General features: G+C 37.8%; 2 protein-coding genes and 1 long non-coding RNA gene across 4 annotated transcripts; 2 read left to right on the top strand and 1 right to left on the bottom strand.

Moving 5' to 3' along the window:
- Positions 1 to 16,167: 16,167 nt before the first annotated feature.
- On the top strand, positions 16,168 to 23,198 carry LOC110913563 (probable protein phosphatase 2C 12). Its single transcript, XM_022158387.2, has 10 exons — positions 16,168 to 16,345; positions 17,219 to 17,491; positions 17,563 to 17,734; positions 17,810 to 17,963; positions 18,105 to 18,168; positions 19,426 to 19,533; positions 20,290 to 20,415; positions 20,504 to 20,736; positions 21,726 to 21,931; positions 22,641 to 23,198. Exons 2-10 carry the CDS (start codon positions 17,291 to 17,293, stop codon positions 22,667 to 22,669), a joined length of 1,293 nt encoding a protein of 430 aa, XP_022014079.1. The 5' UTR covers positions 16,168 to 16,345; positions 17,219 to 17,290; the 3' UTR covers positions 22,670 to 23,198.
- A 4,184-nt stretch (positions 23,199 to 27,382) lies between these two features.
- On the top strand, positions 27,383 to 30,285 carry LOC110913554 (probable cysteine protease RDL2). The gene is made up of 3 exons (XM_022158377.2): positions 27,383 to 27,873; positions 28,970 to 29,105; positions 29,641 to 30,285. Exons 2-3 carry the CDS (start codon positions 29,021 to 29,023, stop codon positions 29,895 to 29,897), a joined length of 342 nt encoding a protein of 113 aa, XP_022014069.1. The 5' UTR covers positions 27,383 to 27,873; positions 28,970 to 29,020; the 3' UTR covers positions 29,898 to 30,285.
- A 13,389-nt stretch (positions 30,286 to 43,674) lies between these two features.
- Positions 43,675 to 47,515, bottom strand: LOC110903058. Of its 2 annotated transcripts, none has more exons than XR_004886890.1 (6): positions 47,381 to 47,515; positions 44,934 to 45,801; positions 44,691 to 44,858; positions 44,478 to 44,582; positions 44,186 to 44,397; positions 43,675 to 44,096 (listed from the first exon to the last, which is right to left on the bottom strand). It is a non-coding gene; the product is annotated as an uncharacterized LOC110903058 (long non-coding RNA). The 2 variants fall into 2 exon arrangements; XR_004886893.1 differs by having other exon boundaries at positions 47,367 to 47,485.
- Between the last annotated feature and the right edge of the window lie 24,574 nt (positions 47,516 to 72,089).

Here is a 72,089-nt window from a genome sequence, read left to right as displayed (position 1 = left end):
GGATTGTTTAAAATTGAGGCTTTGGAGTTTGAGACAACGGAGAATAATTGAGGTATAAAGGTGAACGATTGATCTAATAACGATTATGAGTGTAAGACTAGCATAAGAATCAGATAGACGAAAGTAGTGCGTTAAGAATGAGTCTCGTCGTGGATAATCAGATATAATGCGTTTGTGAGTTGTTTAAAGTTTGTATTAGGTCCAAAAAAGTCTGTAAAACACCGAATTTCTCAGGGCACGTTTCACGAAAGTTTGTTAACATGGTGAAAACACTTATATATAGGAAGTACCAGCGGCGTATCCACCATGTTTGACCACATTACGTCCGTTTCGTATTCGGTGTCATGTTACGTTCCGTGTTTTACCATACACAGTAGTACACTCTATGGTTCTCATACACCTATCACTATAATCCCGTGTGCACCCGCGATTATTTTGATCGTCGCATGATCCGCATAGCTTGTACCAGTTATGTATGAATCAGGGTATACAAAAGAAATAACAATGTGTACGTATAAGAATATAGTATGTAAGCAAGTCCATGCTTAGGTATGTATGGGACCCACGTAAGCAAATCCCTCGGATTACGCTTGCGTACGGGTACGAATATATGAGTCATGAGTATGAATAAAAGTATGAGCATAAGTTTAAGTTTAAGTATGAATAGGCACGTAAGTATGAGTATCAACATAAATCGCACGTGTAGTGTGAGTATATGTGCAAGCATGAAACGTAGGCATATATGGATAAGCATGAAACATATGAGTGTAAGTAAAACATGAAACGTATGAATATAAGTATGAATATGATTATAAGTATAAGCGTAAAATATATTGTTATGAATATGAGTGTGAGGGCGAGTACGAATACTAATGATTGCGTATATCGTATAAATTGATAACATAACAAATTTAAGCATGTAAAAGTGCTCAAAAGGTTGAGCGTGTAAATACGAATGATATAACTGGATTTGTCGCGATGCAACGACTAAAACGTGTATGATGATATGTACGTATAGTTGTTTAAACGAAACGTTGAGTTTATCGAGTCAAAATTAGATTGAGGTTGGTGTGAAAGGTAGAATCTAGCTTGCATATGTAAGAGGATACAAAGTACTCATCGGTTATGCATAATATATTTGGTAATGAATGGAATGCTACTTTTGTTTAAAAGATTTTATGTAATTCAAGGATGGTCGGTTCCCATGAAGTCTTCTTGCCTACGTGTTTTGTAAATTGGTGTAGGAAAAAGGTTTTCGATAAAAAGTAAGTTCGTTTCATCAAACAAGAAATTATGAATTTAGGAGGTTCTTGTGAAAACGAGGATCCTTAGAAAAGAATTTAGCAAAAGGACTTAGTGATTGTTAAAAGTTTTAACAAATGATTTGTTGATGTTGACAAGAGTATTTGGTAAAACGATCATATAATATCTTATTAGTAATTTGAGAAAGGTTAGTTTGATTTCGATTAAGAGTGGAAGTCTCTAGTATGATGATATAATATGAACGTGTTTTAGTTAATAAATCGGATGTGAAGTTCATGGGCAAGAGATTCACTAGACCGATTAAATAGGTAGCATTTTGTGAGGTTTGGAAATTCGTGTAGTAAAACGTTTAAGACGTAATTAAGTATCTCGTGTATATGATCTATGTGAAATGTATAATGGAATAAAGAATAAGTTTGATAAAATAATAAATTTTGAAAATCGCATGAGTAGGGATTTGGTTAATGATAAACAATTTAGGTATAAAATATGATCGAGTTTGCATAATAAGATATTTTGGAGAGACGTTTTGGAAACGATCACCTAGATAAGGGAATCACCCCTAACTCATTGGTGAGGTCGTTTTTAAGAAAAGGGGAGTGGAGTTAATCGTCAAGGTAAGGAAATCACTCCTATCTTGATGACATGTCTCCACTTGTCGTTACAAGGATTATGAACTTAAATTATATGAAATCATGCATATGTATAAATGTATGGAAGAGATTCAATATGTTGTGTGTGTAAAAAGAGAGTGTCGAAAGTGAATTCAAATTTGAAAGATCGTATCGTATAAAATGAATAATAGAAACGCATGTTTAACCAAAGTTTGGAGTGTTCCAAAACGGAACTTTGACTAACCAAAGTGGTCGAAAAGTCTTTTGAATTTGAGGAGCATGCTTTGGCCTAATAGGTGAAATACTCTCGCCGACAAGTCGGTTAACGGTATTTACCCTTCCGGTTACTACATGCCCCAAATCAATCGAAATTTCGAGACTTGGCGGGATTAAAAAAAATATCAAGGAGTGGAACTAGTCGCCAAGGTGCGGGTTTCACCCCTAACTTGACGGTTTCGTATCCTAAGTGTGGTTGGTACTTGTCGGGTCGAAATTTAGTTTCGACATGTTGACAAGGGTCCACTAGAATTTAAAATTTGAGATTTACCATTAAGATGTGGATTTCACTCCTAGCTTAATGGCGATATCTCGTGTAAAAAGAAGAATATATAGATTGAGCGTCGTTCACCAAATTGTGGGTTTCACGCCTATTTTGGTGAATTCGTCCCATTTGTATAATGTGAGGGTTTACGGATTTAGAATAGTCAAGTAAGATGCATGAGGAAAAGTGTATGTCAAAAGAATACATAAACAAGTATAAACATATAAGAAAGCATACCAACAATGGTACATAAAGAATAAAGAATGAAACAATAAAACAAGTATTAATACATAGAGAAATAGGTCAAGAATAATACGTAAAGGATCGAACAACGAAACAAGTATTAACACATAAAAAGACAAGCATTAATGCATAAGAATAACATGTCGAATATTACCCACGAATGACATACATGTTTAGAAGAGCATAAATAAGAAACAAATAAAGTATCATGTAGTAGTTCAAGCAAAACATACAAATAAGGCTCTAAAACTATAGACTAGGTGAAAGCATTCCTACTTTTCCTAATTCCCTATAGTTATGGCTCTGATACCAATCTGTCACACCCCAACCAATGGCGGAAACATCGGGATGAGACGAAGTGTGAAGATTGCTCGAGACATCATAACGCTATTTGTGACAATAATTTAATAATTCAAATTTCATTTCCAAACTTCAAGTAGTCATCAATACAAGATCCCAAATAACAACAAGTTTAATCAAAATAACAAACCAACATAACCAAAATTCGATACAACATATTAAACCTAGCGTCTAAAGTGTGTATCTAGGCATCGTGCTACCTCTTTCATTTCATCATCATCAACCTGTAACATGTTTAAAATACAATTCAATGCAAAAGCAAAGGCGAGTATACAAGTTTGGTACATACATAGCATAAGATAAAAGTGTGAACAATCCCTCATAGCAAGCATGCGATTCAAGATAAACATTAAATATGGCATGTGTCTAACATATCAAACCAAGAAAACGCAACTTGCTCATGACATAACCAAAGTTTCAGTAGAGGCGGGTCGTTAATCCTATAGCGCTACATATGTCAAGGTTTGGCTCGTACGAAGTTAATGATAAGTTCAACACATAAGAATCACCCAAATTTAAAGTATCAAGTCGTCACATATACAAGCATGTTATAGGAATGTTCATGTGTTTAGACAAAAGTTCATGTGTAAGTTTCAATAGGTAAACATGTTACACCCCAAAAGTGGTAAAAGAAAAAAGGGGAAAAGTACGAGTATACTCACATTGGTTGCGTTGCGATTTCTTGTAAGTAACGTGCGAGTAAGATTGGAAAAATCTAAGAGAACGAACAAGGGCAATTATCCTAGATGTTTAAAATAACCAAATAACGATCTAATTAATATTTATAGGTTAGATATTATTCCAAAAGAAGTTAGGCTTTTAAGCTAACATCTTTAGTATTTATATGTTAAAAGGAAAATGTTATTATGACTTATGGTTATTATTCACTAAAATAAAGGAAACAAATTGGAAATAGTTTAAGGTTTTTATTATAGAAGGTAAAAGAATTAAGTAAAATAATAAAAGAACATAATCAGAATACTGAAATTGTGTTTATTTCTAAATCTTTTGAATTTAATTAAATTAAATGATTTTCTTTAATAACTAATTTTATAAAACTGGTTAAGGATTATGATAACCGATTATAATTTAAATTATAATAATTGGTTGTGCCTAGAACTATTTTTTTTTGAATTTAAAACCAACTGATTTTATTTTAATAATAAAAAAAATAATAATAATAAGTTGAAAATACGGGGAATCCGGACTCGATCATGTGCCTCTAGTTTCACACACCAAAGTATAACAATTTTAACAATACGTGACTTGATCAGTGACTTGGTTTTTTTTTTATGAAGATTAGATTGTTTTATTTTATTTGAATTATATATCATCATCTTCATAATAGAACAATACTGTTCTTTCATGTCTTGCTCTTGCCTTCAAAAGAAGGACTTTAGCAGTGGGTATTAAACAAAAGAAAACATAACAAAACAAACAAGATGAGATGAGTCAACGAGAGAGTAGTATACCGAAAACGAATTGGCGAAACAGTCTTCCTCGTGAACTCCGGCGAACGACTTCAGACTCCGACGACGATTAGATTTCTCCGACTCGAGCCCGACGTAACTCCGGACCATGACTAGCTTTCTTCGGTGAATACACCGAAACGTGATGTGAACACAAAATGAGTGGGACAAAAATGTGTCAACGGAAGATTTACACAAGACCAACTGGAACGAAACAAACGAAATGTTTACCGAAAAAATGAAGCGTTCCCCTTCGTGCTCTCCGTTCGGTTCCGGCGACTTCGGTTCTCTGGCGAGTGTACAAGACCCGGTTAGCTTTTGATGGAACTACGCGTCTCGACTCTGAGTGCGGCAAGCGGCGGACGTTTGGGTTCCAGTGACTGCGACTGACTCCGGTGAGGTTCCGACTACGACAAGAAGATGAGTTCGATGGAGGTTATGTGCGGAGGTCGTTTGTATAGTTTTTTTTTACAAGTTCGTAAGTATGGGAAATGAGTGGTCGTATACTCGTTTTCTTGAGCAGCAAAATGAAAAGAAGCTCAAACGTAATGAATAAGTATTAAATGTTAGTACTTCAATCGATGTCACGACTTTGGTGGATTGGTGCGCGTGTTGTTTGCTGAACCGGTTGGTTGGCATGTTTGGCGGCAACCTTGAATTGAAATCCCGGGTTCTGCCTTCTTTTATTTGTTGTTTTTTTTAATAGGTTTTCAATATTGCACAAAGGCCCCTTAAGTTTAAGAATTTAATTAACTAGGTAAGTTATATTACCTAAAAAAAACTAACTTTACAACAAAAATTAACTAGGTTAGTTTGTATTTTGTTAACTTTAAACGTTAACGAGACTAACTAGGTTAAAGTAAAACTTTTTAAATTGTAAAATTAATTAACTTAAGAAATAAAAAATAAATAAATAAATAAATAACCATAATCATAACGTACTACATTTAAGATAGAGGTTTTTCGACGATACAACGGATTGAAATTTTGAAAGTGACAAGTTTCTAAAAGAAAAAAAAAAAAGAGAGAGAATTTTCAAGACTTGATTTCTGAATTAGGAGAGCTATGAAAACGCAGAGCGTTACACCTTCCCACTTAGGGGCAAGTTTGCCTGGGCGCTCGGCATTAGATGCCTCATTGTCACGTAGGACGTAATCTCCTGGGTTGAAAGTACAAACGCGGACGCGCGTGTTGTAGTACTTTTCAAGTTTGGATTTATATTTGGCCTCGTTGATGGCAGCGTTTTCGCGCCTTTCTTCCAAGAGGTCCAAATCGATCCTGCGTTCCGTGTTGTTGTCTAGTTTTTCAATAGCCAACATTCTAGGAGATGGGAGACCTACTTCCGCGGGGATCACCGCTTCTGAACCGTAGACTAGGCTGAAGGGTGTTTTCCCGTTGCTTGTTTTTGGGCTTGTTCGGTGAGCCCATAAGATACTTGGGAGTTCATCGACCCAGCCACGCCTGGCCGTTCCCAACCGTGCCTTGATCCCTTCGACTAGGCTTTTATTGATACTCTCGACTTGGCCGTTCCCTTGCGGGTGTGCGACTGATGAGAATATGTGCTCAATATGTAGTTCTTTTAGCCATTTTTGGAATTCGTCGGCAGCGAAGTTGGTGCCGTTATCGATGACAATGCACATTGGTAAACCGAAACGGCAGATGATGTGTTCCCAAATGAACTTCCTCGTTATCATAGCAGTGGTTGAGGCGAGCGGTTTTGCTTCTACCCACTTTGTGAAGTAATCGACCGCTACTATGATAAACTTAACCGCACCTGGAGCGTCAGGGAAAGGTCCCACAACGTCAATTGCCCATTTCTGGAAGGGCCATGCGGTTGTGACGGGGACTAAGTTGTTCTTTGGCCGCAAGGTTTTTGGAGCATGACGTTGGCAGTCAATGCATTTGCGTAACTCTTTGACGGCGTCCAGGTGCATGCCGGGCCAGTAATACCCCGCATTCATGATTTTGGCCACTACCATGCGTGGTCCAGCATGTATGCCACATATGCCCTCGTGTATCTCTCTGATGAGGTATGTGGCATCCTGTGGGTTGACACACCGCAGGAGTGGCCCGAGGTATGACTTTCGGTATAAGATACCGTCTCCCATTTGATAATGGCACGCTTTGTATTGTAGCTTGCGTGCCTCTGATTTGCTTTCGGGAGTCACACCTGATTGTAGATATGCGATGATAGGTGTCATCCATGATGTTGAACCGTATCGAAAGACGTTGACTTGGCGCAGGGGTACCGAAGGATTTTGCAGAATTTCGATGCGTATCTCCTTTGCCAAGTGTTGGAAGCTGGTAAATGCAAGTTTTGATAGTGCATCTGCGGACTTGTTTTCGCTTCGATTAATATGGCGAATATTGAACGAAGCGAATTTGGATATTAGTTGCAGGGCTTGCTCGAGGTAGAGGATCATGATATCCCCTTTTGCGGCATAGTCGCCGCGTATTTGGCCTGCAACTAACAAGGAATCGACGTGTGCTTCCAGATGTTGCACGCCGATTTTGACTGCTAAACGTAGTCCTGCTAACAGGGCCTCATATTCTGCCTCATTGTTTGTGCTTTTGAAATCGAGGCGGATTGCATATGTAAGCTCTTGGCCGTCAGGGCTGACGAGTCGCAGACCTGCACCCGCACCTTCCTCGTTGGAGGCACCATCTGTGAATAGTGCCCATGTCTCTGAGGAGGATGGCGTTGGTGCAGGAGTTTGTGCTTCTTCGCATTCTTGGATGCGATTCACCGGTACTTCGGCGGCGAAATCAGCTAAGATCTGGCCTTTAATCGCGGGGCGCGGTTTATAGTGTATCGTGTGCGCGCCCAGCTCGATTGCCCATTTTGCTAATCTCCCAGAGATGTCGGGTTTGGATAGGATCGGCCCGATTCTGTAATTGGTTAGCACTGTGATGACGTGGTTTACGAAGTAGCGTCGTAATCGTCTTGAAGCATGCACTTATGCTAGCACCAATTTTTCCATTATGGAGTATCTCGTCTCTGGGTCGTTGAGCATCTTGCTGATGTAATAGATGGGTGTTTGAACCCCCTTTCGCTCCACTATTAATACCGCACCCACCGCGTTATCCGCGGCGGATAGGTATAATATGAGTGGCTCATCCTTGCGTTGTGCGGTTAGAGTTGGGAGTTGTATCAAACACTCCTTCATTTCCCGGAAGGCTTGTTCAGCCTCTGCGGTCCACTGGAATTGTTCTTTCTTTGAACAGCTCCGCAGGGTCTTGATGAACGGATAAGACTTAGCTGCATGGTTGGCTAAGAATCTGTTGAGTGCCGCTAGCCTGCCGGCTAGCCGTTGCATATCCTTCATCGACGAAGGCGATGGCATGCGCTCGATCGCCTGGACTTTCTCCGGGTTTACCTTGAATCCATCTTTAGTCACGATGAACCCAAGGAATTTGCCTTCTTCCATTCCAAACGAGCATTTCCCTGGATTGAGCTTTATGTTAACGCTGCGCAGAGTTTGGAATGTTCTTTCGATGTCCGCGAGCATGGTATCCTCTTCCATGCTCATGACGACCAGGTCGTCCATGTAGATTTCGACACTTTTGCTTATTTGCCCGCGGAAAGTGTCGTTCATCAACTTTTGGTAGGTTGAGCCCGCGTTGCGCAACCCAAACGACATCTTTGTATAACAGTAATTTCCGGTGGGAGTCCGGAATGCCGTTTTGTCTTCATCCTCGATCGCCATTTGTACTTGATGGTACCCTTTGTAGCAATCGAGGAAACACTTCCACCTGAATGGTGCGAGATTATCGACTTTTTCGTCGATTTCTGGAAGCGCGTAACAATTCTTGGGGCAGGCTTTGTTAAGGTCTTTGTAATCGACGCACATGCGCCAGCCCCCGGACGGTTTTTCTACCATGACTGGGTTGGATAACCAAGTCTGGTATTTGACTTCCCGCAGGATGCCTACGGAGAGCAGTTCTTCGATCTGCTCCTGCATCGCCTGATTTTTAGCTGACCCAAGGTGGCGTTGGCCTTGGATCACTGGCTTAATATCTGGCAAGGTATTTAAGTGATGTTGCGCAATATCACATGGGACCCCGGTCATGTCCGCGGGTGTCCACGCGAAGATGTCTTGTTTCCTGAAGAGAAGCTGCTTCAGGTGCGCTTTGGTGGTCGGGGATAAGGCGTGACCCAATGTGACCTTTTGTTCTGGGTATCTCGCGTTGAGAACCCATTTTTCTGGTTGGTCAATTGGAGTGGGCCTTGCGACCTTGGTCGGACGTACTTCGTCCGTCATCATGACGTCCCTGCGGGCATAGATTATCGCGACCCCCGATTCGGTTGGGAAACCAACCGCAGAGTGGGGGACGGACGTGATCATATTGAAATCTCCTTGGGATTCTCTCCCGAGGAGTACGTCATATCTGGAGGTGTGAGGTAAAACCATGAAGTTTACCTCTTCTGTCCTTGTGCGATTTCCGCTGGAAAGACGCACAGGGAAAGTAATCTGGCCCAGGGGAAAGACAGTTTCCCCTGCGAACCCGGTTAACGGGTAATCTACTGCTTGCAACCGATCTTTGTCCTCCTGGTCGAACTGGTTGAAGCATTGTTCGTAGATTATATCAGATGTACTGCCGGGGTCGATGAATAGACGCTCGGTGCAGTAGTGTGCCAGTTGGCCTGAAATAACGACGGCGCGCCTATCGCGCGGTCCGCCTCGGACTTTTGGAAAGACGACTTGCTCGTCTTTCCAGTCACATTCCGGCCTTCTCGCCGCTTTGCGTGGCCTGCCCTTGCCACCGTGGATCATGTGTGTGGAAGCCACGTGCATGGTTCTCTTACCGGAGGAGGTACCTTCGCCATGAGGGGTGATGCGTTTGGTGGGTTTTTGCCCACCTGGCAAAAGGTGTTGCAGTTTCCCCTCCTTTAAGGCGCGCTCAATCTCCAGTCGGAGACTGATGTAGTTGTTGGTGGTGTGGCCCGAGTCCTTGTGGTACTCACAGTAGAGTGTGAGGTCCTGATTTTTCTTGGACTTCATTGGTTGGGCCGGTCGCAAGAACTGTGGGTCCGCAAGGAGGACCTCACTTGGCGACATGGTGATCTCGGTCCAGTTGCGGTCCCGAGAATCCTTTTTTGATGCCCGACTGTCTCGGGCGGGGTTGTAGTTCATTGAGTCGAACGTGTTGGTTCGCAGGAAATACGGTTTGGAAATGTCACGATTTCCAACGTCCCGGTTGCGTTTATTGTTACGCTTGTACCCTTGGTGGGACGTTTCAGCTTGGGGCTTTGCCTTTGCCACGTGCGGTTCGAGTGACCGCTGCTTCTGGGCGTATGTCTTGACCGCGGTCATGACATCCTCCCATTTTTTGGGCAAGCCCTCCTTGCCAGAGATGGTCATGATCATCTCTCTGTCTTTGACGGCCCGGATGAAGTGGTTTCGTGCCATCTGGTCTGCCACGTCACCTATCTCCAGGCACTCTTTATTGTAACGGATGACGAATGCCTCGAGGGATTCGTCGTCTCTTTGCCAGATGTTCATGACGTCCAACGAATCACGTTCGTGGCGTCGCTGCTGGCTAAAATGAGCGAGGAACTTGGTACGCAAGTCCTCGAAAGAATCCAGTGATCCCACTGGCAAAGAATCGAACCATGCCCTGGCCAGGCCCGTAAGGGTCTGGGGGAAAAATTACACCAGGTGGGTTCATCCCACTGGCCGTTGATGCCCGCGCCCATGAAGATGTTCATGTGGTCGTCTGTGTCGGTCGAACCACTGTATTTCCCAACGTTGAATGGGAACTTTGTCGTGGTGACATGGGCGTTGGCAAAGTGCACTTGCACACCAGATGCTCAACAGATTCGGCTTGGTCTTCACATATCAAACATAGAGGATTTTGAATGCAAACTCCTCTCTTGATAAGCTCTTCCTTAACCGGAATTCTATTCAGCACTGATCTCCACACAAAAAGATTAACCTTCGGCGGAACCCAACAATTCCAAAATGGCCATTTATCTTCAACGCAAATCGACCTTTTTATAACTTGATCCCTAACCGCCGCAACATTAAAGCTATTGTTACAGTCCGATTTCCAAACCCACATATCGCCGTCATTTTTAAATTTTATACCATATAACGTCTTCAGCAAATCCGCCCATTGAGTCCACTCTATATCATTGCAAGGAGGCCGAACACATCTAATATTCCATTGCAGCTCATTTCCAACTTTTACCATGTTTTCTGCAACCAAAGCTTTTTTATTTTTCATGATGTTATATACTGCAGGGAACCGGTCCATAAGCACACCCCCTTCAGCCCAACAGTCAGCCCAAAAGCCCACATTCAACCCATTTCCAACTTTAGCAACTATGTTTTCTTTTAACGGGACACCAAGCACATCAAACTCCTTTCCTACCAACACTATATCTCTCCAAATACCAGTGAACTTACCATTAACCGGAACACAACTTGCTAGCCTTTTATTATCATGAATCGCACCTACCACCCTCGCCCAAAGTGACTTCGACTCAACCTTATATTTCCACCACCACTTCGCCAAAAGAGCTAAGTTCATACTTCTAAGATCCCCAATACCTAGACCCCCGTAGATTTTCGGTTTAACCATTTTACTCCATGCTAACCATCTTATTTTATAAGAACCCTCCTTTCTCCCCCAAATAAAATCCTTTCTGATGGCATCAAGGGTATTTATGACCTTCTTCGGAGCGCGAAACAACGAGAAATAATAATTAGGTAACGCTCCCATCACTGATTTTGCAAGCACGATCCTAAGGATGGTTTAGAAAATGCTAAGAGTAGCGGTGGGCGCCAATGATGAAACAATGGTTAACCGGGCAGGGTTAACACACTAGTCTCGTCAAGGAGGGTTAATCCCTTCCTCTCGAGGATCGCTGGCTGGATCACCGGTAGTCGATCTCCTACACAAGGAAACAAGCCGTGACTCGTAACAAGGAGGATGGGGTGGGGGGTGCTCCTTGTTACCACTCTCCGGCGTGAGAATCAGTAGTTTGCTTGGGAAGCAAAGTAAGATAGTAGTAGTAGTGAGAGAGTTGTGAAGAGATACCTCAAACCTGGTTTGAGGTTGGTATTTATAGCCGAGGAGTGAAGGAGGATGATGATGGATGGACTGATGACGTGCTGCACCTTTGCAGGTGTGTCAGGCTTGTCGGTTGTGGAGGTTACGCCACGTCAGCCCATTGCTTACGTAGCTCTGACAGGTAACTGTCATTGGTGCCACTTGCACTGTGGTGTCAGTCCCACTTGTTGAGTGCATAGGATGCGGTGCAAGCCGCATCGCTATATGCGGTAACATCTGAAGTTACCGCGTCTCCTACTTGTGACCAAGGAATACGCGAGATGCGGTGCTAGCCGCATCGTCGTCCGCGGAGACTATTTGCCTGCATCCCTTGTCGTGACGAAAATACCCATATGGTGCGGTGTCAGCCGCACCGTTACGTTCATCTTCTTCTATGCCTAAGGTAAGGCTTTCTTGTATTGATAGAAGTGTTCACTGGATGCGGTGCGAGGCCGCATCGCTGTGAATACTTCCGTTTTCATACACCAGATGTGATGCTATGTCGCATCACTCTACCGTTCCCATGTTCCACGTAAGTCCTCCTTCGTTACTAGATAGATTGGATTCAACCCTTGTGCCGACGCGTTCTCGCATGGGCATAAGTAGGTTGTTAGCTAGTGGGGGTTTTGATAAGGGTAATGGTCACTCGCGGTCGATGCTGACGCGAGATCTGGGACCATACCCCTTCAGGATGGTTCACACTTTAATGAAACACTATTATTATATATACACACAACTTCATTACAAAATTAATTTTAAATAGACTATTACAAGAACCGCACAAACAATGGAGAGAGAAAGACTTGGTTTTACAGTATAACCGTCTTACATATTTAAATCAAAGCAACAATACAAACATATACACGACATTTAGAGTTTTCTCTATTCATTTTTGTGCGTATACAACATAAGAACCACTAAATAAGAAATAACTAAATAAATTATAAAAGATATGATTTGAGATTTCTCTTTTACGTCCTTCGCACTCCATAGTTATCGTTTCATAATATTTTTTCGGTTTATAAGTATTTATTGTTTCATAATGTTTTTTTTCAGTTTATAAATATTTGGAAAAAGTTTTGCTAAATATACTTCTCCTATCTATATAACAACACTTTTGATGAATAATCAATAGTTAAATATTTTATTAAATTTGCTTTTGTCATGGGCAAAAGCAAATGTATAAAGTGGTGAGTTGTGAGATAAGAACAGAGTTTCCAATGAATGGATAAAGAGTTTCCAATGAATGATATGTAGACTTAAATATCAATTGAAAAATGGGTCTATAAAACAATAAATGATAATGTGTAACATGCAAACTGAAGTCGGAACTCACGGCGATGATTACGACACAAATCCAATACACATAACAATTGGGTGCCCCACTCATTAACACTCGAAATTTTATTTCAAGTCCTTTGGTTTTAAGCATTTCAAGTGTTTGCCCTCTACATTCCAAATTCAACATTTCAACACCTATTAATATGTAACCTCTTTGTACCATGTACCGTCTCATACGCGGGTTTGGGTCTAACCGGGTTTGACTCGATAAAACTGACCCCCCCCCCTCTTACAAAAACGAGGATGACCTCTTTGAAGTTCATCCGTCTCTTTCTCTCGTACATTGATCTTAGAGTAAGGTACAATTTCAATCCCTAGGGTTTACACCCAATCTCAGGTTCGATCCTCATTTGAAAAAAATTAAACAGTCCAGTCCCTGACGTTTTCAGTTGCTCACAATCAAGCCCTTCCCACTAACCGGCCGTTTGTAAATCAGTGAAAAGACTAAAATACCCTCATAACTTTACTTACAATTACAGTCATTGAACATATAAATGACATAATTCCCTCCATATTCAAAACAAATCCTAATCTTGCAACTAAGCACCGATTAAGGTGAATTAATTTGAAACATAACAACTACAAAACCTTGTAACAACACATGTAACCATATTTGAACTTCAAATGGGTTTGACTTTTGAAATTCAAATGGGTTTCACTACTAGAACTAGAATGTTGTTTTGACCTTTGGAACATCTGTTTTGAGATGTTCATCCAACAGAAACAGGTTATCCAAAACTAAACAAACAAGTTTTCAAACCAAAACATACAATAACCATTCAACACATGTGTATCTAAACTTTTGTTTTGACATGTTCATTCAAAAGAAGCAGCCCTTAGTGTCAATACATGTTCATCCCTATTTGTAAGTCAGAATATGCATGTTCATTATAGAAAGTTAGAAGATGCATAACTCTCCTAAATCATGCAAATCCCTAATCAAGTTAAGGCCTTGATTATCACAACCCTTAGTATAAGTCCTGTTGTGCAAACCAAATACATGTTCATCCTTGTTTTATTTATAAGTAAGTCACAATATGCATAACTCTCCTAAATCCTACAAATCCTTGATCAATCCTAAATCTTACAATTCCCTGATCAAGTTAAGGCCTTGATTATCACAAACATGGCTGAATATGCATGTTGTCATGTACAATAAAAACCTAAATTACAACAATATCCCTATTGTGCATAACTACAATATCAATAAAGAATTAGTAACAGAACCTGCATTCACAATATCAATGATGAATCAGTAACAAAACTTGCATCCACAATATCAATCAAGAATCACTAACAGAACCTGCATTCACTTACTAGTTTAAATGCAGTCAAAAGTTAAATATTAAAATTGTAGTTACTAGTTACAAATCATTTAAAAGTAACATATTAATCACAAAATTTCATAATGGGTTGAGCATGATCGTTAACAACTAAAACCCAAAAACGAACAAACTGAAGAACTCATTATCACAGTTAAACGTAGTTTCTAAGTATGCATCATAAATAGGGGGTTTTGGTCTCCCTAAATAACCCACTTCAGTACCGCACAAGCTTTATCCTGATTCTGACATAGCCCATGTTCACTAACACTTCGATAGTAGCACTCCCCACATCCCAAACAACCACTCGGACTTGGATCCTTACCAAAAGGTTCCAACATTGGACCCTTAAACCAGCTGCAAGTTCAAAGATTAGCATCTTCATTGAACTGTATCAACTTGAAACTTGATTGTTAAGTGAAATTCAGGAAATGTCGTACCTGTTGCTTCCTCTGATTGCAAAATCACGGCGTACAACAACATGCTGTGCTTGATTGGACTTGAAAGCAGGTGTATTGTGGGTCATCGGAGCCTGTAATTTGGAGCCGGGGGTGTTTGGGGGAAGGAGGGATTGAATGATAGCTTATAAGAGAAGATGGAGGAGTGATATGGTTGACATTGGGATTAGTTTTGGTGATTTTACAACTCTACCCTTGTCAACGTTAAAGTCTCTAACGGTCAACTAACGATGACTTACAATAAGGGCTTGACTGTGAGCAATTGAAAACGTCAAGGACTAGACTGTTCAGTTTTTTCAAATGAGGACTAAACCTGAGATTGGGTGTAAACCCCAAGGACTGAAATTGTATTTTACTCTTGATCTTATCAAATGTAAATAACCGGTATCACGCTGACTTGATCGTTAGATAATGGTTCCTAATATTTAGCACTCAGATGGGTTTTCTAGATTTGCCACGATAAGAGAGATGTAATCATAGTAAGTTATTATGCGATAAATTAAAATAAATAGGAAATGGACTCAACTTTGAGAAAACTGGGAGATGTTACCACAACAACACAACACGTGAATTATATGTAAGCATATCTTAGTTTATTAGAATACGCGACGCAACATTCACATGTAGACATCATGACATGACACACCCTACACTCCCCTATCCACATGGTCTTGTTTCATCGAACCAACTATGTGGTAAGAATACACCATCATTAGTTATTACTTATGCTATCAAATTTCTTACGAAAAAATTTAGCTTATTAGATTGACTTGGTTCAACTCGGATAATGAATACCTAACCATTCATTTTTTCTAAAGTCGGATATGAGTAATGCCAATTTAAAACAAAGTGTCACCCTCAATATCTTTTAATTAAATGCTTAAAATCTTTTGATTAAATCACATTATTTGAACATTTGCAACCGGGGTTCACAAGCCCTCTCTTCTCCACTGTTACAACTGTCAATAAAACTCTTTACATAGCCACAACAAATCCCACTAGGGTGCTAGAGGCACAATCCAAAGTACCCAAGTGAAACCAACCAACGAGAGACAACCACCTCATTTATAACCGAATCCATAGAAAATTACCAAAATTGGTAAGGACATCCATAGAAAAGTATCCAAATAACACCAATCACAGAAGGACAACCACCTCATCGCCACCTCCACATTCACAATCGCTTTTACCCACATTCACAGTCGGTTTCCAACTTTCCACTACCCGAACCTGCTCCAGTGCATTTGAAGTAGCCGAGGAAACTGCATGGGGCACCCGAGGGTGCAAAACGCCTCACCAACTGTCCATACCTAATGACAAGCCTCTCTCCTCTATATCGTAGAGTCAACAACACCATTAAAAATTTCATCAACTATGCCAAAAATAAAAAATAAAAAAATAAAAAAAATAAAAAAAAAAACAACTCACAAAGCAATGACAGCTCAGCACGACCCCAAGCCGGCTTTTTGAACGGTGCATTCGCACATGATGAGAAAATCAACCAAATAAAATAAAAAAATAAAATCAAGATACGAACCCATTTGCATCCTCTCTTCTCTCTCGCGGAATTTTTGCTGCGAATCCGATTTATTTTTCTTTCATTTTTCTCCCAATTTTTTTTTTCTTTTTGTCGGCAACAATCAATCCATTAGAGTTTCGTCATCTACAAGAAATCTCTGTAAGTCATTTTTTTCAACTTTTTTCCACACACATTTCATTCGATTTCTTGATTTTCGTATTGGATTACATACATTCATCGCTAGCTAATCAGGTTTTCGTGCATCAAAACGATGTCGTTTTCCTGTTTACTCGACTCAAATTTTGATTACCTACATTCATCGTTAATCAGGTTTTCGTAGATCAAAATGGTGTCGTTTCGGTGTTTGATTCACTGAAATTTGTTAAACAATTTTTTTTCTGAAGCTATTTTACATATTTGATTCGATTTGTTGTTTTTCTTATATTTGGTTCTTTGTTCATCAGGTTACCTTACCGTGCATCAAAACGATGTCGTTTTCATGTTTAATTCACTAAATTTGTTAATAATAATATTTTTTTTGAAGCTATTACACACACATTTGATTCGATTTGTTGGTTTTCCTATTTGATTATTCACATTCTTCGTTAACCATATTTTTGTGCATCAAAACGATGTCGTTTCCGTGTGTAATTTACTCCATTTGTTAACAATAATTTTTTTGAAGCTATCGATTTGTTGTTTTTTTTTTTCTGTTTTATTATCTGCATTCTTCGTTATTCAGGTTATCATGCATCAAAACGATGTCGGTTTTGTTTTCTTGTTCATTTCACTCAGTTTGTTAACAATATTTTTTAAAAGATATTTCACATACTTTTGACTCGATTTGTTATTTTCCTATTTGATTATTCAAATTCTTCGATAATCAGGTTTTCGTGCATCAAAACGATGTAGTTTTCATGTTCAATTCACTGAAATTGTTAATCATTATGTATGATTTGGAATCTGATATTTGAGCTGGATGATAGTTGCAATCTGATATTATATGATGTTTGTTTGTTGCATGTTTTTTAGGTTTTTGTTGAAAATGTTATGAAGGTTGAACTTATAGATCTATAAATCTGGATTTACGAAGGGACCGAGGAAATGTCGTCGAATAAAGGCGAGCATCAGACGGTCCCGTTATCGGTGTTGTTGAAGCGTGAATTGGCCAATGAGAAGGTCGAGCGGCCGGAGATTGTTAGCGGTCAGGCGAATCAGTCGAAGAAAGGGGAAGATTTCACGTTGATTAAGAGCGAATGCCAACGCGTGTTGGGAGATGGTGTTACTACGTATTCTGTGTTTGGGGTATTATGATTTTTGGTGTTTTTTTTACAATTTGAATTTGGAATATGTTATTAATGAGTTTCATTTTGTAGGTACTTGATGGCCATAACGGGGCTGCAGCAGCTATATATACCAAAGAGAATCTTTTGAATAATGTTTTGAGTGCTATTCCTCCGGACCTGAACCGCGAAGAATGGATTGCGGCTTTGCCTAGGGCTTTGGTGTCCGGATTTGTGAAAACGGATAAGGATTTTCAAGAGAAAGGTACTGGATTCTGGTTAGATCACATGAATCGGTTTGATAAATACGGTTGTTCTTGATAGCTTGTCGTGATTGCAGGTCAACTGTCGGGAACAACAGTCACCTTTGTAATTATTGAAGGATTCATAGTTACTGTGGCATCAGTTGGTGATTCCCGGTGTATACTTGAATCTGCAGATGGGAGCCTATATTATCTATCAGCAGATCACAGATTTGAGGACAATGAAGAAGAGTGAGTACTGAGTATATAGATGCAAGTTATAACGTTCTTCTGTGTATTTATGCCTTTATGATATGTTATTTTTTAGGATGTGTGATGTGTGTACCTTAAGCACATTATGATTGTTTTTTTTTTTTTTTTTTAATTTGGTAGGACGGAGCGTGTCACTGCAAGTGGAGGTGAGGTGGGTCGGCTGAATACTGGTGGAGGTACTCAGGTGTGTTATGTAGAACAAATGACTCCATTACTATCTTTAACTAAAAAGTATCACCCGAGATGAAATTCCTAATGTCCTTGATGCCGTAAAACGATCAACATTAGTCTAACCATCTTGACCACCCCAATTCTGAATGTTTTTATCCATATCATTTATATTTATACTAGTATCTTTACTTTCACTAGGATTTTTAATTGGACCGTTGATTTACTTCAGAGTTGAACACTTGAACCATAATCTTTTCAATATTTTCATAGAATTATATTGCTCCATATTGCATGAACATAAAATAGATGAATAGCCATTTGACGAAAAATTGTTTATATGGATTTATATATATTTCTTATCATAAATCATAAATAAGCATATAAATGCAATAACTAATATTATTAACTAATAAGGAGTGTGAGTATTTAAAAAAATGATTCGTTATCTCTATGAACCCATGAACCATTTTCTCGTAAAATCTCATCTAATAACTAAGGGTAAGCTAAGTTTCCATTACAATATGTACACAGAACAATATGGACTATATACAAGATGGGTAGAAAGAGGTGTGATACCTGTCTAGATCCACAGAAAGTACAAGATCTACAAGAATATCCAATTCCTAAGGATCCATAGGATTAATTGTGGATCCAACACAAAAATAGGAGGATATAAGTTATTTAGGCTTTGAGTTTTTATTTGATTTTTTCTATATCTATATCTATTATATAGATGTATCATCATCATCATACTCAGTAAGTCCCACCAATAGCAAAGCTCAGACCCTAACTTTGCTTTGCTATTGGTGGGATTTACTGAGTATGATGATGATGATATATCTATATAACTATATATCTATCTAATATATATGCTTGTTAGATTCGGCTCAATCCTCTTAGTAAAATATTAGGTCAAGTTTTATGTTTTTTTCGTGCACCCTAATCTCACGATGTCTAATATCCTTATTAATCGTTGGTCATTGGTTAACCTATGAACAACATAAAACCAGAAGTATATCGTCATTAAACATGTGTCCAAAAGTGAGTCATGTAATTAATGAACTTTTTAGCAATTCAAGCAATTACAGAAAGAAAAGGCGCCTAATAAAATAGCATAATAAAACCGTAATATTCTTAATCATAACAGTGGTTAACTAAAAGTAATACCACATTTAATAAACCTTTGGAATTGTTTGTTCATTTATTAGTTTATCTACTTTCACATTATGTGTAGAATCAAGTTTTTACTCCTGTGCTTATGTTTTGGCAGATCGGTCCTTTGAGATGTTGGCCAGGTGGCTTGTGTCTTTCAAGATCAATCGGAGATCTAGATGTTGGAGAGTTCATAGTTCCTGTCCCTTATGTTAAGCAAGTAAAGGTCAGTTACGACTTACGCGTGTTCATGCCCTATATGGCTATAAAATTATGTGGAATATATACTACATGTTTTAAGCCAACACTGTCCAAAAATAACTCTATATTGAATCCTGCACTTATTAATGCTTTAATGGCTATTATAGTATTATATTCGTGATGTGTTCAAAAAATGCGATGACATGATTTGCTCAAGGTGGCATATTTGGTATTCTTTGTGCATGTTAAAACGGGTCTGGTTGGGTTGACCCAGAAACTTTTGGTCCTTTTTTTAAGATCTAATAAATAGTTAATGCCAATGTTTTGAAAACCGGAGCGGACCGGTTCACCCTATCAAACCGGTTTGAGTCGAACTGGATGTTGGACCGGGAACCGGTGGTCGGACCAGAAAATTGGGTCGAACCGGATTTTGATTTTTTTTAGTTTTGTTCTATTTATTTTTATAATATTTACAGCATAACCCAGTATTTACATCCGATCTGACCGGTTCAACCGGCCTGACCAGTTGACCGGTAAGGAGACTAGTTCGACGCTCAGTCCGGTCCTGAAACATTGGTTAATGCATTATGTAAACAAAAACAGTATTATTACAGTTATAATAAGAGCTTATAAAACAATTAATGAAGTTCTATGCATTATAAGTTTATAACTACACTTTGGATGAGTTTATAAACCCATTCCCTTTTTAGCTTTAGATTTTTATTCAATCTTTTAGATGAAATATAATCCATACCGACCCATTCACAATTGTAACGTGCAGCTGTCCTCTGCGGGCGGACGGCTTATTATTGCAAGTGATGGTGTGTGGGATGCTATATCTGCAGAAGCGGCTCTAGAGTGCAGTCGTGGACTGCCACCAGATGCAGCAGCCGGACAAATTGTTAAAGTACGGAAATATGTAACGTTTAATTAATAGATCACATTATCACCTTCCCTATAAACATCAAGTTTTAATCTTTTAATTCTATTTACAGGAAGCTGTACTACCGAAAGGATTAAGAGATGATACAACGTGCATGGTGGTTGATATTCTACCTGCAGAAAAGATAAATCCCCCTGTGCCACAACCGAAGAAGAAGGGAGTATTTAAAGTCAAAGCCATGTTTAGAAAAAAGAGTACGGAGTCAACGTCTCAAATTGAAGAATATCTTGTTCCAGATGTGGTGGAGGAACTCGTGGAAGAAGGATCTGCTATGCTTTCTGAAAGGTTTGTAGCATAAAAGATCTCAAATTTCACTTTGGTACTTCAAATTAGGGGTGAGCAGAAAACCGAAAACACGAACCGAAAAAAAATGAACTGCACATAAAACTGAAAAAACCGAACCGAGCCGAATAATCTAAAAAATTATTTTTTTTAATGTTTGTTATATTGATTTAGGAATTATTTTAATCTTGTTTTTGAATATTACGTATTTATAATAAAAAAACATTAACATATTTTTTTTTGTTTTTGAAATGATTTATCTATTGCCTACAAGAAATAAGAAAATTTAACATAAAAAGTAAATGATTTTCAAAGTATTATAAAAGAAAATGTCTTAATAAAAACTTTGGAGAAACAAAAAAAAAAGTTAGGTTTATGTGAACAATATTAATTTAAAAGGTTAAATATAATCACTTAAATGTAAACATCTATGAGAAATTCTTAAATTTTGGATTATACTTTCCTTTTTTGAATCTTGCGTATTTTTGTTTCAAAACTGAAAAAACCGAAAAACCGAACTGAACTGTTACTAAAACCGAAAAAACTGAACATTACGGTTACGGTTTCAATTTTACCATAAAGCTGAACCGAACCGAGCCGAACTGTGCACACTCCTACTTCAAATTGGATTTATTTGTGGGACCCAGATTCGGTTTCTACTTGTAGGTTGTAGTTCGATTATCGATCCATTTACTTCTGAATGGGTAGATTTGGTTTATGTTTTTTCTCTTATACGTCAAATGGGTAAAGTTTAAAAATTTGTTTAAGTTTTTAATGGATAAAAGCTCTAAAATCATTTTTTTTTAAAGTTAGATATTACTGTAACAATATATGACATAATTTATTGATATAGAATTAATTGGACAAGTGTTTTGGGTTGACCCGTAGCTTACCAAAGTTACCTGTTTTGACCAAATCCATTTAGAGATAGTAACCAACCTCCCGAAACCATTTATTTTAACGTTTCTATGATATTCTATATCTGGTGGCAGGTTAGATACAAAATATCCGCTTTGTAACATGTTCAAATTGTTCACATGTGCTGTGTGTCAAGTTGAAATGAAGCCCGGTGAGGGTATATCGGTACATTCAGGATCATCATCTAATACAAGGCATTCAAGGCCATGGGATGGCCCTTTTCTTTGCATAAGCTGCCAAGAGAAAAGAGAAGCCATGGAAGGAAAAACTCTTTCTAGAAGTATGCTTTTTTTTTTTTCCTTTTAACAAATTCTAAATTCCTTTATATTTCTCACATTCCAATTTTAACCCGTTTATATATAAATGGGTTGATTGGGAATATTTTATCTTTTTAACAGGTCAACTGGGTTAAGCTAAAAAATTAACTACAAAAAAAAAAAAAAAAACGGTAAACCAATTTATATATGAATGGGTTGATTTGGCAATCTCTCATATATTTAACGTGTCAGCTGGGTTAAGCTAAAAAATTTAACTACAAAAGAATATGGTCAACCCATTTTTATACCAATGGATCAATTTGGAACATCTTATCTTTGATGGTCAACTGGGTTAGCTAAAAGATTTTACTACAGAAGAATACGATTAACCCATTTACTTACAAATGGGTCGATTTGGAATATCTTATATATTTAACGGGTCAACTGGGTTAAGGTTATAGAAGAAAGCGGTCAACCCATTTACATACAAATGGGCTCATTTGGAATATCTTATATCTGTAATGGGTCAACTAGGTAAAACTGTATTAGATTATTTTTTAATTATGGATATTATAATCATGTTGAGTTTATCAATTATTGATTTGGAAAATCTTTTATCTATAACTGGTCAACTGGGTTAATCAAAAAGATTTAACTACACCACAAATGGGTCAAAAGGTTATATTTATTTTTTAGTTTATTGATTTTATTAATCATATTTAACATTTACAGATAGGCGATACAGCAGTGGAAGTGAATAGCAAAAAAGCTAGTTGAATTCTTCTTTTGACTTGCATTTTTGCTTGGAAGCCGCGTGTATATGAAAAGTTCACAAGGTTTTTTTGTCAAGATATGTTACTCATTACTATGGCCGATGAAGATCTTAAGCATTAATCCACCTTATAAAACCAGATTAGAATCGTATTATGTAGTTATAATCTTCCCCTAACTCCATGTTGATATAACATAGATCGCCATAAACGGGCTCAGATAAGTTATTAGAACATCTCTCAACAAGTTTGGTGGTTATTCGTTTGTATACTAGTATTTATTTTATCGTTTTAGTAGATCTAACAGCCAAAGCGGAAACAGTGTTAGTGACGGTCTATAAGTTAAGCTCGGGTGTGAGTGGGCTCGTGTACGATTATTGGGAATTAAGTTACTGAAACTAAGAACAACGTTTGTGAATTCTATGTTAGCAGATTCACACAGCATTATTTGATTCTTGCTTGTAAAACAGTGAACACATGCTCTATATTTGATCTCATTCCAACATTTTTGTTTTTTATATCAGAATTTGTAGTGGGGTTCTTTGAAGTAAATTGACGGTTTTACCCTTGATTTTAGGTTAATAGAGGATTTACTTGAAAGGATGGATGTGTGGGGATTTTGGTCATTTACTGATCTCAAAAATGTGTTTTTTTTGACGGAAAACTAAATCACGCTTGGTTTTGAACTGGTGACCTCTTGGCGACTTTTAGAGAGGTCTAGTTCTAAATTTCATTGTCACCACCAATGACTTTCAAAAGAAAGTTAGTGAGAATTGAACTTGGGACCTCAAGTAGAGAAACCCAATGACTAACCACTAGATCAATTTGTCATGATGATCTTAAAAATGTGTTGTGCGCTTATAGGGTATGTTTGGCAAAAGTAGCTGGTGGCTGGAAGCTGGTAGCTAGTAGCTGTAGCTTTTTAGATATATTTGGTGTTTGATAGAGTAGCTGAAATTTTTAATAAAATGTATAAAATGACCAAAATGGACATAACTAAAAATTTAAAAAGTTTGTGCATTTAAAAGTTCATTATTTTTAGAGGTTAAAATAGTCATTTTTTCCCTAAAAGCTTGTAGCTCATTCTAAATGCTACTAGTAGGAGCGTTTAACCAAAAACTTCAAGCTCCTAACCTAAAAGGTTCAAGCTCCTTCAATCAAACAAGACTTTTTATTGAGTATAAGTTTTTTCTTAAAAGCTTAAAAGCTTAAAACTAGAAGCTTCTAAAAGCTTTATGCCAAACATACTCATAATGGGCATATCTTGTGATGCTTATTTACCTATTTATAATCTTGCTATCCTCTATATACAAACCAATTTGTTTGATCATCTCCATCAAAATCTACTATATAGTTACAAGTTTGGTCATCAACATCAACTATAAACCTCATAGATCATCACCATCAAGTATACACACCATCAATTATATTAGATAAAATTGAAAATAACCCTGTCTATATACGTCACAAATACCATACCATCCATTCAAAATTACTGCACAACCCACCAAATCTCTATCTTCTTCATTCAATTCTCTCATCTTCTTCATTCAATTAAGTAGTTTCAGAAAAACCGTATACATGGAACATCAAAGATTCCTTCCGGAAAATCACGATTACCGGAATAGAACGATGGAGTTTGATGGAAAAAGCCAAGCATGGAAAAGGGACGAATTTGATGCATTTTCAAATTTCAAGAGTAAGAAATTTAAATGTCGTGTTGGGTAAAAAAAAAAAAAAAAAAACCCTCATCCTGAACCATCAACATTTAGATTTTTTTTTATTCTTTTGGGAATTGCCTTACTGAGATCATTTACAAGTTAGACATTGCTTAGATATCATGCATATTGAGTAAAATATATGTAAAAACCAGCTTGGATTATTGTTAAACATTCCTGGGAAAACTAAAGAGGGGATCAATGTCTGTAAAGACATGCAAGAAATGGGAATACGTGAAGGGCTTCATCCTGTTGCACACCCTAAAGGTTTTTTTTTTGCCATCGGCGTGCTATACCATGTCAAAAACGGGAAAAATGTTTTGTGAATGTTTACACGGTATTGAAGTTCCATCCAACTATTCAACAAACATTAAAAGGTTGGTGTTGTTAAAAGATAGTAAATTGCTTCGTATGAAGTATCCTGATTGTCATGTTTTGATGACACATAGGATTCCTATTGCAATATGTGGATCGTTACCAGATAAAATCCAACATACGATCATAAAGCATTGTTCGTTTTCGATTCAATTGAAAGTAATTGATCACAACCACTTGAAAGTTTACAAAAAGAAATTATCGTCACGATCGGTAAACTTGAGATGTATTATCCGCCGTCGTTTTTTGATGTGATGGTTCACATGGTAATCCATATTGTTAGAGAAATACAGGCTTGTGCTCCTAGAATTCTATGCTACATGTACCTTTTGAAAGATATATGAGTTACTTAAAAGGTTATGTAAAAAATCGTAGTTGGCTTGAGGGTAGTGTTGTTGGAGGATATATTTCCGAAGAAGTGAATGAGTTCTGCACAGGTAATGATATCATAACATTTATAATATATCAGTTTTGTTAGATATAATTAGCAACACAATGCTTGACTTATTAACAGGTTATTAGAATGGTGTCAAAAGTATTGGTGTTCCTTAATCTCGTCACTCGGGTAGACTTCAAGAGAGAGGAAGTGTTGGTATGAAAACAATATTCCCAAGTTATGGTTCTTTACAACTTGCACATTTTGTTGTCTTACAACACATAGCATGTATTGCTCCTTACGTTAACAAACACATGGAAACAATACGGTCAACATACCAGAGTAGGACAACATATTAGTATAACAAAAGCAGAATGAAGAGTATTCTAGTTGGCGGAAAAGTAAGGTAACGACAAATGGCCAAGCAATGTTGATATAACCATGCAGAAGTTAGGTCAGGGTCCAAATATTAATGTAACATCTTAGCAAGGGTACGACATTAACAATTATACGTTTTACACCAAAGATCAAGATGGGAAAAGTACAACGCGGAACAGTGGATATACTATAGTAGCCACATCAACCCAATACGACAGGATAAACCGTGATATATTTACAAGAATTGCTAAAAACTCTTATTACAGTGTCATACATAAAATATGGGAATTGGATTATGGTTTCACCACCATACCTGTGTTCAAATGTAAGTGGGAGAATAACATTAGAGGCGTTACACTTGACAAATATGGATTTACACTTTCTATTTACTTTTATTTTAGATGCGACACGACATGAGAAAGAGGCTACGAATAATGATATAGATATTTTGTTGATGAGGTTGATGCCGGAATTTTTAGTGAGTTAGGTATTTTGTTAGTTTAGCTTTATATATAGATTATATGTAGTTTATTTTTAGAATTTAACGTAATTTGTTATGCATTCAGCAAAGAAGTGTAATTTGATGGGTTTATTTTCGAATTGAATGTGTATTGGGTTGATTTGAAAATGTTCAATTGGTATATATAAGCTTGAATTGTACATGTTTGGTATATATAAACTTGATGTGTATTTAGAAAAACCTTTTCATTGCAAACAATTTATTTTTCAGCAAATGTTTATAAAACCCCCGATGAACACGTTGTGATACGGATTGGTCATTTATACAAAAAAAAAAAAAAAAAAAAACAGAAAATAACCAAAACCTAAATAATAAGCCCGAACGATACATCTAAGGTTAAAATTCATATATGATAAAAATCAAACTAAATGAACAGTGAATTTAGGGTATATTAGAATATGGGGATGGGGCGGGGGTTGTGGCGTGGGTTGGGTACAAACGCCCAAGTCACCACCCCGGTTGGGCTTGGGTTTCTGCGTGGCCCCTTGGGCAGGGGTTTCAGCCCGGAGGCGAGGGTTGTGGCGTGGGTTGGGTACAAACGCCCAAGTCACCACCCCGGGTGGGCTTGGGTTTCGGCGTGACCCCTTGGGCGGGGGTTTCAGCCCGGGCGTTGGACGGGGCTATCAAGATGACATGGCGGGATCTCATTGGCCAAGACAAGTAGCCGTTTGGGCTAGCCGTTGGCCAACGACTATGTGTTTAAAAAAATTATTCACTATAAATACTCACACTTCTATTTATTTTTGAGTAAACTTCCGTTTTGCTCCCTGTGGTTTGGTCACTTTAACGGTTTTGCCCCAAACCTTTAAAAACGGACATTTTACTCCCTGATCTATGAAGCTTATATCTATTTCACTCCACGCCCCTAACGCCATCCAATTCAACTGTTAAATTCTGGTCACATGCCCCTCACTTGAGGGGCATTTTAGTCTTTTCCACTCAAACTTATTATTTTCCTTTTTATTAAAATTTTCACACACTTTCACTCTCTACACCATTCCTCTTTCAAATTACCAGGTAAGTTCATGAGAATCAAACCCACCAAAAATCAATTTCAAACCACCTTCAAAATCAAACCCTTCTCCATAATCATAAACCCATCAATGATTATTTATAATTTCTTTAACAATACATAGGGCATGTTTGGGTAAGCTTATTGAAACAACTTATTGACTTATTGGCTTTTTGGAAAAGTCAGGATTTTGTGACTTATTGACTTATTGGTTTTTCCCCCTCACATACACCCTCTTTGCCAAAGATCATTTTAAAGCTTATGACTTTTCAAAAAGCCAATAAATCAATAAGTTGTTTCAAAAAGCTTACCCAAACATGCCCATAATCACATTTTTCTCTCATATCTCTTAAACAAAAACCCTAACTTTACCCAGCACACAATCACAGCCGCCATATCCTCTGCCGGAAAATCAAACGCCGCCAAAGACCAGAGATTTGTTGTTGTAGACACTGGCTTCATCTCCATCGCCGCCATAGAGGTCTGATTACATCAGATTTGTCACCCAAACACTCGGTGGTGGTCAGGGGATTCCGGCGTTGTGGTTTCCGGCAGTGTTGGTTGCAAAGATGATGATGGCACTCATGGTTGCCGGAGACTAAGGTGGTGGTTGTCGAATATGGTGGTGGTTTCTGGTCACCACATTAAGTTTTTGGTGGAATTCATGTTTTTCTCTCCTCTGCGACTCTGTTTACTCCGTTGACCCAAATAAGTGCACAACATGACGGAAATGGTGGCCGTAGCCATCGGCGGAGGCTGCGACGGCCCAACAGAGATCTGGTAAATCTAGATTTTGAACGCGGAAACTTAGATCTGGTAAATCTAGATTTTGTATCTTCTTTGTTGTGTTTCTATTGTGATTTATGTTACTTGATTGATATGCAGTCTGTTTGTATATTAATTCAGGTTTACTCAACAGATTAATTTATCATAGTTTATATTGATTAGTTGATATGCTAACATTTGGTCCTATGCACGGTCCAACGTATAGATTTAATTATAAGGAACATAAACATGTTTGAAGTTGATCTGAAATTGATTTGAAGGTGGTTTGAAATTGATTTTTGAAGGGTAATTTGATTCTCAGGAACTTATCTGGTAGTTTGAAAGAGGAATGGTGTAAAAAGAGAAAGTGTGTGAAAATTAAAAAAAAGGGAAATTAATAAGTTTGAGTGGAAAAGACTAAAATGCCCCTTATGTGAGGGGCATGTGACCAGGACTTAACTGTTGAATTGGATGGAGTTAAGGGCGGGGAGTGAAATAGAGATAAGCTTCATAGATCAGGGAGTAAAATGTCCGTTTTTAAAGGTTTGGGGCAAAACCGTTAAAGTGACCAAAAGCAAAATAGAAGTTTACTCTTTATTTTTTTACCACAACTACTCAACCTCTTCTATAATCATCTCTATCTTGTTTTAAAAAAAAATTCTCATCCAACCACAATACGAAAAATGAATCCTCATAATCGTGGTTTTGACCCGAACAACCCGTGGGCATTCCAATTAACAACTAGCCCAGCATCCAATCGTCCAATTGCTCCCTTTTTAATACACTCCACGATGCCGGATATGGCTGGTTACGCATCGTTTATCTCAAATCGTTTGAAGAATGATGTCGGTCGAAAACACCAATGCCTTTCGCGCAACGCACGTCATTGGAAAACACTAGTTGTCATAATAAAAACAATTAATCAGAAAGGGTATATATTAGGGTTTGGTACACATATTTAAAAAAAGTCCAATCAGAAAGGTTATATAAAATGTATAATATTGCTAAAATTGAGGGTGCTAAATGAAGCTTTTAAAATTATACGCAAGATGCATATCAACTTTCCAAAATCCCTTTGATATGTTGCCATATCAACCCTCTCAGTACGGAAACCCTAATCATGTTTGTTATATAATATCCCTATCAGGCAACGTGATCGACGCATGCATACAGTTTCTTGAGGATATCACGACTCGCAATGGCAGCCATACGATTGAAATCACTTCCACTACGACTCACAAACTTCATGACGAAGCAACTCCGTCCGATTATTCAGTCAAAAGGTATCCGTTATTTGTGTTAACCTAATGAATATGTAGTTAATATCCTGATATATCGATATATCAGTGATATATCGGTTTTCGGTCCACTACCGAGATATCCGTGCAAAATATTGGTCAGAATATCAATGCTGATAATATCGGCGATAATATATCACTGATTTTCCGGATATCGGTACCTTTCTTCTTATTTCTACCATTTGTTTTTCTTCTTATTGCTGCTATTAGTGTTTCAATTCTTAATTGTTAGTTGTTAACTCTTAGTCAGTTCGTACTTGCTACAATTGTTAGTATTTTGCAAGTTGAAAAAGGTTAATTTGTTAATGGTAGGAGAGTATACGTAATTGTTAGTGTTAAATTGCTATACATATAAATTTATCATGATATTAAAATTGCAGATATCCCACCGCGATAACCGATATCCGATATTTTACCGTATTAACTACTTAGCCTAGTGATTCATCATATCAACATTGTGTTAGTGTTAACGGAATTGATTTTGTCAAGTGTAATAACATTCAGCTAAGTGTTATTGCAGGCTTCAATTCTTCAGGTGGGCACACCACTGATGAAGTGAAGGCTATGTTCGAGGCATGGATGGTTGAACATAAAAGAGTGTACAACACCCTTGCAGAGAAGGAGAAGAGGTTTCAGAATTTTAAAGATAATCTCAAGGATATAGAAAAGCACAACTCCACCGGAAATTCTACTTACCGGCTAGGACTCACTAAGTTTTCAGATATGACCCATGAAGAGTTCGGGCGTATATATGGCGGGCGGATTGCGGACCCATGAGAAATATTTTCAAGGGATGTAGTCCGGTTTTTTTTGCCTAAAATATACACTATTTTTTTTACAAGAGGTGTGGCCGTTCACCCATGACTGTGGTTAGGTCCGTCCCTTTAGCAACTATGTTTTATTTTGACTTGTGACGTTTGCCCATTTAGACCCGTTTTAAGGTAGCGTGTTTTATAACTATTAACCTATTGGATAAACAAAGAAGCAATACTATTAACGTAGAACTAAACCAAATATGGCCAGTCCCGGTCCAGATTTGGTTCTTCGGTTTTGTTGGTTTTGGGTCGAGTTTTGCACACTCTTAATCTTTATTTTGAGTTCTTATTATGTGAAGCCATGTCTTATTTTATAACTAGCAATTTAAAAGTTTTTAACTTGTACAACATTACTATTTGTCAACACATTCGAACACGAAGTCATAAATTTTTATGAGATAATCCCCGGTGGAAACATACATGAGGGGAAAACACTGTTTCTAAGTCATGTTGTATGATTTGATATTTTGATGTAGGGCTGTCCAAAAAGCTCGCAGTTTGGAGCTAGCTCGAAGCTCGCTCGGATTTAGCTCGGAAAAAGCTCGCTCAATATGGCTCGGTTTGAAAGTGAGCCGAGCCGGATCGGCTCGGTTAGAAAGTGAGCCTAGCTCGGCTCGGCTCGTGACGAGCCAAATTGGCTCGATTTGGCTCGCTTGATAGCTCGGCTCGGTTTAGCTCGAATTATTTTACTTATAATATATTTTATTTTTATATACATATAATATATTACAAAAAAAAGTGATTATTAATCTACATGTATTTAAGATTGTAGTTTGATATCTATGACATATTTAAAGGTTGATTGTCGTGCTAATGAACCAATATTGTATTTACTTGAAATATAAAACTTATTTTGCGTTGTTGAACGTGATTTTGGCTTGTAATGTATTAGGTTGAATTTATTTTGAATATGTTCTTTTAAAGTATTGAATACTATTTTAGAATACTGAATTTTGAGAGCTATATATTAATTTTTATTTTTAAAATCGAGCCGAACCAAGCCGAGCCGAGCCAACTCGGTTTAAAACCAAGCCGAGCCCGAGCTTAGATTTTCAGCTCGGTTTCAAATCCGAGCCGAGCCGAGCCAGCTTGGTTTATAATCGAGCCGAGTCCAAGCTTGCCCTAGCTCGGCTCGGCTCAGCTCATGAACAACCCTATTTTGATGTAGAGGTGGCAACACGGATTGGGTAACACATATTGCACTGCAAGAAAACGTGGCAAGTCACCGCTGAAGGTGGTGATTAGCGCAACTAAAACCTTTAGTGGTGACATGCTGCTAGGGCTAGCAACTCTGACACGGACATGATAACACGACACGAACCTACACGAAGTTATCATGTTTCGTGTTTGATCTTAATAGGTTTCATGTCTAAAACAGGTCGGCACGACAAGACCTTAACATGTTTCGTGTCTAAACAGGTTAAAATAACACCCCGTGTTTCGAAAGTCAAAGTTAAAGTTAACATTGAAGTCAAAGGAAGAAAAGATTGCTAATTGCGATCTGTCACTCCTTGCTCAATTTCTGTTTTGACTTCTTTGACTTGTAGATAGTCTATTTACCTTGTTACGTTAGTTGTATTATGTGGAGTACTTTTAATAATCGAGGTTTAATCGCTATTTATCGCATGTTTTACTGCTTTATCGCTTATTGCAATCGCGCTCGCAACTCGAATTACGCGCTCTGGATATTGTTTTACGTGTGTGTGCCTTTTATGTGTTACTTGTGCATGTTTATTTCTGTTTATGATGTGGTGATTAATCGAAACGCAATCGCAACTCAATCGCAATCGAATCGCAAACGCTAAACGCAAGTTAATTATGATGATTGTATGTTAGATATAGTAGTTGGGGTTAAAAGTAATTTGAATGGAAAACTCTATCGCATCACAACGCTCGACACGCGAATCGAAACCGCAAAACCCGTCGCGCCGAACACTCGAATCGAGTGGCCAATCGACCGAGTTGCCACCCGATCGGGCTGCCACCCGATCGAGTTGCCACTCGATCGAGCTGCCACCCGATCGACCAGCCACTTTTCCCCTTTTCCATTTATGGAAACCCTATAAATACTCCTCATATGTCAACATCACTTGATGTTGACAGCTCTCACTCGACCAGCTCGCTCCAGCCTGCTTTTCTTCCGATTTCTCGCGATTCTTGTAAGTTTTCAAACTAAATCTTGTACTTTCTTCATCTACACGCACTCCTACACATTTCTATCTTTTGAATCTTAACTTTTAACCGTGAAATCACTAGATTTGAGGTGTTCTAGTGTAACGCCCTGCGTTTTCAAACTTCCTACATTTAGAAACCTTACGTGAAATTCTAACTTTGGAAATCTTGTGTTCTTATAACCATTCTTTCATTGTAATCGTTGTAAAATACGGAACTTGCTTCGTAAATAAAACTTGTACATTACACTTTTTACCTAGTTAAATCATGTTTTATTTCATATTTCACCTTGTTACAAGTTAGGGGAAACATTGTTGCACATTATTACACAACTTAACTAACAAAATTACTCATTATAATGTTTAAAAAAAATAAAAAAATAAAGAAATATGGCAGCCCCAATTCAGCAAAATTCAGCCCATATAGTTGGGTTTTGTGGGCTAGTTTCAAGGTGTAACCCCTTCTAAACACTTCCAAAGCCCAACCCATTGAAACCCTAATCCTTCCCCCTATAAATACCACTTATAACCAGCCTCCCTACCACTTTTGCAACCCTAAAAACTCACAAAACATCCACCAAACCGTAGCTGAAAGCAAGGGTTCGAGTAGATTGACACCCCTTCACGAAAATGAGCATAACTCACTCAATTCTTATCCGATTCACTCGATTCTTTTTCCTACTTGCTTGTATAATCATGGGGTTCGATTCCTAGACTTCTCCTTGGAGAAATCAGACCTGGAAATGCCCTGAAATAGTCCATAAACTTTCTGTTTGTTTTTATGTTCATCAAAAACTTGTTTAAACCTATGCAACTTGTGTCCAACACATCTCATACCTATGTCCTAATGCTTACAACTTATCCCATGGTTGTTTAAGCTTAAAAACAAGGTTGAGACATTTAAAATCAGAGGATTAAACCTCATAAACTTGGTGTTTTGTTTAGGGTTTTTAACCCACAAGTCATGTCAAACTTTGTCTTTGATACATGAGTGATTATGGAACAACTTGGGTTGTCCAAACATACAATCCTCACATGATTTGATGATTTCTCTTAGTTAGTGTGTATATTTCTTATTCTTTATTGTATGTTCATGACCCTCCTTGGTTGTTTTTTTTTACATCAAGTGTAGTGGTGAACACATAGAGGTGCCTAAATGGAAGACTTGATCTTCCTACCTCCTACATGACTTCTATGACATTTAGAGGTACCAAAATGAAGATTTTAATCTTCTACCTCATGCTTGAACTATTGGACAGATATTATATAACCTAAATATATTATTCGAATAATCGAATCTTTGATGATGAACTAGTGTTCATATGTCGGGGTACTAGATTACATCATCCTAGACTATGATAACTTGTCACGATTCTAATGGAACCTTGTTCCATGAAAACATCTAAACTCCTTCGAGTTTCCTAGTGTCAAGAACAAGCATCATATGTACTAAATGATTATTTTCCATGTTATTCTCATATCTTATTTTTATGTTGTTTTAAACACCGAATCTCGACTCTAAACATACTTGAACTTTAACCCTTATACATTCGGACTCTAAATCTCTACTCGTCAACAATTGGATAATCGGAAAACATATGCAAACTTTGTGAGTATACTCGTATTCCCCCTTTTTACTTTTATCACTTTTGGGGTGTAACATGTTTACCTATTGAAACTTACACATGAACTTTTGTCTAAACACATGAACATTCCTATAACATGCTTGTATACGTGATGGCTTGATACTTTAAATTTGGGTGATTCTTATGTGTAGAACTTATCATTAACTTCGTGCGAGCCAAACCTTGACATATGTAGCGCTATAGGATTAACGACCCGCCTCTACTGAAACTTTGGTTATGTCATGAGCAAGTTGCGTTTTCTTGGTTTGATATGTTAGACACATGCCATACTTAATGTTTATCTTGAATCGCATGCTTGCTATGAGGAATTGTTCACACTTTTATCTTATGCTATGTATGTACCAAACTTGTATACTCGCCTTTGCTTTTGCATTGAATTGTATTTTAAACATGTTACAGGTTGATGATGATGAAATGAAAGAGGTAGCACGATGCCTAGATACACACTTTAGACGTTAGGTTTAAATATGTTGTATCGAATTTTGGTTATGTTGGTTTGTTATTTTGATTAAACTTGTTGTTATTTGGGATCTTGTATTGATGACTACTTGAAGTTTGGAAATGAAATTTGGATTATTAAATTATTGTCACCAATAGCGTTATGATGTCTCGAGCAATCTTCACACTTCGTCTCATCCCGATGTTTCCGCCATTGGTTGGGGTGTGACAGATTGGTATCAGAGCCATAACTATAGGGAATTAGGAAAAGTAGGAATGCTTTAGCCTAGTCTATAGTTTTAGAGCCTTATTCTTATGTTTTACTTGAAACTCCTTGCATGCTACCTTATTTGCTCTTATTTATTCTCTTTTGATCTTTTAAGCATATATGTCGCTTATGTATTAACACTTGACATGCTATACTTGCTTTATTATGTGCTAATACATGTTTTATTGTCCCACTCATTATGTGCTATTCTTAATATGCTTCATTGTGAGTTTATATTTGTTGTTTATTCCTTTAACATACTCTTTCCCTCATGCATTTTACTCGACTATTCTAAATCCATAAACACTCGAGACGAATTCACCAAAATAGGCGTGAAACCCACAATTTGGTGAATGACTCTCAATCTACATATTCTTTTTTTCACGAGATATCGCCATTAAGCTAGGAGTGAAATCCACATCTTAATGCTAAAACTCAAATTTCAAATTCTAGTGGACCCTCGTCAACATGTCGAAATTAAATTTTGACCCGATGAGTACCAACCACACTTAGGATACGAAATCGTCAAGTTAGGGGTGAAATCCGCACCTTGTCGACTAGTTCCACTCCTCGATTTTTTTTTTGTTTTCATAAATCCCGCCAAGTCTCGAAATTTCGATTGATTTGGGACATGTAGTAACCGGAAGGGTAAATACCGTTAACCGACTTGTCGGCGAGAGTATTTTACCTATTAGGCCAAAGCATGCTCCTCAAATTCAAAAGACTTTTCGACCACTTTGGTTAGTCAAAGTTCCATTTGGAACACTCCAAACTTTGGTCAAACATGTGTTTCTATTGTTCATTTTATACGATGCAATCTTTCAACCTCGAGTTTACCTTTGATTTCTCTTTTCACACGCACAACATATCGAACCTTTTCGATACATTTATATATGCATGATTTTCATATAATTTAAATTCATATTCCTTGTAACGACTAGTGGAGAGGTATCATCGAGATTGGAGTGACTTCCTTACCTTGACGATTGACTCCACCCCTCTTCCCTTAAAACGACCTCACCAACGAGTTAGGGGTGATTCCCTTACTTAGGTGACCGTTACCCGAAACTTCTCTTTCAAAATATTTTATTATGCAAACCCGATCATGTTTTATACCTAAATCATTTATCATTATTCAAAATACCTACTTATACCGATTTCAAAATACATTGTTTATCAAACGTACTTCTTATTCTACCATCCATTTTCACTCAAATCATATACACGAGATTCTTAATCATGTCTTTACCGTTTTACTACACGAATTTCCAAACCTTACGAAATGCTACCTATCAATTTAATCGGTCTAATGAATCTCTTGCCCATAAACTTTACATCTGATTTATTAACTGAAACACGTTCACATTATATCATCATACTAGAGACTTCCATTCTTAATCGAAATCAAACTAACCTTTCTCAATTACTTATAAGACCTCATAGATGTTATATGATCGTTTTACCAAATACTCTTTCCAACATCAATAAATCCTTTGTTAAAATTATTTTTAAACAATCACTAAGTTCTTTTACTAAATTTCTTTTCTAAGGGTCGACGTTTTCACAAGAACTTTCAAAGTTCAAAATTTCATGTTTTGATGCAAATGAAACAAACCCGTTATTTAAAAAAAAAACCTTCTCTACAACGCTTAACTCGTCATCCAAATTTCAAAACACGTGGGCTAGAAGACTTCATGGGGACCGACAATTTTCAACATACGTGAACTCCTTTTTTTTTTTTTAACAAAAGTAGCATTTCAATCATTACAAAATATGTTAAGCATGACCAATGAGTACTTTATGTTCCTTTACATATACAAACTATATTCTACCTTTCAAACCAAGCTCAATCTAATTTTGATTCGACAAACTCAACGTTTTGTTTAAACAACTATACATGCACATCATCATACACATTTTAGACGATATCTCGCGATAACATCATTTATATCGTTCATATCTACATACTTAACCTTTTTTTTTCTCCGCAATGTCTCAACGTACACCATATACGCAATATTTATTTTTCATACCTACACCTATGTTCATACGTTTTATGCTTGTACTCATACACATACTACTTATACGTTTTACGCTTCTACTTGTACACATACTACTTACACGTTTTATGTTTATGCTCATACATACATGCGTATTCATACTTAAACTTATGCTCATACTTTCATCCTTACTCATGATTCGTACATTCATACCTATACGCGAGCGTAATCCGAGGGATTCGCTTACGTGGGTCCCATACATGCTTAAACATAAACATGCTTACATATGACATTCTTCTACGTACACATTCTTATTTTCAAATTCATGTATACCTTGATTCATACATAACTAGTACAAGCTATGTGGATCATGCGACGATCAGTATAATCGCGGGTGCACACGGGATTATAGTGATAGGCGTATGAGAACCATAGAGTGTACTACTGTGTATGGTAAGACACGGAACGTAACATGACCCCGAGTAACGAAACGGACGTAATGTGGTTAAAACATGGTGGATACGCCGCTGGTACTTCCTATATATAAGTGTTTTCACCATGTTACCAAACTTTCGTAAAACGTGCCATGAGAAATTCAGTGTGTTGCAGACCTTTTGGACCTAATACAACTTCACGCAACTCACAAACGCATTATATCCGATTATTCATGACGAGACTTCATCCTTAACACACTACGTTCATCTATCCAACACTTATGCTATTCACATACTTGTACTCTTTAAGAGCCATTCGTTCATTCTATGCTCTTATTATTTTATACAAAACTCGTTCGCAATCCAACTTGTTTAAACATTTGAGTCCTAACTTACCTCATTACCTATAAAATAGCCTCCCTATTCTTGATTCTTGTGTAACTATACTTAGTATCTCTCTATTGCTTTATTTAAAGTAACAAACCTTTTCGTTCCTCTCAATAAAAAGGTTTTACGAAAGTATGATTTTTTTATACTATCCTTAAAAACTTCCCCTTGCAAATCTACCTTGATGTTCTCCAAAATTTGGTACTTTTCAAAACTTTCAAACTTCCCAAGTTTCAATTCTTAATGATCACCTTTATGCCACAAACTCTTTCAGGCCTTCCTCTTGAATAAATTTCGGGACGAAATTTCCTAAAGGAGGGGAGACTGTAACGCCCTGCGTTTTCAAACTTCCTACATTTAGAAACCTTACGTGAAATTCTAACTTTGGAAATCTTGTGTTCTTATAACCATTCTTTCATTGTAATCGTTGTAAAATACGGAACTTGCTTCGTAAATAAAACTTGTACATTACACTTTTTACCTAGTTAAATCATGTTTTATTTCATATTTCACCTTGTTACAAGTTAGGGGAAACATTGTTGCACATTATTACACAACTTAACTAACAAAATTACTCATTATAATGTTTTAAAAAAAATAAAAAAATAAAGAAATATGGCAGCCCCAATTCAGCAAAATTCAGCCCATATAGTTGGGTTTTGTGGGCTAGTTTCAAGGTGTAACCCATTCTAAACACTTCCAAAGCCCAACCCATTGAAACCCTAATCCTTCCCCCTATAAATACCACTTATAACCAGCCTCCCTACCACTTTTGCAACCCTAAAAACTCACAAAACATCCACCAAACCGTAGCTGAAAGCAAGGGTTCGAGTAGATTGACACCCCTTCACGAAAATGAGCATAACTCACTCAATTCTTATCCGATTCACTCGATTCTTTTTCCTACTTGCTTGTATAATCATGGGGTTCGATTCCTAGACTTCTCCTTGGAGAAATCAGACCTAGAAATGCCCCGAAATAGTCCATAAACTTTCTGTTTGTTTTTATGTTCATCAAAAACTTGTTTAAACCTATGCAACTTGTGTCCAACACATCTCATACCTATGTCCTAATGCTTACAACTTATCCCATGGTTGGTTAAGCTTAAAAACAAGGTTGAGACATTTAAAATAAGAGGATTAAACCTCATAAACTTGGTGTTTTGTTTAGGGTTTTTAACCCACAAGTCATGTCAAACTTTGTCTTTGATACATGAGTGATTATGGAACAACTTGGGTTGTCCAAACATACAATCCTCACATGATTTGATGATTTCTCTTAGTTAGTGTGTATATTTCTTATTCTTTATTGTATGTTCATGACCCTCCTTGGTTGTTTTTTTTACATCAAGTGTAGTGGTGAACACATAGAGGTGCCTAAATGGAAGACTTGATCTTCCTACCTCCTACATGACTTCTATGACATTTAGAGGTACCAAAATGAAGATTTTAATCTTCTACCTCATGCTTGAACTATTGGACATATATTATATAACCTAAATATATTATTCGAATAATCGAATCTTTGATGATGAACTAGTGTTCATATGTCGGGGTACTAGATTACATCATCCTAGACTATGATAACTTGTCACGATTCTAATGGAACCTTGTTCCATGAAAACATCTAAACTCCTTCGAGTTTCCTAGTGTCAAGAACAAGCATCATATGTACTAAATGATTATTTTCCATGTTATTCTCATATCTTATTTTTATGTTGTTTTAAACACCGAATCTCGACTCTAAACATACTTGAACTTTAACCCTTATACATTCGGACTCTAAATCTCTACTCGTCAACAATTGGATAATCGGAAAACATATGCAAACTTTGTGAGTATACTCGTATTCCCCCTTTTTACTTTTATCACTTTTGGGGTGTAACATGTTTACCTATTGAAACTTACACATGAACTTTTGTCTAAACACATGAACATTCCTATAACATGCTTGTATACGTGATGGCTTGATACTTTAAATTTGGGTGATTCTTATGTGTAGAACTTATCATTAACTTCGTACGAGCCAAACCTTGACATATGTAGCGCTATAGGATTAACGACCCGCCTCTACTGAAACTTTGGTTATGTCATGAGCAAGTTGCGTTTTCTTGGTTTGATATGTTAGACACATGCCATACTTAATGTTTATCTTGAATCGCATGCTTGCTATGAGGAATTGTTCACACTTTTATCTTATGCTATGTATGTACCAAACTTGTATACTCGCCTTTGCTTTTGCATTGAATTGTATTTTAAACATGTTACAGGTTGATGATGATGAAATGAAAGAGGTAGCACGATGCCTAGATACACACTTTAGACGTTAGGTTTAAATATGTTGTATCGAATTTTGGTTATGTTGGTTTGTTATTTTGATTAAACTTGTTGTTATTTGGGATCTTGTATTGATGACTACTTGAAGTTTGGAAATGAAATTTGGATTATTAAATTATTGTCACCAATAGCGTTATGATGTCTCGAGCCATCTTCACACTTCGTCTCATCCCGATGTTTCCGCCATTGGTTGGGGTGTGACATCTAGGATGATGTCATCATGGTGTCCATAAGAACTTCATGTTTTGGCTTCAATCCACCAAGAACAACTTAGATCTGGACGATTTCTACATAAATAAACAAAGATCTTGCACAGATCTGAATATATTCATGGTGAAAAGGATTGAAAGATGGTTTTACAACTTTCTTTCAACTCTTTTACACTCAATGCACTCAAACCCGATGGAATCGGAGCTTGTTCTGATCTTCTACTCATTCTTAGTGATGCATCAGTTCCAGATCTGAATTCTATCCGGGAGAGATGTTGATTTCGGGTTTGAACATGAACAATCGACTCGAACCGTGAACTTTTCGGACTAGGGTGATTCCTGTTCGGCCGGGTCACTTGGGACGAAATGAGGGTCCTGTTGTTCAAACAAGATATCAAAACGTCTCATTCAAAGCTACAAAACTTCAAACAGAAACGAGTGTTAGAACGATCAGACCGTCAGAACGGATTGCCGTTTGATGGGGTTACCACCCGATCGGATTGCCGCCCGATCGACCGGCCGTCGATCGGGCTGCACTTGGTTCCATACTTAAACTATTTCTCAACCTATTCAAAGGACCTGAACGTTGAAACGGATTACCACCCAATCGGATTGCCACCCAATCGGATTACCATCCGATCGAGTGACCGTCCGATCGTGTGACGTTTGGGAACTTAAGCAATTTTCAAACATGTTCTATGCATACGGACTACCACCCGATCAGATTGCAATCCGATCGAGTGACCGTCCTGCTGTGAACTTGTTCTCAAAACTGAGAAGCCTCGCCAATCGGATCGTCGTTCGATCGGACCGCCGTCCGATCGACCGACCTGAAAGGTAGAGATACTTCTCTATTTTCAAAATGCTACAACGAAAACTTCAAAAGTCAAGCCATCATACACAAACACATCCATCCCAAACGAGGTAACAATCCAATCGAATGGTCACCCGATCGGATGACCATCCGAACAGATTGTCACCCGATCGACCGGCCACCCGATCGGATTGCCGTCCGATCGGATTACCGTCCGATCCATTGACACTTTGCACCATTTTACACTCTGCTTATTGTTTGTGCTATCGTTCTGATCAGGCTAAACTTACTCTAGCGCTCCCATCAATCCATCATCGCTGTGAGTATACTCGAACCCTTTTTGCTTTACACACTTTTGGGTGTTACATACGTTACTTATTCTAAATCACATCGAACACACTATGCAATACTTTAACGCTAAACGTTACCGCATGTTATACGTGACTTAATGAATGCTTGTTTGTTATGTTTATACATGGATTGTTGTCTACCTGCCTTAGCAACGATAGTACTATAGTTTGGACTCAGCACCTGTTCATTCAGGGGTTGTTAAGGACAATTAATTACATGGCTCACATTGGTGAGTGTGTATTACGAACTGCCTTGGGCAGTCAACCCGCAGTCATTGGTATTGATAGGATCATGTCTATAACTTACGTGCTTCATTTCACACTGTGTACGTGCTGGTTATGCGTAAATGATTTCGAACTCTATTATATCTATTAAACTTGTATGCTCACCTTTACACTATGTATATTGACTTTTACTTTAACGTATATGGCAGGTGTTTAAGATGATTATATGCTTGGCTTGCTGTGAAATCGAGGCTAGGAAAGGTCTAGAAACAAATAAACGAATTGTCTGTATTTAAATTCTGAGTTGTCGAAACAAAACAATTTGTCTTGAATTTACCTGTAATAATTATGTTACTTTTTATGTCATTGTATGGGACATGATGCTTTAAATAATTGGTAATCGTAGTTGTTATGGAAACTTCTGGACAATCTGTTTCGCTCAGTGCCATGCCCCGATGTTTCAGTCATCGGTTGGGGTGTGACAAGACCCGTTAAGTACATGTTAATAATTAAAAATTAAAAAAAAAATATTATATGTGAGTGTGGATATGGGGTCATTAGTCGTGGGACCTGTGATGAATTATTCACAAACACACACGGTTCTTTTTCCACAATCCTAACCCTAATTTTTAAATCTATCTCACAAACACAACCATTCCCAATTCGGTTCACAGCTTCCCCAATTTGGTCGTGTTCGTGTCTTAAACAGGTCGTATGATACGTTGTTAATTTTTTCGTGTCTTAACATGTCATTTCGTGTAACCTTTTTATTAACAAGTTCGTGTTCGTGTTTCGAAAATCTGACACGATAAGATTTCGTGTCATGTTCGTGTTTACGTGTTTCGGGTTCGTGTTTTATCGTGTTTGTGTCTTAACAGATCGGGTTGACCCGTTATGTCAGCCCTCCATGCTGTCGCTATTGCTTGGTCGGTATTGACCTTTATGTCGCTGCTAAAGGGTAAAAATTTTAGCGGCGACACGCCATGGCTAATGAATCATTGCTATTAGGCTTCATCGCTAAAGTCATTTTTTTTCTGCATTTACAATATTTTCCGGTTTTTACGAATACACAACCTGTCAATTTCTAGTTTTCAGCAAATTATATAAACACCGCGTCTGGATCCGGGCAATAGCGGCGGCATATTGCGAGTCGCCGCTATTGGAGTCGCCGCGATTGGGTGGTATTTCTTGTAGTGTTGGGTGAGAGCAAAAAGATTTTTTTAAATATGATTAAAAGTTGGAAAAAATATAATCGTATTCAAATAAATACAATGATCTAGAACAATTTTAAGCATTTGAATACACCTTTGATAAATTGCGACATTGGTGGTGGTTTTTCTTTTTTTTTTTTTTTCTTTTTTCGAGGGGTGGGGTTTGGTTTTTGGGTGGTGGTGGGTGTTTAGGTTTTGGATGGTGATGTAGTGGATTTAGGTTTTAGGTTCTTGGACACTTGTCACTTTATAATGCCTTCTTAGACTTCTTATTTTTAAAAGCCTTTGTAGAATAGCTTAGGCCATGGGGTATGGGGCTTGGGTTGGGGCTTGGGTTTGGGGCGTGGCCCCTTTAGCGTGGGTTTGAAGTCGGGCATGGGGCGGGCTAGCAAGGTGACATGGCGGGCTCTCAATGGTCATGTGTCAACTCATGCCCCCAACCCAAGCCCCACCATACCCCATGGGCGTGGGTTTTTTTCCCATTCCACGTGTCAACCAATGCCTAACCCAAGCCCCAACCATACCTCACGATCTTAACCCTAAATGTAAATGGATGAAAAGAACAACCAGTTTTAATGTAAACGGGTTTAAAAATCATATAAAGCTTTTGTATATGATTTTATCATTTCTTTGGCTTACAACCACCTCTCCGTATAATCATAGCAATAATACTATTTAAGATAACAAACTGAAAGCCCGTTTAACATTAAATGTTTTATTGTGTAAGTACCTTAGGATAGTCCAAATGGTTTATACCTCACGGTATCAAGATGTATAGTAAATTTGCCTATCCATAAAGTGGTTGAGGGTTTTAATCTTATGATGGACATTGGTGGCGATTTACGCATTCAAAAAAAAAAGTATCTCAAGAGTCAAGATTGATGATGAAGATACTTCCCTTTAGTATTATACCTACCTTTGACGTAGCTAAACTCACTCATCAGTACCTCTATTTCAAAATGTTGCGTAAAACGGGTCAATCAGACAGAAAATACACCCTAGTATCCTGTAAGCCATGTGAGTTGCAACTTACAAGCCTTTCTTGTTGATTTGAGTTATTTTAATCTTAAAGGGGCCAAAATAAAAACTTCAGGTAAAAATTGGACATGCCAAATATACGCAACGTAAGAATATAGTTTTTGTGATTATAATGAACACAATGGTGGATGATCAAAAATGAAAACAAAAATTATTGGGTGATTATAATGAACCCAACCAGGCTCCTATTGAAACTAGAACGTTTCGCCATCAAAAAATGTTTTTACTTGCTATCTAACCGGAAACCTCCGAGCAATCAAATCATCATGTACGGGTGGAAAAACGGGTTCTGGTCATGTGGTTGGCACCGCGTAAAACGGGTCAGTTCAAGTTGGCTCAATTTGTTCAAAAATTTGATGCTTTTCTATAAAAGGTTAGATACAATTTCAAATTACAATAAACACGCTAGAAACCTCGTTCGGGTCTATACCCATAATTTTCATCATATCTAGTTAGTAGTTAGTAACCGTTTTAGGAATATAATTGATTGCTTTGTTCGTCTATGACTAGCCTATCTGGAATGAGGTCAAGTATCCCTTAATTTTTGCAATTTGATAACTAGATTTTATCATAATACCTTAGCTTGATTCGGTATGTTCGCATCCATCTATACTCGTTCTTGTATGTTACCTCCCTGTGTCAACAAATTAAATTATTGAGATGTGGTTTATCACATCATGAGTTTAAAACTAAAAAAGAAAAAAAAACGGACAGGGTAAATACCTAAATGAAAATCCATGCAATGCCTTTTTAAACTCATTACACCTATTATCATAAGTCGTCCACTCTTTGCTGTAAGTGGGTGCACGTCTTTTAACACTACATGCTTCTGCGTATCCTTTCATCATGTGTAATGCTTCTTCTAGAAGGTTTGAATAGTCTTTGATATCGGATGTTACCGTGAGAAAGTCGACAACAACATCGTTCCCATTAACCTTTTTTTAACATACGTTTGTAAATGTAATAAGAAATCAGGTTTACAAAAAAAAGCAAGGGTTGCATAAATTATACTTACAAAGAGTGTTGTTATCTCAAACAAAGAATCTTCCGAGATCTTAAAGACCTCATCTTTTGATTTATCAATCGTTGGAATTGGTAAATGATAGAAGCCTAAGAAATTCTACAAAAAAGTGAAGTTATTTAAGTGATTTAAAAACCTAACCGAAAAGGTTGGTGTTAATCTAAGTTGTTGGTGCTAATTTGAAGTGATTAGAGTCATAAGGTAAACCTTGACCACAGAGTTAAGTTTTCCTTCTAAGGTTGACGCAACAATTGTTGCAACTGTAGCATGTGTCAGGTTAGATTTTTTTTTTTGTTTTTCAACTTCCTTACATATGACGGGGTACCACGTAGCATCCTTAGGGAACCATTTCTTTTCCGACAAATGCTCAATAACCTAATCAGAAGAAACTAGTGAGAATGAGCTTTATAAAACAACAGACCAATAGTTTTTAAATTTAAAAGGTGCTACCTTTGAATACTTGTTATAGTAGTCAACATGCGTTAGGAACTTTTTTAAACCGCTATCCTTCGCTTCCGGACTTTACAGGTGATTGCCTTAGGTATATTTAGGGACGTACATTTTTCTTATCCTCTAAGTGACTTTACATGTGATTGCCTTCTTGTGTTTATACCATATGATGTTGTATGCTATTATACATGTTTTACATTATATTGTGTCACTCTCTGATCACTTTCTTGGTATTGGTGACTCCTTATTTCAATATTATTTGACTTGGTGTCAGGGCCGGCTCAAGGGGGAGTGAAATAAAGCAAGAGCTTTAGGCCTCCATTTTCCTAGGGCCTCAAGTTCTAAGATAATATATTATATTTTGGTAATTTTGGCTTTGAAATTGTTAACATTGAGGTTTATGATCTATAATTATGCGTATACAAAGATGATATATGAATAATAGATTCATAGCAATTTTTTTTGTTTACAAAAAGGGCCCCAATTTTGCTATTCGCTTTGGGCCTAGAAAAAATTAAAAATTTTTGAGCCGGCCCTGCTTGGTGTGTTTGTATGTTATTTGTTTTGGAGCCGGGGTCTCTCTGGAAGCAGCCTCTCTATCCCTAGGGATGGAGGCAAGGTCTGTCTATATCTCACCCTCCCCAGACCCTATAAGTAGCTTTGCTATTTGTGGGATTTACTGGGTATAGTTGTTGTCGTTATTGTATAAATAATTTGCATATGTGTCCACATCGTCGTTCTTCATGATAAGATAGTAGACTTATGTTATACAACTTGCTAAAAGTTAAACGTCCAGTCATAGTCGATAATTTCGTGTTCTGATATGACCTCCATGTTAGTCATGTAGCATATGCCCAGCAGTATGTACCTGAAGTTTAATCAAATACAATAACTTAGGGTGAGTAGATGTAGCATGCGTTCAACCAAACCCAAACCGCTCAAAAAAGACTAAAACAACCATTTAATTTAGGCTTGAATAGACATTCAACAAAGGCCTAAATTAGGTCAACAATTGTTCGATTAATCTTGTTCAAGACACAAGAAATATGATTGCCACGATGCCATGCCAACTTTCAAATAATCAATATAAAAAAGAGTTCAAACAAAACTTAGTTAGAAGTCGTGTGTGTTATAGAAGGTAAAAAAATGAGAGGAAGAGAGAGATTAGAGGTCATTCATTAATACCAGCAAATGTATAATTCATTACATATACAACATGCGTGGTTCATAAGCAGTTAAAAACTCAAAACCATTTGCATTTTGGACCCTTTGAGATTTTATCAGTCCTATTTTCAGGGAAATAATAGAAATCGTGCCTAATATTATTTTTTTCATGGTATGGGCCTATAAAAATGAGACGCCCAAAGCAGGTGATTGGGTTGCTTGATTCTTGGGCCGACTCTAATTTCAAAAACTTTCTTAAAACATGAATTTTTATATTTTTTCCGGATTTTATAAGTTATTTTAAGAGTGTAAGTTATTTTTTAGAGTAAATTGTCAAAATCGTCCCTTAAGTTTGGGTATGTTTGTCAGTTTTATTCAAAACAACTTTTTGGTACCATATTGTCCTTTACTTTTGGGATTTTTTTTGCCATTTTCATCTAAACGTCTAACATTTTTTGCAAAATACTCTCTGAGATTTGGGATTTTTTGTCATTTTCATCCAAATGTCTGACAGAAAAAACAAAACAAATTAGCATTTGGATGAAAATGACAAAAAAATCTTAAAAGTGAAGAGCAATATGACACAAAAAAGTTGTTTTGGATGAAACCGGCAAACATGCCCAAACCTCATGGACGATTTTGACAGTATACTCTAATTTTTTAACATAAATTTTCTATTTTGTTTATAATGTCTTTTTCAGATTACGTAATCCATAACCCATAACTTGGTGGTCTATGGTTATGGTATGGTGTTTGACTTTAGCCCTTTACAGAAGAGATTTCAGTTTGAATCTTTGAAGGTGGAATAAATCGTTGTTAAGAAGAAATTAAATTAGTAATTTTTTTTAGATCCACTTAAACCAGATTTTATTTTATTTCAAATATATATTATATACGTGTAGCACATTAAAAAAATTAGTAACAAATTATATTTTGTAGAACATGTTTTAAGTTTCCCTCAAATACTTGTTTTAAGTTTACTTAGGCCATGTTTGGCTTAGCTTTTCAAAACAAATTATAACTTTTTGGAAAAGTTAATTAGTCACAATGGATTGACATATCGACTTTTCCCCTTACAAAATAGTTTCACCCAAACACTTTTTAACTTTTCAAAAAGTCAATAAGCTATTAAGTCACTAAAATAGCAATCCCAAACACCTCCCTAAACTGTGTGTTTTAAATAGTAACATAAACTTGTATGGAGAATAGTGTGGGTGAAGTTTATAAGGTTTTAGTATGTACAGATCAACAAAACAGACAACTACTTACACTTCTATTGTTACCTTAGTTGCGAACGAAAGAGAAGATCTGAGCTGGAGAAAGTTTAGCAGGTTAGAGTTTGGTGTAAGCTGCGTGGAAGAAGAAGAGAGAGGTATCAAAGATTTGTTTTACTTGTGATAAAACTTTTAGCAAATATCATGTATGTATTTATAGAGAAATGATCCTATACAAGACAAATCTTTTATACGAATTGTACGTGACATGGAGGAGATGACAAGTGGAATTGGCTTGAAGGGTAATATAGTCCTTTCTCAACTTTTCCCTTTGATTTTCAAACGGCTATAACTTTTCATACGGTAATATTTAAAAAAAAATACGAGAATTTCATTCTCTTTAATTCGAGCAGCCTATTGCTATATTTTTCTTAAATAAATTTACATGAATTTGAATACCGATTAGTTTATTACATGATTTTGAATACCTAGCACATGACTACGTGATTTTGAATACCCATTTCGTGATTACACATTCTACATAAACCATTACGTGATTACACATTCGATATAAACATATTACGTAATCACGTAATGGGTATTCAAAATCATGTAATTTTTTAAGAAAACTATAGTAATGAGCTGCTTGAATCAAAGAGGATGAAATGCTCGTTAATACGGTGTAATTGTTTTAAAAAATATTAAGGTATGAAAACGTTATAGTCGTTTGAAAATCAATGGTGGAAAGAGTACAAGTGAGAAAGGACCAGAATACCCTTTTTTTATTTGTTACTTCAATTGTTTGAACCTTATATTTACCAAATACCACCACTTAGTTTTAAGCCATTAATCTTAGGAGATCAATGGTTGAACTTGTTTTCTATATTTCGTACAATAATTGTCTCTTAGTACAAATCTCTATTTATGAACAATAGATGTGAGATAGAGTGGAAAGGCGATATGGCTGGCTCTGCAAAAGGTTCGGGATTCGGTCAAAGATCCAGCTGTTTAATTTGATTTTCCACTTTTTCCTTTATTTTATTTCTTATTCCGTTTTTTCTTTTTCTTTCTAATTTTCCCTTTTTCATATACCAAATCTATTTCCCAAAATCATTTGTATTTAATTATATAATTTATTTTGTTTCGTATTTATTTATTTCTTTTTTACTTTGTTTCATATTTATTTATTTCTTTCAATTATACATATATTGAAACTAGGCTATGGACCCGTATATTATGCGTTAAATAATGAAAACGATATAATTATGAAATCTTAAAAATTTATTTTATAATTAAAATACGTGTTATATATAATAATGCAAATTATATATAATAATCCAAAATACAATTATAACTTACAAATCTGTAAATACTTCTTGTCATACAATATTTAGATGTTTTATTGCTAAGTTTACCATGTTTATCTAAGATCAATAGTTTCAATCTGCCTCTAAGTTTAGCTTTGGATAAGGCCTCGTTACGTTGTCTCAATAATACACGAAAGAATGCAAAAACTCATAATTTTTGTATACACGTTAACCCTAAATAATAGTTTGACTTCTCACAGCAAAAATAATTTATAGTTGAATAAAACTGTTTTACAAAAAAAAGATTGTTGCATACATAAAAAAATCATTACCTAAAGTTCTAGCTAGATGATGTGAATAAAATGCAACATATAAATTACATCAATTGTGGCATAAAACTAACTATTTTTTAGTACTAATGTTGGAAAAAGTGTGTTTTTATCTTCCTTTTGTATTTTCAGGATTAAATGAGCTCAAATAAACAAAAGAAGCAAAAAGACAGCTAAATCTAACATAAATACAAGAAAAGGAACAAACGTAGCATGCCTGACCCCCCCCGACAGCATCTTCCCAAGCAAAACAAGAGAACAGAAGGCTGAACATGCCCCGTGCTCAGTGAGCACGAGGGCGTGCCCAAGTGTCAGCAGAAAAGACAAAGTTGTAGAAGCTTCTATCGCCCACCACGGGGCCGTGCTCAGCGGACACGGGGCCGTGGTCAACTATAAGATTCGTAGAATCCATGCAAATCTTGATAGTACATATACGTTTCTGCACACGGGGTCGTGCTCAGCGGACACGGGGGCGTGGTCAACTAATGCAGACAAACTGCAGTTAATGAAGAAAGAGAGAAGGATGGACACGGGGCCGTGCCCAACGGACATGGGACCGTGCCCGAGCTTCTGTTTAGCCTATAAATAGGAGTGCTTGGATCACTTGCAACTCATCCCTTGGCACACCACCTCTCTCACACTTCACCACCCACCACCATCACAACACCATCATCCACCACCATCTTCCATTGTCCATCATAGAGTGTGTGAGTCGTCTCGGGATCCAAGATTGATCGTAAGAGTTCTTGACAATCAAAGGCCATGTTTGCCTAAGTCTCTTACATCACTTGGTGAAGACAAGTGTTTAGTGTAATACTTTTTATTTTTAATATTTTCGCACTTTTTATTTAGTTATGTATTAATGACTTTAATAACTAGTTTCTTATGTTGAAGGTGATTCTTCCTTATCGTTTGTCCGTGGTGTCTTGGCATTATTTTACTGTCTATATAAAATAAAAGATTTTCACCATTCATACCTCCACGGTCTATATGGAGATATGTTGGCTACCTGGTCGGGGGTTAAGGGAACGGTTTGGTAAGAGTCTTGCCATTGTTCAGTGTATAGATCCTACAAAGGACCTGGGCCATATTTTGTAGGACGTCCTTCAATACCCACCGGTATTGGTTGGAGGGGGTCCAAACTTTTTGACCCCCTCATTAGTTAAACTACTATTAAAACTTTAACCCGGCTACTTAGGACTGTATCCCTGCTGACTCAGACTACTTAGCCGAGGGTAGGGGTGTTCAAAAAAATCCGGATCCGAAACCGAATCCGAAATATCCGAAAATCCGTATCCGAAATATCCGAAATTTCGGATATCCGAAAATTCGGATATCCGAAAATCGGATAATCCGAATTTTCGGATTCGGATTCGGATATGAATTTCAAAAATTTCGGATAATCCGATTATCCGATATCCGAAAACTAATTATTTTTTTATAAATATATATAGTATATGAGCATTATATTTTGTTTGAAGTATTGTAAAAGTTAGTAAAAAAGTAGTAAATAATTGGGTTCGTATGAATTTATGATTGTTTTTAGTTTTAAATGTTGGAAATTTATAAAATTGAATATAAGTTTAGTTTTAATCTATACACGAAACGGATTTTTTAATTTTCTTTTTATAACTTCGGATATCCGTTTGGATATCCGAATCCGTATCCGAAATTTCGGATATCCGAAAATCGGATATCCGAAATTTCGGATACGGATTCGGATATCAATATTCACTATCCGAAATTTTCGGATATCCGGTTTTCGGATATCCGAAAACCGGATAATCCGATCTTGAACACCCCTAGCCGAGGGTAACGTCACCTTCAAAAGAAGGGCCTACCACATTATGCATTAATAACTTAATTAATTATCTTTCAATAATCCGACCCTTTAGGATTGTATCCTTGCTGACTCAAACTACTAGGTTGAGGGTAACGTCACCATCAAAAGAGGGGCCTACTACAATAACTAAGATAATCTCTTAAAATGTGCAAAAGTGTGATGTGCACAAAATGCAACATATAAATTACATCAATTGTGGCATAAAACTAACCCTTTTTTAGTACTAATGTTGGAAAAAGTGTGCTTTTGTCTTCCTTTTGTATTTTCAGGATTAAATGAGCTCAAATGAACAAAAGAAGCAAAAAGACAGCTAAATCTAACATAAATACAAGAAAAGGAACAAAAGTGGCATGCCCGACCTCCTGACAACATCTTCTCAAGCAAAACAAAGAAAACAGAAGACTGAACACGCCCCGTGCTCAGTGAGCACGGGGCCGTGCCCAAGTGTCACCAGAAAAGACAAAGTGATAGAAGCTTCTATTGCCCACCACAGGGCCGTGCTCAGCGGACACGGGGGCGTGGTCAACTTCTTGCAGACGCATTTAATGAAATTACGAATTGCAATTAATGGAGAGAGAGAGAGAGTCGGATGGACACAGGTCCGTGCCCAGTGGACAGGGGCCGTGCCCAAGCTTCTGTTCAGCCTATAAATAGGAGTGTTTGGAGCTCTTGCAACTCATCCCTTGGCACACCACCTCTCTCACACTTCACCCACCACCCACCACCATCACAACACCATCATCCACCACCATCATCCATTGTCCATCATAGAGTGTGTGAGTCGTCTCGGGATCCAAGATTGATCGTAAGAGTTCTTGACAATCAAAGGCCATGTTTGCCTAAGTCTCTTACATCACTTGGTGAAGACAAGTCTTTAGTGTAATACTTTTTTATTTTTAATCTTTTGCACTTTTTAATTGGTTTTATATTAATGACTTTAATTACTAGTTTCTTATGTTGAAGGTGATTCTTCCATATCGTTTGTCCGTGGTGTCTTGGCATTATTTTACTGTCTATATAAAATAAAAGATTTTCACCATTCATATCTCCACGGTCTATATCGAGGTATGTTGGCTACCTGGTCGGGGGTTAAGGGAACGGTTTGGTAAGAGTCTTGCCATTGTTCAGTGTATAGATCCTGCAAAGGACCTGGGTCAAATTTAGTAGGACCTCCTTCAATACCTAAAGGTATTGGATGGCGGGGGTCCAAACTCTTTGATCCCCTCATAAGTTAAACTACTATTAAAGCTTTAACCCGGCTACTTAGGACTGTATCCCTGCTGACTCAGACTACTTAGCCGAGGGTAACGTCGCCTTCAAAAGAGGGACCTACCACATTATGCATTAATAACTTAATTAATTATCTTTCAATAATCCGACCCTTTAGGATTGTATCCATGCTTACTCAAACTACCGGGTTGAGGGTAATGTCACCTTCAAAAGAGGGGCCTACTACAATAACTAAGAGTTTCTTAGTTTAAAAACTTTTTCTAACATTTTGATTTGATTAGACGTTGAGGATAAACCGGTACTAAAAGCTCTTGTGTCCTTGGACGACCTCGGTATCTTACCAACACTATACTACGTCCACGATGGGTGCACTTGCCCATATGTGTGTTTAGTGTTAGTAAATATCGTGTTTTATAAATTTAAAACTTGGCTAAAAAGTGTAAAAAGGGCTTAAAATATACACCTAAAATATATTACACCTAACGCACATCAAGTTTTTGGCGCTGTTGCCGGGGACACAAGGATTTTAAGAAAGTTTAAAATCGACGTCCTAATCTGTTTTTCAAAACTTTTTTAAAACGCGCGCACATTTTTCTGCATTTTAGTTTAGTTTGCATTTACAGTAGCCTGAACACGGTGCCGTGCTCACTGAACACGGGGCCGTGCTGCACATTTTTCATTAAACGTCCAGATACAGAGTCTGAACACGGGGTCGTGCTCACTGAACACGCCCCCGTGCTCAACGAAGACCAGTAACTTTTATTAAAACGCCCAGATACAGATCCTGAACACGGGGCCGTGTCCACTGAACACGGGGCCGTGTCCAGCCTCTGTTTCCGCCTTTATTTTTGTTTTCTGGTCCCGAGACTCGGTTGTGTTCTGTTGAGTGTTCCCTATGGATCAATACTCAGGAGGCTACAGCTACACCTATGAGGAGGATGATTATATGGGAGACTATTGCACTAATTGTGGTAACCCGCACTCGGTACAATATTGTAACTTATTTCAACCATCCAATTCATACAACTATTATGAGGAGTCCAGGTACGAGCCATCGACTTCATACACATCCTATGAAGACCAAAGGTATGAACATTTTCCCTCATACTCATATTTTGATGAACCAAGATATGAGCCTTCATACTCATACTTTGAGGAATCAAGATATGAACCACCGCCTTCATACTCTTATTATGAGGAACCATGGCGTGAACAACCCACCTCATATGAGTACTATGAAGAACAAAATTACAACCCTTATCCATCATATGCTTACAATGAAGAACAATGGTATGAACCATCTACTTCATATGAGTACTATGAGGAACCAAGGATCGAACAACCAGATTCAAGCTTTGAGGATCCCGATCCTTTCTCTATCACCGAAGTGGCCGATAGGATAATAGAAAAACTTAAAACTATCGAACGATACATAAAAGAATCTCGCGCAAGGGAAGAGGAGTCCCGCGTAAGAGAAGAATTAAATAAAGAAACGATAGTTGAAGAGTTAAAAATGGAAGAACAAATAAGTGAAAAACCGACACATGAGTTAAACAACGAAAGAGGTGAGGCCGATAACGTTAAACTTCAAGAAGAGTCTAATTTTGAAGAAATTAATCTCTTATCACCTTCTTTTGAAAATCATTGTTTAGTATCAACTCATGCTAAGTTTTTAAAAGAGTTAAACACTAACGCAAAAATTGAGGAAATGATAAGTGTTAAGTTAACTAATGATCAAACTTCGCTAATAAAAGAAGAACCTTTTGAAATTAACATTACACCGGTTCCGTGTTTCTTTCAAAATTCATTTATTAGTAACATCACCATTGATAAGGATCTTTGTGTTAACATAATGCCTAACTACATTTTCGAGAAATTAAGTATTAGTGATTTTGCTCCACTTCAAATACCATCCAATCGGAGAGTAATAAAATCAATCGGTGTAGTTGAGGATGTCTTGGTTCAAACAAATCAAATGGTTATTCCAACCGATTTTGTCATCCTCGATGACGCTCCTCTAGTATTGGGATGACCTTTTGTAAAAACTCACGAAGCTTTGAAAAACCGGAAGTCTAACAATCTACCTCTTCAATTAGAGGCATTCAAAAGGAGCATAGATCTTGAGCGTTCAATGAAATATCCTTCTGGCAACAATGACCCCCTAATTGAAGATGAAGATGAGCCACCCGATAAAAGTGAAAAGATTGACCACTTTGTTGAGGAAGAGGTCGCCATAGAACAAACCTTTAAAGTTCTTGATCAAAATGAGCCGCCAAATAAGGAGTCTCCTAAAGACCCACCCCTTGAGTTCAAAGAACTTCCGAAAAGTTTAGAATATGCTTTGCTAGACAAAGATGGTAATTCACCTGTAATTATTTCGTCTAAATTAAGTAGTATAGAAAAAGAAAAATTAATTAAACTTTTGAAAAAACATAAAAATGCGATCGCTTGGAAGCTTGTAGATATAAAAGGAATAAGCCCTTCCATGTGCACGCACAAAATTCTAATGAACGATGACCACAAATCAGTAATACAACCACAAGGAAGAGTAAATCCAAATGTCCAAGAAGTGGTTAAAAACGAGGTCATCAAACTACTTGACACCGGACTTATTTATCCTATCTCCGATAGTCCTTGGGTGAGTCCCGTCCAAATAGTCCCAAAGAAAGGAGGTATGACGGTAATAACTAATGAAAAGAATGAATTAATACCAACGAGAACCGTCACAGGATGGAGAGTATGTATAGACTATAGACGATTAAATGAAGCAACAAGGAAATATCACTTTCCTTTGCCCTTCATTGATCAAATGTTAGAACGACTATCCGGTCATAAATTTTATTGTTTCTTGGAAGGTTTTTCAGGTTACTTTCAAATTCCGATAGCGCCTGAAGACCAAGAAAAGACAACTTTCACATGTCCCTACGGAACTTTTGCTTATCGACGCATGCCATTCGGTCTATGTAATGCCCCCGTAGCATTCCAACGTTGCATGGTGGCCATCTTCCACGACATGATAGAAAAGACAATGGAATTCTTCATGGACAACTTTTCTATCTTTGGAGATTCATACGACCAATGCCTCGATAACCTTGAACGAATGCTATCCCGATGTGAGGAAACTAACCTCGCCCTTAACTGCGAAAAATGCCATTTCATTGTAACAGAGGGAATAGTACTCGGTCACAAGATCTCGAGCGAAGGAATGGAAGTTGATCGAGCAAAAATAGACACCATTTCTCGATTACCTCCACCATCCTCCGTTGGAGCAATCAGAAGTTTCTTAGGGCATGCCGGATTTTATAGGCGGTTTATCAAGGACTTTTCTAAAATTTCAAGACCTCTAACAAAATTACTTGAAAAAGATGTGCCTTTCATCTTTGACAAGGATTGCAATCAAGCATTTCTAACCCTCAAGGAAATGCTAGTCAATGCACTTATCATGATTGCGCCTGATTGGAAATTACCTTTCGAAATCATGTGTGATGCAAGTGACTTTGCAGTTGGAGCAGTCTTGGGACAAAGAAAAGAAAAGCATTTCCACCCAATTTATTATGCTAGTAAAACACTTAACGATGAACAAGAGAATTACACAACCACTGAAAAAGAATTACTATCTGTGGTATTTGTTTTTGATAAATTTCGCTCTTATCTTGTTCTTTCTAAAACTATAGTCTATACAGATCATGCAGCCATCCGATACCTCTTCAAGAAACAAGATGCAAAGCCCCGTTTGATCAGATGGATTCTACTCCTACAAGAATTTGATATTGAAATCAAAGACAAAAGAGGAGCAGAAAACACAGCAGCAAATCATCTTTCGCGCTTAGAAGACCTAGCTTTGGAGGCAACCATGGACGAGCAAATCAACGAAAAATTTCCAACAGAGTCCCTGGAAATGGCGGAATATAGACAAGAGCCATGGTACCGACTATGCTAACTACTTAGCTAGCGGTATAGTCACCAAGGGATGGCCACATCACCAAAGAAAGAAATTCTTTGCTGATGTAAAGCATTACTTTTGGGAAGATCCTTATCTTTTCAAAATGTGTGCCGACCAACTCATCCGAAGGTGCGTGCATGGCAACGAAGCACGAAGGATTCTCCGCCATTGTCATGAAGGTCCATATGGAGGACATCATGGTGCCGCTAGTACCACACGAAAGGCATTTGATTCAGGATTTTATTGGCCGACCATTTACAAAGATGCGCAAAGTCTTGTCAAGACATGTGATGCTTGCTAAAGATCAGGTAATACTTCTTCCAAAAATGAAATGCCACAAAATGGCATTCTCGTTTGTGAAATTTTTGATGTGTGGGGACTCGATTTCATGGGACCTTTCCCACCGTCAAAAGGAAACAAATATATACTTGTGGCGGTCGATTACTTGTCTAAATGGGCCGAGGCCGAGGCACTTCCAACAAATAATGGAAGAGTCGTGGTTAGATTTCTGAAAAAATTATTTTCTCGTTTTGGAACACCTAAAGCATTAATAAGTGATAGAGGTACCCATTTTTGTAATTATCAACTCGAAAAAATCTTAACAAGATATGGGGTCTATCACCGGGTCTCAACAGCATATCACCCTCAAACAAACGGACAAGCCGAAGTGACTAATAGAGGTTTAAAACGAATACTTGAAAAAACCGTAGGTTTAAATAAAAAGGAATGGGCCGACAAATTAGATGATGCTTTATGGGCCTTTCGAACTGCGTATAAAACAACTATAGGCACAACCCCATATAAGCTCGTCTATGGAAAAAGTTGTCATTTGCCGGTAGAAATAGCTCACAAGGCCTACTAGGCAATAAAAAATGTAAACTTGGATTTAGAAATTGCATGTAAAAATCGATTTTGTCAAATAAATGAATCAGACGAATTAAGGAATTATGCATACTCTAATTCTGAAATTTATAAGGAAAGAATGAAAAATTTACACGACAAACACATTAAACCTAATGAATTTCGAGTAGGAGATCAAGTTCTATTGTTTAATTCGTGACTTCGATTATTTCCGGGTAAACTAAAATCTAGGTGGTCAGGACCTTTTTCTATCACCCATATTTTTCCTCACGGTGTAGTAGAAATTAAATATCGGAATGGAATTCCATTCAAAGTCAATGGCCAACGGCTGAAACTCTATCAAGGATCCATTGAGGATGAGGAGGAAGAGATCTCGCTTCAAACGGTCGACGATTAAACGCATCAACATCATACCTGGTACGTTATGAACAAGCGGATAAACATCGAAACCGGTAAGTCTTCTAACCAAGTTCTTGGGAAAACAGGGCACTCACACGAGCACGTTAAAAAAAAAACTTGCTCGGCACGGGGCCGTGTCCGCTGAACACGGGGCCGTGTCCGCGCAACTGTCGGGATAAAACCCCTTTTTCATAACAGTTACACCATTCCACACGCCCTGTTTCCCCGAAAAACGCTCTGGTCCAGGCGATTTTCCGTAGATTTTCGACATCTCCTCTCATTCTAACAACATCAAGGTATGATTCTATCATCATTAGTAGTTAGATTATTTACTTGCATGTAGTTAAAACATCAAAAATTTAGGGAAAAATCTAGGGTTCTTGAAGTTCATCCGGATCAAACCTCAAATTTTTGCATAAATCTATTAGCATTAGTTTAGATTAGTGTTATGGAAAGTAAACCCACTTGTATAATTGATAGATTTGCCCGATTTCTCACAAAAACCCCAAACCCTTGTTTTTGAACTGAAAAAGATAAAATTGAAAGGGTAAACGGTTTGTTTTAGGAAAAACGGTACTTGGGGTTTCATTTTCAGGAGAAACCACACCTACTTGGCCAAAAATTTTCAGATTTTCGGGACCGGGTCGAAAAATGGAATTTTTGAGTAACAGACGCCTGGACACGGGGTCGTGCCCGCTGAGCACGGGGCCATGTCCAGCCCACTGTTTACAGTTTTCTCCGAAAATCTCATTGTTTCCTGCTAACTTTTGGTGTATTCTTTCAAATGTCGAAGAAGTTCACAAGATTCAACGCAAATGAGCTCGATGCTAGAGCCAGATATGACATACTTCAAACAAGACCCGAAGAATACCCAAGACAAGCATGCACGGACCTCTTAGCAATGGTGAACAAACTTGACCGGTTTAACAACCTCGTTACCGGCTCACTAAGGATTGCCCTAACCACTAGACTTCGTTCCGTCCATAAGTGCACTATGGAGTTCTATAGCACCTTCACTTTCAATTCAAGGTGCGACCCTTTCGACAATCATGGGGTAGAATTCCGATGCGATGGAACAAGGTACTCGATTTCAATGGCACAATTCGGGGCAATAGTAGGGCTGTACGCGGAGGAAGATTCGGGGAATGAAGAAAACACCGGAGGAATGCGAGAGTTGGATGAGAACGAACGCCAAGCCGCATGGGCTCAGATTGGTGAAGGGTACTACAATCTGACCAGCACTAAGAGCACTAAGCTGAGGGATCCGCTTTACCGCTAAATTCATAGGCTCCTCGCTTACTCTCTTAGTCAAAGGCATGACAACAGCGACGTTGTTGGGTTGAGAGATTTGGTAGTCCTTCACTGCATTCACACCCGAAGACCCCTCGATGTTCCATTTCTCCTACTCCGAAACATGCATCTGAACCGGCTAGCTCATGCACCGACCCCTATCTTCTTCGGGGGATGGGTGTACCGTCTCTACAGGCACTTCGCGAACATTCCTAGGTCTCTTGAAAGGAGCCCATGGTCGGGAAGAGTCGATGTATACATCTGTCGCTCCATGAACCTAATCTATGAGGCAGAAGACGGGTCGGTAAGCTTTCAGAGGATGCAAGGCCGTGCATGGAACCCACAAGAGGCGCTAGTCCTTCACGCTCCACCTCCCCAATACCAGTACCAACCTCACGGTGATCCGGGCCAATCCTCCTCACAAGGAGGTGGTTTTCCTAACTTTCAGAGTTTGCATGTTCTTTTGCAGGAAAACTTTATGTGCACCAGGAACACCTACAACCTCGTCAACAACACATACCACCGGGTCGGAGCCATTGAAAGAAACATCTCCGATATCCAAGATGACACCGGAAGCATTTGGGAGTACATGGCGGGGCATGGAGGGGGAGGTGATGACAGTGATGAAGACATGGACTAGGCGGGTCGAGTAGGAGTAGGAGCAGCTGGTTGGTGATCCCACAGGTTAAACCCTTTTTCTATCAAACAATTTCCGGCCTGCGTGCCGAAGTGTTGAACAATTTACTTTCCCTAACTCCTTTTTATTTTCTGCTTTTGTTTTTATCTTTAACTTGATGGTTTGGATGTTGAACTTGGTAATCTAGGACGTTTGGTATTGTTTGGTGTGGTATTTATTGATAAAACGGGTACATACGAGGCTTAGAGTGCTAAACATTAGTACTACTAAAGCCGGGGCAGGAAAACCGGAGAAAGAAACCTGTGTTTCAACCTTGCAGACTATCCACACGGGGTCGTGTCCGGCCGACACGCCCCCGTGCCCACCTTCCAGACCTGTTGTTTGTTTAATTTCTGCAGATTTTTGCCAGACATGGGGTCGTGCCCAGCCAACACGCCCCCGTGTCCACCTTCTGTAAGTTTTCGTTACTGGCAGTTGAACACGGGGTCGTGTCCACCCGACACGGGGCCGTGTCCAGAATGCCAGTAACATAAAATTTTGCTTTTAACACCCTTTTACACATTCAATCAACCTAAAAACTTATTTTTGGGACACATTGAGGACAATGTGTAATTTAAGTGTGGGGGGATACTAAAACCTTGAATCTTGCAAGTCCTAATAACAAGCCTTACACAAAACTCTATTGGAACCGCTAATCACCCCAAATTTTTTTCAAAAATTTTCATTTTCTTTTTATTACTTGTCCAAGTTTAAGTTGGGAATTCAAGTTCTAACAAGGTTATATTTTTACAAATTTACAACCAATAGCGTCGTGATAAAAAGAACCAACATAAGAAAATTATGAAACGACATGACAAGCTTAGTTAAAATTTGATTATATATACTTGATCACATAAAAACCCATTCCCACAAAAGTGAGTTTTGAGCCTTTATTGAGTATACAAATACATATCTTTACAACTAAATGCTCATCTTTCGTTTCTTGTGTGAATAGCCGCTTGGTTCGTACGACTCTAGAACTTGCCACAACAATACATTCCCGGTCCTTACCAACTTAAGCCCAAGTAAGTAAATGATGGAGGCATTAGGACTAACCCTTTTTCTTTCTACACCATTATTTTTCATTTTTTTACCACCTACCCAAAATCCCCCTAGTTAACCCCTTTGAGCCTAAACCTTTTCATTTCTTAACCCAAAACAATCACCCTTTTTACCCACCTAAACCTTTTTATTTTTAACCCTTTCTTTTAGTAACAACGTTCGGTTTTTCTTATGACCTGAAAAAAAAATGATGAAACCAAATAAACAAACAAGTTCATCAAAAATAACTTTGTTTGAAACGAATGGTTCATCAAAATAAAATAAAAGTGTGAAAAATAAAAAGTCTTTCAAAAACCGACGTTTTGTTACGCTTTTCACCCTTTTACTAACCACTAACCCAACCACCCACCTTTAGCCCAAGCCTAACCCTTCACCCAAAAAGTCCTCTTGATATTTACAAAGGTATGAAGTTAAAAAGGAGGAGGATTGATTGCTTGGCAAGCTTATGGTAGAAGTAAGTTCCATGCCGCTCTCGAGGGATTCACTAAAAATACACCTTCGGCCGAGTGTTGAGTGATCCCTCGTGAGGTATGTGAACTTGTATATAAGTGGAATTTTAAAAAGGCATGGTATGCCCTAATAAGTAAGTTATCTTATGAAACGTTTTTAATAAATCATGACGAATAAGATTGTAAATAAATAAAAATATAACTTAAATAAAGAATCTTGGAAATCCCGATACTCTGTGACAAGTCCAAAAACCTTCTCTTCTACCCATTCCATTTGAGAGTGAAAAAGCCACATTATAAAGAGTTTTGCTTGAGGACAAGCAAAAATTCACGTGTGGGGGTATTTGATGTGCACAAAATGCAACATATAAATTACATCAATTGTGGCATAAAACTAACCCTTTTTTAGTACTAATGTTGGAAAAAGTGTGCTTTTGTCTTCCTTTTGTATTTTCAGGATTAAATGAGCTCAAATGAACAAAAGAAGCAAAAAGACATCTAAATCTAACATAAATACAAGAAAAGGAACAAAAGTGGCATGCCCGACCTCCTGACAGCATCTTCCCAAGCAAAACAAAGAAAACAGAAGACTGAACACGCCCCGTGCTTAGTGAGCATGGGGTCGTGCCCAAGTGTCAGCAGAAAAGACAAAGTGATAGAAGCTTCTATTGCCCACCACGGGGCCGTGCTCAGCGGACACGGGGGCGTGGTCAACTTCCTGCAGACGCATTTAATGAAATTGTGAATTGCAATTAATGGAGAGAGAGAGTCGGATGGACACGGGCCGTGCCCGAGCTTCTGTTCAGCCTATAAATAAGAGTGTTTGGAGCTCTTGCAACTCATCCCTTGGCACACCACCTCTCTCACACTTCACCCACCACCCACCACCATCACAACACCATCATCCACCACCATCATCCATTGTTCATCATAGAGTGTGTGAGTCGTCTCGGGATCCAAGATTGATCGTAAGAGTTCTTGACAATCAAAGGCCATGTTTGCCTAAGTCTCTTACATCACTTGGTGAAGACAAGTGTTTAGTGTAATACTTTTTATTTTTAATCTTTTGCACTTTTTAATTGGTTTTGTATTAATGACTTTAATTACTAGTTTCTTATGTTGAAGGTGATTCTTCCTTATCGTTTGTCCGTGGTGTCTTGGCATTATTTTACTGTCTATATAAAATAAAAGATTTTCACCATTCATATCTCCACGGTCTATATGGAGGTATGTTGGCTACGTGGTCGGGGGTTTAGGGAACAGTTTGGTAAGAGTCTTGCCATTGTTCAGTGTATAGATCCTGCAAAGGTCATGGGTTAAATTTAGTAGGACCTCCTTCAATACCCAAAGGTATTGGATGGCGGGGGTCCAAACTCTTTGATCCCCTCATAAGTTAAACTACTATTAAAACTTTAACCGGGCTACTTAGGATTGTATCCCTGCTGACTCAGACTACTTAGCCGAGGGTAATGTCGCCTTCAAAAGAGGGGCCTACCACATTATGCATTAATAACTTAATTAATTATCTTTCAATAATCCGACCCTTTAGGATTGTATCCTTGCTGACTCAGACTACTGGGTTGAGGGTAATGTCACCTTCAAAAGAGGGGCCTACTATAATAACTAAGATAATCTCTTAAACAAGTGCAAAAGTGCGAAAATAATCAAAGGTTACACTACACACGAGTCGGATCCAAGTGATTCATCTTGTCTATCTATTTTTACTTTTATTTTACTTTTTCAGCATTTTAGTTAGTTTTATTTTCTTAGTTTAAAAACCTTTTTCTAACATTTTGATTTGATTAGACGTTGAGGATAAACTGGTACTAAAAGCTCTTTTGTCCTTGGACGACCTCGGTATCTTACCAACACTATACTACGTCCACGATGGGTGCACTTGCCCATATGTGTGTTTAGTGTTAGTAAATATCGTATTTTATAAATTTAAAACTTGGCTAAAAAATGTAAAAAAGGCTTAAAATATACACCTAAAATATTTACACCTAACGCACATCAAGTTAGTTTTTGGCGCCGTTGCCGGGGACACAAGGATTTTAAGAAAGCTTAAAATCGACGGCCTAATCTGTTTTTCAAAACTTTTTTAAGACGCGCGCACATTTTTCTGCATTTTAGTTTAGTTTGCATTTACAGTAGCCTGAACACGGCGCCGTGTTCACTGAACACGGGGCCGTGCTGCATATTTTTCATTAAACGCCCAGATACAGAGTCTGAACACGGGGTCGTGCTCACTGAACATGCCCCCGTGCTCAACGAAGACCAGTAACTTTTATTAAAACGCCCAGATACAGATCCTGAACATGGGGCCGTGTCCACTGAACACGAGGCCGTGTCCAGCCTCTGTTTCCGCCTTTATTTTTGTTTTCTGGTCCCGAGACTCGGTTATGGTCTTTTGAGTGATCCCTGTGGATCAATACTCAGGAGGCTACAACTACACCTATGAGGAGGATGATTATATGGGAGACTATTGCACTAATTGTGGTAACCCGCACTCGGTACAATATTGTAACTTATTTCAACCATCCAATTCATACAACTATCATGAGGAGCCCAGGTACGAGCCATCGACTTCATACACATCCTATGAAGACCAAAGATATGAACCTTCTCCCTCATACTCATATTTTGATGAACCAAGGTCTGAGCCTTCATACTCATACTTTGAGGAATCAAGATATGAACCACCGCCTTCATACTCTTATTATGAGGAACCATGGCGTGAACAACCCACCTCATATGAGTACTATGAAGAACAAAATTACGACCCTTATCCATCATATGCTTACAATGAAGAACAATGGTATGAACCATCTACTTCATATGAGTACTATGAGGAACCAAGCATCGAACAACCGGATTCAGGCTTTGAGGATCCCGATCCTTTCTCTATCACCTTAGTGGCCGATAGGATAATAGAAAAACTTAAAACTATCGAACGATACATAAAAGAATCTCGCGCAAGGGAAGAGGAGTCCCGCGTAAGAGAAGAATTAAATAAAGAAACGATAGTTGAAGAGTTAAAAATGGAAGAACAAATAAGTGAAAAACCGACACATGAGTTAAACAACGAAAGAGGTGAGGCCGATAACGTTAAACTTCAAGAAGAGTCTAATTTCGAAGAAATTAATCTCTTGTCACCTTCTTTTGAAAATCATTGTTTAGTATCAACTCATGCTAAGTTTTTAAAAGAGTTAAACACTAACGCAAAAATTGAGGAAATGATAAGTGTTAAGTTAACTAATGATCAAACTTCGCTAATAAAAGAAGACCCTTTTGAAATTAACATTACACCGGTTCCGTGTTTCTTTCAAAATTCATTTATTAGTAACATCACCATTGATAAGGATCTTTGTGTTAACATAATGCCTAACTACATTTTCGAGAAATTAAGTATTAGTGATTTTGCTCCACTTCAAATACCATCCAATCGGAGAGTAATAAAATCAATCGGTGTAGTTGAGGATGTCTTGGTTCAAACAAATCAAATGGTTATTCCAACCGATTTTGTCATCCTCGATGACGCTCCTCTAGTATTGGGATGACCTTTTGTAAAAACTCACGAAGCTTTGAAAAACCGGAAGTCTAACAATCTACCTCTTCAATTAGGGGCATTCAAAAGGAGCATAGATCTTGAGCGTTCAATGAAATATCCTTTTGGCAACAATGAACCCCTAATTGAAGATGAAGATGAGCCACCCGATAAAAGTGAAAAGATTGACCACTTTGTTGAGGAAGAGATCGCCATAGAACAAACCTTTAAAGTTCTTGATCAAAATGAGCCGCCAAATAAGGAGTCTCCTAAAGACCCACCCCTTGAGTTCAAAGAACTTCCGAAAGGTTTGGAATATGCTTTGCTAGACAAAGATGGTAATTCACCTGTAGTTATTTCGTCTAAATTAAGTAGTATAGAAAAAGAAAAATTAATTAAACTTTTGAAAAAACATAAAAATGCGATCGCTTGGAAGCTTGTAGATATAAAAGGAATAAGCCCTTCCATGTGCACGCACAAAATTCTAATGAACGATGACTACAAATCAATAATACAACCACAAGGAAGAGTAAATCCAAATGTCCAAGAAGTGGTTAAAAACGAGGTCATCAAACTACTTGACGCCGGACTCATTTATCCTATCTTCGATAGTCCTTGGGTGAGTCCTGTCCAAATAGTCCCAAAGAAAGGAGGTATGACGGTAATAACTAATGAAAAGAATGAATTAATACCAACGAGAACCGTCACAGGATGGAGAGTATGTATAGACTATAGACGATTAAATGAAGCAACAAGGAAAGATCACTTACCTTTGCCCTTCATTGATCAAATGCTAGAACGACTATCCGGTCATAAATTTTATTGTTTCTTGGAAGGTTTTTCAGGTTACTTTCAAATTCCGATAGCGCCTGAAGACCAAGAAAAGACAACTTTCACATGTCCCTACGGAACTTTTGCTTATCGACGCATGCCATTCGGTCTATGTAATGCCCCCGTAGCATTCCAACGTTGCATGGTGTCCATCTTCCACGACATGATAGAAAAGACAATGGAAGTCTTCATGGAAGACTTTTCTATCTTTGGAGATTCATACGACCAATGCCTCGAAAACCTTGAACGAATGCTATCCCGATGTGAGGAAACTAACCTCGCCCTTAACTGGCAAAAATGCCATTTCATGGTAACAGAGGGAATAGTACTCGGTCACAAGATCTCGAGCGAAGGAATGGAAGTTGACCGAGCAAAAATAGACACCATTTCTCGATTACCTCCACCATCCTCCGTTAGAGCAATCAGAAGTTTCTTAGGGCATGCCGGATTTTATAGGCGGTTTATCAAGGACTTTTCTAAAATTTCAAGACCTCTAACAAAATTACTTGAAAAAGATGTGCCTTTCATTGCAATCAAGCATTTCTAACCCTCAAGGAAATGCTAGTCAATGCACCTATCATGATTGCGCCTGATTGGAAATTACCTTTCGAAATCATGTGTGATGCAAGTGACTTTGCAGTTGGAGCAGTCTTGGGACAAAGAAAAGAAAAGCATTTCCACCCAATTTATTATGCTAGTAAAACACTTAACGATGCACAAGAGAGTTACACAACCACTGAAAAAGAATTACTAGCTGTGGTATTTGTTTTTGATAAATTTCGCTCTTATCTTGTTCTTTCTAAAACTATAGTCTATACAGATCATGCAGCCATCCGATACCTCTTCAAGAAACAAGACGCAAAGCCCCGTTTGATCAGATGGATTCTACTCCTACAAGAATTTGATATTGAAATCAAAGACAAAAGAGGAGCAGAAAACACAGCAGCAGATCATCTTTCGCGCTTAGAAGACCCAGCTTTGGAGGCAACCAGGGACGAGCAAATCAACGAAAAATTTCCAACAGAGTCCCTGGAAATGGCGGAATATAGACAAGAGCCATGGTATGCCGACTATGCTAACTACTTAGCTAGCGGTATAGTCACCAAGGGATGGCCACATCACCAAAGAAAGAAATTCTTTGCTGATGTAAAGCATTACTTTTGGGAAGATCCTTATCTTTTCAAAATGTGTGTCGACCAACTCATCCGAAGGTGCGTGCATGGCAACGAAGCACGAAGGATTCTCCGCCATTGTCATGAAGGTCCATATGGAGGACATCATGGTGCCGCTAGTACCGCACGAAAGGCATTTGATTCAGGATTTTATTGGCCGACCATTTACAAAGATGCGCAAAGTCTTGTCAAGACATGTGATGCTTGCTAAAGATCAGGTAATATTTCTTCCAAAAATGAAATGCCACAAAATGGCATTCTCGTTTGTGAAATTTTTGATGTGTGGGGACTCGATTTCATGGGACCTTTCCCACCGTCAAAAGGAAACAAATATATACTTGTGGCGGTCGATTACTTGTCTAAATGGGCCGAGGCAGAGCCACTTCCAACAAATAATGGAAGAGTCGTGGTTAGATTTCTGAAAAAATTATTTTCTCGTTTTGGAACACCTAAAGCATTAATAAGTGATAGAGGTACCCATTTTTGTAATTATCAACTCGAAAAAATCTTAACAAGATATGGGGTCTATCACCGGGTCTCAACAGCATATCACCCTCAAACAAACGGATAAGCCGAAGTGACTAATAGAGGTTTAAAACGAATACTTGAAAAAACCGTAGGTTTAAATAAAAAGGAATGGGCCGACAAATTAGATGATGCTTTATGGGCCTTTCGAACTGCGTATAAAACAACTATAGGCACAACCCCATATAAGCTCGTCTATGGAAAAAGTTGTCATTTGCCGGTAGAAATAGCTCACAAGGCCTACTAGGCAATAAAAAATGTAATCTTGGATTTAGAAATTGCAGGTAAAAATCGATTTTGTCAAATAAATGAATTAGACGAATTAAGGAATTATGCATACTCTAATTCTGAAATTTATAAGGAAAGAATGAAAAATTTACATGACAAACACATTAAACCTAATGAATTTCGAGTAGGAGATCAAGTTCTATTGTTTAATTCGTGACTTCGATTATTTCCGGGTAAACTAAAATCTAGGTGGTCAGGACCTTTTTCTATCACCCATATTTTTCCTCACGGTGCAGTAGAAATTAAATCTCGGAATGGAATTCCATTCAAAGTCAATGGCCAACGGCTGAAACTCTATCAAGGATCCATTGAGGATGAGGAGGAAGAGATCTCGCTTCAAACGGTCGACGATTAAAGGCATCAACATCATACCTGGTACGTTACGAACAAGCGGATAAACATCGAAACCGGTAAGTCTTCTAACCAAGTTTTTGGGAAAACAGGGCACTCACACGAGCACGTTAAAAAAAAAACTTGCTCGGCAAGGGGCCGTGTCCGCTGAACACGGGGCCGTGTCCGCGCAACTGTCGGGATAAAACCCCTTTTTCATAACAGCTACACCATTCCACACGCCCTGTTTCCCCGAAAGACGCTCTGGTCCAGGCGATTTTCCGTAGATTTTCGACGTCTCCTCTCATTCTAACAACATCAAGTATGATTCTATCATCATTAGTAGTTAGATTATTTACTTGCATGTAGTTAAAACATCAAAAATTTGGGGAAAAATCTAGGGTTCTTGAAGTTCATCCGGATCAAACCTCAAATTTTTGCATAAATCTATTAGCATTAGTTTAGATTAGTGTTATGGAAAGTAAACCCACTTGTATAATTGATAGATTTGCCCGATTTCTCACAAAAACCCCAAACCCTTGTTTTTGAACTGAAAAAGATAAAATCGAAAGGGTAAACGGTTTGTTTTGGGAAAAACGGCACTTGGGGTTTCATTTTCAGGAGAAACCGCACCTACTTGGCCAAAAATTTTCAGATTTTCGGGACCGGGTCGAAAAATGGAATTTTTGAGTAACAGACGCCTGGACACGGGGTCGTGCCCGCTGAGCACGGGGCCATGTCCAGCCCACTGTTTACAGTTTTCTCCGAAAATCTCATTGTTTCCTACTAACTTTTGGTGTATTCTTTCAAATGTCGAAGAAGTTCACAAGATTCAACGCAAATGAGCTCGATGCTAGGGCCAGATATGACATACTTCAAACAAGACCCGAAGAATACCCAAGACAAGCATGCACGGACCTCTTAGCAATGGTGAACAAACTTGACCGGTTTAATAACCTCGTTGACCAGTCTATGTAATGCCCCCGCAACATTCCAACGTTGCATGGTGGCTATCTTCCACGACATGATAGAAAAGACAATGAAAGTCTTCATGGACGACTTTTCTATCTTTGGAGATTCATACGACCAATGCCTCGATAATCTCGAACGAATGCTATCCCGATGTGAGGAAACTAACCTCGCCCTTAACTGGGAAAAATGTCATTTCATGGTAACAGAGGGAATAGTACTCGGTCACAAGATCTCAAGCGAAGGAATGGAAGTTGATCGAGCAAAAATAGACACCATTTCTCGATTACCTCCACCATCCTCCGTTAGAGCAAGCAGAAGTTTCTTAGGGCATGCCGGATTTTATTGGCGATTTATCAAGGACTTTTCTAAAATTTCAAGACCTCTAACAAAATTACTTGAAAAAGATGCGCCTTTCATCTTTGACAAGGATTGCAATCAAGCATTTCTAACCCTCAAGGAAATGCTAGTCAATGCACCTATCATGATAGCGCCTGATTAGAAATTACCTTTCGAAATCATGTGTGATGCAAGTGACTTTGCAGTTGGAGCAGTCTTGGGACAAAGAAAAGAAAAGCATTTCCACCCAATTTATTATGCTAGTAAAATACTTAACGATGCACAAGAGAATTACACAACCACTGAAAAAGAATTACTAGCTGTGGTATTTGCTTTTGATAAATTTCGCTCTTATCTTGTTCTTTCTAAAACTATAGTCTATACAGATCATGCAGCCATCCGATACCTCTTCAAGAAACAAGACGAAAAGCCCCGTTTGATCAGATGGATTCTACTCCTACAAGAATTTGATATTGAAATCAAAGACAAAAGAGGAGCAGAAAACACAGCAACAGATCATCTTTCGCGCATAGAAGACCCAGCTTTGGAGGCAACCAGGGACGAGCAAATCAACGAAAAATTTCCAACAGAGTCCCTGGAAATGGCGGAATATAGATAAGAGCCATGGTATGCCGACTATGCTAACTACTTAGCTAGCGGTATAGTCACCAAGGGATGGCCACATCACCAAAGAAAGAAATTCTTTGCTGATGTAAAGCATTACTTTTGGGAAGATCCTTATCTTTTCAAAATGTGTGCCGACCAACTCATCCGCACATCACTAGACCTTTCAAACTCAATACTAACTTTCATAAGTTGTTGAACAAAACCATTTTAGTATCAATAATTTTACTTTCAAAACCGCATGTTGAAATTAGGCTAAGCATAATAGCCTTATTTTTTTATTGTGACGTCATAAAGTGTTTTTTTACATCACTGATATATAGGGGTGTGCGTGGGTCGGTTATTAGCCAAAAACATAACTATAACCACGATGTCGGTTAATGGATAATCATAACCATAACTGATCGGTTATGGTGGTTATGGTTAATCGGTTTTCAAGGTTACCGTTGTCACACCCCAACCGATGGCGGAAACATCGGAGTGAGATGAAATACACATAACACTAAAAATGACAATAGAATTTAAGTAAACCGATTTCATTTCATTGAGTAACAACAGTCAAATTACAATACAAAGAAATTTCAAATACGACATGTTTCAAATACAACAAAGCAGATTACAACATAACATAGTACAAAATTTGATACAATCAATTAAAATCTAAGATTTCTAGATGTGTATCTAAGGCCTCGTCGCTACGCCCAATTTTAAGTCATCATCATCCAACAATATGTTAAAAATACATGGTTCAATACAACGGATTGACGGGTATACAAGTTTTGATACATAGCATAGTAGTAAAGGTTTAAACGAATCCACATGGCAAACTCGCTATCCAAGATAAACATTAAAACTGGCATGTGAACAAACACTATAACGTCTTCGTCCTCCAAACTCGTTTGTAACCCTAAAACCCTAATTCGCCCATTGCTCGACATTGCAACATCTCCGATCTTCCATCCAGCTCGACATGACATTTGTAAGTGGCATATTCACTTCTTCTTCTTCTTCTTCTTTTTTTTGTGTATGTGTCTAATAGACACTGTCTATACACGTAAGCAACACACCAGTAACCATTTTTTGTTGAAATTGGTACAAAATTGAACTATTTAGGTGTTATTTTTTGTTTCAGATTTCAACTTAGTTAGGGGTGCTCATTATTCTGTTCAAACCGAATAAACCAATTAGGAACATTTGCATATTAGCATATCAGGTTTAGGAACATTTGAAGAAACCCTGGGCTAAGAAGTAAGGTTTACGAACGATTTGCTTCAAGGGAGAAGTTTTTGCAAGCAGCAGATCTAGTTTTGACAATAGGTTAAGAACGATTTGCTTTTGATTTTCTATTTAGCCATGGAAGAAACAATTTTGCTTCAGATTAGGAACGATGTTGCTTTTGGTATATTGATTTAGCCTTGGAATAAACAAGTTTGCTTCATATTAGGAACGACTAGAATGTGATTGTAGGAAAAAAACTGATGTAACACTCGACTTCCAACTTGTATTAGTGTGTACTTGTTCGCAATTTGGCGGGTGCTTTTTCTATTTGTCTGTTAATCTAGTAATCCTGAAACATACAACCAAAAAAGTTGATCTAACGGGATCAGGAGAAAACGTCCTAAAGTGTGAGAACGCATTCTGATTGAACACGTGGCACGGGATATAATCAGGGTGGGAGGGACTTTTTTGTCTTTTTAATCTTCTTTTTTTCCTAATTCGTATGTCACAATACTGCTTCAACTTTGGGAAATATTCAAGAAATACATTTGGTTAATGAGGAAGTTAAGATCACGTAATGCAATTGTATATACAAAGAAATTGCAAAACAAAACTATATGTAAGGGTGGTTTAGATATTTACCTTGCTTGATGCACCTTCATCTTCCGTATTCATCTTCGGTCTTCATAATAGAAACCGTTTTCAAATGCTCTGTTTCAATGTATGGCCATCATGTGGCCCAAAGTTAACTCGTCCTTGATTGCAGTGCTTGCTTTGTTTCTCGTATGAAGAGAAAGCATCATCACTCTCAAGATTGAAGGACATTTTCTTGCTCGAGTATTGTGATCTGTCAGGCATCACATTGATTCTATGGCCCAATGCTCTTGAACAACTTTCTTTCTTCAAGAGTTAATGAGCCAAGATGTAAATCGCTAGTTTCTATAGTCTTACAGCATTCTCATCCACTCCATCATCTTTAACCCTATACTTTAACTAAAAAACACAACTTTTTTTCATTTATCTCACATTTTAAAAAACCTCCTACATTCAACTCTTCATACCTATCTCTATATTCTTTTTTTATTATTATTTCTTCTCTTTCTTCCCTTACAATTTTAACTACTATCTATTTTGTCTTATTATATTTTTTCTTCTAAAATTGATTCTAATAACTATGTTTATAGAAATTATACTACTAATTATTATTTTTGGGTTTTTCGGGTTGGGTTACTTTAAATACTAATTATATCATCATAAACCAACAAGAAAAAATTGCTGACACATAGACACCATGTTTGCCGATATACATACAAGGTGGTGTTGTTTTCCAAAACCATAGTTAGCAGTTCAGGGCTTCAGGCATTCAACCAAGATTTTTTGTCAAAATTAGCCAAACTGGACTGTTAACACTCTTTAGAATGTCGGTTGAAGAGTAGTATTTTGGTATATGTAGTCACTGAATCTTTTCTCATTTTAATAACTTCCTGCGAGATCATACAACTTACCATGGTGTTGGATCTACAAAGTAGAGCTCTGGTATATAATC

This window comes from Helianthus annuus, chromosome 2, assembly GCF_002127325.2.
Source record: "Helianthus annuus cultivar XRQ/B chromosome 2, HanXRQr2.0-SUNRISE, whole genome shotgun sequence".
NCBI classification, from domain to species: domain Eukaryota; kingdom Viridiplantae; phylum Streptophyta; class Magnoliopsida; order Asterales; family Asteraceae; genus Helianthus; species Helianthus annuus.
The sequence above is the reverse complement of the archived record's forward strand: the minus strand, read 5'-3'. Positions and strand labels throughout refer to the sequence as shown.

What these genes read in the sequence shown, in the direction of transcription:
- LOC110913563 (XM_022158387.2), top strand. Translation starts at nt 17,291, where the DNA reads ATGTCGTCGAATAAAGGCGAGCATCAGACGGTCCCGTTATCGGTGTTG. An exon ending in TTTGAGGACAATGAAGAAGA is followed by an intron (nt 17,964 to 18,104) that starts GTGAGTACTGAG and finishes TTAATTTGGTAG; the next exon opens with GACGGAGCGTGTCACTGCAA. An exon ending in CAGCCGGACAAATTGTTAAA is followed by an intron (nt 20,416 to 20,503) that starts GTACGGAAATAT and finishes TTCTATTTACAG; the next exon opens with GAAGCTGTACTACCGAAAGG.
- LOC110913554 (XM_022158377.2), top strand. Translation starts at nt 29,021, where the DNA reads ATGGCAGCCATACGATTGAAATCACTTCCACTACGACTCACAAACTTC. An exon ending in TCCGATTATTCAGTCAAAAG is followed by an intron (nt 29,106 to 29,640) that starts GTATCCGTTATT and finishes GTGTTATTGCAG; the next exon opens with GCTTCAATTCTTCAGGTGGG.